This window comes from Cenococcum geophilum (assembly GCF_001692895.1).
Source record: "Cenococcum geophilum 1.58 unplaced genomic scaffold K441scaffold_70, whole genome shotgun sequence".
NCBI classification, from domain to species: Eukaryota; Fungi; Ascomycota; class Dothideomycetes; order Gloniales; family Gloniaceae; genus Cenococcum; species Cenococcum geophilum.
In genome coordinates this window covers 754,114-826,202 of record NW_027137628.1, presented here as the reverse complement: position 1 = coordinate 826,202, position 72,089 = coordinate 754,114, and the positions used below count along the sequence as shown (strand labels likewise).

The 72,089-nt window shown below is 34.0% G+C and overlaps 4 protein-coding genes across 4 annotated transcripts; 2 read left to right on the top strand and 2 right to left on the bottom strand.

Moving 5' to 3' along the window:
* Positions 1-34,004: 34,004 nt before the first annotated feature.
* On the bottom strand, positions 34,005-34,163 carry K441DRAFT_589410 (uncharacterized protein; the record flags this gene model as incomplete). The annotated part of the gene is made up of 1 exon (XM_067644767.1): positions 34,005-34,163. A coding segment is annotated over one exon (159 nt), but the record flags the coding sequence as incomplete, so codon positions are not given.
* Positions 34,164-46,484: 12,321 nt separating this feature from the next.
* Positions 46,485-46,912, top strand: K441DRAFT_589500 (uncharacterized protein; the record flags this gene model as incomplete). Its single annotated transcript, XM_067644772.1, has 3 exons — positions 46,485-46,546; positions 46,606-46,724; positions 46,806-46,912. Coding segments are annotated over 3 exons (288 nt in total), but the record flags the coding sequence as incomplete, so codon positions are not given.
* A 48-nt stretch (positions 46,913-46,960) lies between these two features.
* On the top strand, positions 46,961-47,174 carry K441DRAFT_589433 (uncharacterized protein; the record flags this gene model as incomplete). Its single annotated transcript, XM_067644769.1, has 2 exons — positions 46,961-47,041; positions 47,088-47,174. Coding segments are annotated over 2 exons (168 nt in total), but the record flags the coding sequence as incomplete, so codon positions are not given.
* A 21,415-nt stretch (positions 47,175-68,589) lies between these two features.
* K441DRAFT_589506 (uncharacterized protein) lies at positions 68,590-68,739 on the bottom strand (the record flags this gene model as incomplete). Its single annotated transcript, XM_067644773.1, has 1 exon — positions 68,590-68,739. A coding segment is annotated over one exon (150 nt), but the record flags the coding sequence as incomplete, so codon positions are not given.
* Between the last annotated feature and the right edge of the window lie 3,350 nt (positions 68,740-72,089).

The following is a 72,089-nucleotide window of genomic DNA, read 5'->3' as shown; positions in this document are numbered from 1 at the left end:
TATTTACTAGAAGGGTATTAAAAGGTAAAGTATAAAGACACCTTGCTTATTAAGCTGCTCCTTTTCTTAAACACCTTACTTCTCGCCATCAACCGTCGTCCAATTTTGGACGTATCTTTAATATATTATTAAGATTTTCTTCTTTTCCATTATTAATTTAATATGCCTCTTTATTCTCCTGCTAACTGCTCTTTTAAGCAGATTCTATAGCGTATCCTAGCCCTACCTTTATATATAGAACCCCAACCTCCGCTAACTCGCAACTAGTGCTAGTCCTACCTAAATAATTTTGCCTATATATCTTTAAAAGACNAGAAATCTAATAATAGGATTCTAGAGGCTTGTAATAAGACGCACTACGTTAGATCTAATACCTTTAGTCCTTATAATTAATGCATGCGTACTAAGAGCGGCAGTTACATTAAGGTAAGTTTTTCTATCCTTAATAGATTTCTATTGCTAACTTTAAGCTTTAATAGCCTGGGCCTAAGTGGCGACGTTCCTTTAATATCCTTAACTACTACATCGCCCGGGCTCTCTTATTTTAGCGTAAATATTAAACAACTTAGCCGAATTTAAGACTATACTACGGCCATCTATACTACCCATAATTCCTAGTAAGCTAGCTAGCAACGCCTAATATAAGAGTAAAGTTGGTATACTGAGGATAGGGTGCGTAATGGGGGTGATAAGAAGAAGGTCGCTATCTACTATAGGAAGAAGTTCGCGCATACGCGTTAAGTTTTAAAAGAGCATAATATAATACGGTATTAGGTAGGTTACCCTTCGGGTACCTAGCGGATAGGTAACTAACAGTTGCCGTAGCAAGGTCTCGGTGGTTCTGGACTATACTAGCTAGCCAACATCTCTGTTTATTCTAGGCTTAAGCGTATCTTTATTAACTATAAGCTTACGCTATAAGAGCTTTGTTAGTATTAGTTTAGACCTAATATTAGTGTTAAGCGTTTAAGAGTCTCTGCTCTAGCTACACCTCATTGTCCTACCCCTGTTTTTATGCCTACTTATACGCCTACCAAGGCATTTAGATCCCATTCTCGTCAGCCATCACTTAGTAGCCCAATGGACACTAATCCTACTCCTAATAATAATGAGGCGTAGTAGCTTTTCAGATTAGGCATTTGTGGTTTAGACTTTTAGGATTCGTTCTTATATATAGTAGCAATTAAGGACCTTAATTAGGTGCTTAGAAAGGCCTTAAAAGGCTTTTAGGAAGGGCCTAAAAGCCCTAAAAATAATGTTCCTAATATAAATAAATAAATAGGAATGCAATTCTAGCAAAATGCCCTATTAACTCTATGCTATATACGTAAAAAGGCTAAGGACCTATCCTGCCTTAAGCTATAGCCCTATCCCTATAGTTTCCGGAGCCTATCCGTTCTATATCCGATTTAACCTATTTACTCTTTTCGCGAGCTTTCTTCCTAGGTCGCGATAACATTGTAGTATTAGAGCGCTTTCTATAACTTGCAGATTATAGACCTTGGTCCCAATATTCTTTTAGAATATCTTTATAATAATTAAGATAATCCTCTGGTTCCTATATAGAGTCCTTAGCGGGCTAGCCTAGCTATTTAACTTCAAATTAAAGCTTATTCTTAACAGACTTATAGCGTAGTATAGCTTTAACCTCATACCGCTCGCCCACCACCTTAGGGTGTTTAATTAGGCCTAGACAGAAGTTCTTTTCTAGCGGTAGTCTATACTATAGCTCTAGTAGGTTTATATAAAACACTAAATATATATAGGCTATAGATGGGGGTAGTTAGAGACAATAGGCTAGCTTGCTAATTTATTCCTTAACTTAAAAGGGACCTAGGTATCTTATATTAAGCTTCTTTAATAGTTAACAGGTCTTAATATTCGTTAAATATAATAGAACCTTATCGCCTACTCCGAAATACTTATTCTAGTGCTTATAGTTATACTAAAGTCTCTACTACTCTTAGGCATCTTATAGGCTCTGCTTCGCATACTTCTATTACTCCTCTTATTCCTAGAGGTATTCTTATACTCTCTAGTAGATATCCTTAGACTTCCCAGTAGGATCCCATAACTAATTATATGGCCTTAGCTAGTAATTATTAGGTATACTATTAAACCTAAATAGTTAAACGCTATAGGCAATCTGGATTGGTGCATACTTATATAATGCATATTACTTTAAATTATAAGCATACTCCGCATACGGAAGTAGCTCGCACTAGTTATCTTACTAGTAGTTTAAATATATCCGTAGGTAAGACTCTAGTTCCTAATTCTGGCGTTCCATTTACCCATCCGTCTACGGGTAGAAAGCCGTACTATACCAGTAGTCTATCTTTAAATGGAAGCATAGGTCCGACTAGTATTAGCTTATAAAGACGCTACCCCTATTAATAATAATAGAGTATAGCTAATCTACTTTAAGAAAGCATTTCTCCTTAATTAGGTTGGCAAGCTCTTATATATTAATTGTTTTATTAACGGGAAGGTATTAAATATACTTTAAAAACCTATTAATAAGTATAAGAACCGAATTATATATTCGTCCTTAGCTATCTTTAGATAGCGGGAGATCCGTAATAAAGTCTATAGCGTAATATTACTATAGCTTACTAGCGGGGGGAACTAATTTAAGTAGACCCTATAGCTTATACCTGCGGATCTTATATACTTAACACTTCTCATAATAGCTAATATACTCCTTTGCTTCCTAATTAAGCCTTAGCTAATAGTATTTACGCTAAAGTAATTCCACTGTCTTTACTTAACCATAGTGGCCGCCTAGAGGATTATTGTAATTCTTTATAAGAATCTTCTATCGTAGATTTGCTTCTTATGGCACCTAAACCTTACTACCTCTATATAGTAGGCCTATCGGGTCTAGTTCCCAATAGTAACGCCTAGCAGCTTCCTTTCCGTTACATTTCCGGTCTACTTCCGTATTAAGAATAGCATAAAAAGCGTCCCTCTGTTACACCTTACGGATAAGATCCGTTAACCCTTTAGATGGTTCCTAGGTGAAAGCTATTTTGTCCTATACTACTCTAAGTATAAGACTAGATGGTACCATAGATCTTGCAACTCTTTAATACGCGTATATTAGGAAGGCCGCTATAAGGTTAAAGTCCTTTAGTTATTATAGGGCTCTAAGTTCCGATTGCTCTATAGCTTCGCTATTTATTTAAGGGGATAGCTTAGTAATTAGAGATAGTGTATCACTAGGTTCCGAGAATATATTAGGGACGTCCTATCTAGGTATATTCGGACCCTTATTAGTAACGGACTGGGTACCAGCCGGAACGTCAGTAGAAACCAATAGGGCTTATACTGCCTAAGACTTAGTATATAGAGCTATAAATGCTTAAGCATCCTATACCTAGAGCTTATTCTATAATATAAGGAGTAAGATATCTATTATCTATTTTCCTTCTCCCGTTTTAAAGCCTTTGGTATAGTCTGGCCGTCGTAACAGTTCATCGGCAGGGTTATTTTCCCCTAGCTTATATTTAATCTCGAAATTAAATTACGCGAGCTTCTCTACCTATCTGGCTTATCAAGGTATAAGCTCTTTTATAGTTATAAAGTAGCGTAAATTATAGTAATCTGAGAGTATATAAGTGGTATAGCTCGCGTGCTTAAGGTAGTATCGCCACTGTTTAAAGCAGTCGACTATAGCCAGCAGTTCCTTATCGTGGGTATAATACCTAACTTTAGGTCCCTAGAATTTTCTGCTATAAAATACTACTAGTCTCTAATAGAGCTGGGTAGCATCTAGATACCTATTAGGTTGCAGTAGGATACTAGTAAGGGCAAAATTCAATATATTAGTAATTATTATTAATAGCTAATCTAGGTTGAAATACCGCAGTAATAGAGCTTCTGTAAACTTTACGCGAAGTTCCTAAAAGGCCTTTTAAACCTTTCCGGGCTATAACTATAGCTTATACCATTTAGTTAGTCCCTTTTTAGTTTTCTTCCTTNCCNCCTTTAAGCTTTTTNCTNCTTAGGTTAGGTCTTANNAANCTTCNNNAATATAGTTAGATAGGTATTAGGCGACGTCTAAGTAGTTATAGATAAAGCGCCTATAGAAATTGGCAAAGCCTAGAAACACTTAAACATCCCGGTAGCTCTCTAGCTCCGGCCACTCCTAGATTATTTGCACCCTTACTAGGTCCATAACTATACCTATAGGCGTTATAATATACCCCAGGAACTTAACCTGCTTAGTGTTAAAGATATACTTTAACGCCTTAGCGTAGAGGCCCTAATCATTAAAACGTTCCAGCACTTCGCGGACGTATTACTTGTGTTAATCCTTATCTTCTAAGTAGATCAAGATATTATCTAAATAGATAATATATATGCGGTTAACTAGTCCCCCTAAGGCTCTATAAATATATAATTAGAATATCGTAGGCGTATTAGCTAGTCTAAAAGGCATTACCAGATACTTAAAGTGGCCGTATTGGGTCTTAAAAGCGGTCTTTTACTTATCCCCTTCTTTAATACGGAGCCTATAATAGGCGTCTTATAAATCTAACTTCGTAAAGATCTTCGCCCTAAATAGTTGATCCAGTATTTTACTAACTAGTAGTAATAGGTAACGGTTCTTAATCGTAATCTTATTAAGACCGTAATAGTCTATATATAACCTTATAGTTCTATCTAGTTTTAGGATAAAGAGAATTAGCGCGCCTAACGGCAACTTACTAGGCTAGATCTATCCCTTTTCTAGTAAGCCATTAAGGTACTCCCGTAGGATTTCAAGCTCTTTACGCGAGAGGTTATAGATAAGAAGGTTTAGTGGTTACTTGCCTTCTTCTAGATTAATTATATAATTGTACTCCAAGTTCTACGGTAGGACTTTAGCTCTCCTACCCAAAAATACCCTTAGTAAGTCCCTTAGGCCTACTAGAATATTTAACAAATTAGGGTCGTGTTTATCTTCTATATTATCGTCAAGTAGGTCCCGGAGCTCCCTTAGGATGCTTATAGGCAGCGTTATACGCTATAGTAGTTGCTTATATATAATTGCCACCGTATATTAAACTATTTTATATAGTAGCTAGTAGAGGGTAGGGAACTCCTTAATATAGCGTTTAAGGTGCTATAGTATATTCTTCGTATATTGCTTAAGCCAGAGTAACCTATAGCGGTTAAAGTATCTTATAAGATCCTTAAGATCGCCGCCTCCCTACAATATCTCCGCAACCTATTCAGCAGTTCCCTATAAGGTTTCTATTATAAAGGGGTTATTACCTATACTAGGCTTTATACCTATCTTGCTATTAAATAGGGGTTAGATTTAATACTCCTTTGGGTATAGAGCGTATACTATTTTACCTAGGGCTATATTCTCTAGGATGTCCTTTAGGCTTATTAGTAATATGCGCCCTTCTAAATCTTCATTATTTTACTATTTAAAGGCTCTAGTCTTAAAGCGTATCTTAAAATCTACTTCCGCAAGCTAAGGGTATCTAAGGATAAGGTTATAACCTACGAAGTTAACCACCTAGAAGGGTTGCGGGCTAACCACCTTAGTATAGTTATGTATATTGGCCACTAACACTATAAGCTTATAGGCACTATATAGCTTAATCCGATACTTATTTAGGAAGCCTATAATAGGTTTCCGCCACCTTTATAATAGGATAAGTTTATACTCTTTTACCAAATCATATTATATAAGATTAATTTTAGCGCCACTATTATATAGTGCTTAGAACTGTTATACCTTACCTATAGAAAGTGTTATTTCTAGCTTAACAGTAATACGGAGAGTCTCTCCTTTTATATCTTGCCCTAATTATAACCGGAAGAGGTCCACGACTAGGGCTTTTCTTTTTTTAGATTATTAGTATGGTTGTTACCCTACTTATTTTTCCAATAGAATCTACCTCTAGAGTTTTCTCTTAACTTCTTGGAGTATTTCTGTAAAGGTACTAAACGGGTGTCGGGTTAACCCTAAGAGTCTTTCCCATTATTTAAGGTTCCTAACTTTAACCCTTCTAAAGTTCTCTTTAAGAACGGCTTCTTTAAAGGTTAAATCTGCTCTACGTTACTACTAGAGTGCCTACGCTTTTAGTAAACCCCTAGCTTTCTACTGGAAGAGGTCTAGTTCCTTACCATATCCTTAGCATTTAGAACCGCTCGTTTAAAATCCGTATATGCGGTAATCTATAGTAGGGCTCCTACGCGCTTTATTTCGTCACGAATTGCTAGCTTAATTCTAGCCTAGATAAATCCGATCTTCTCCTTCTTATAGACGCTACCGTTCTTATTTTTAAAGAGCTCTAGATCTATCTATTAAGTATAAGTTTCTATAAAGTTTATAAACTGGCGGAAGTCTTAATAGTCTAGCTGCATACTATTCTAGAATTGTTCTATATTATTATATTATATAATATATAGATCTTGGGTCTAACCCTTTAAGAAGGTCTATAGCTATGGCCATATTATAATTTACTCTTTATTAAGTTAATTAAGCGCGATCTAGTTTAGCGATTGGTCTTTAATCTTGCTAATAATCCAGCATATACGCTCTTTGGTATTATCTCATATTATTAGCATCTTAAAGAAGTTATCTACCTCGCGAACCTAATCGTCTAGCTATTAGGCGTTAGGTCTATAACGAAGTTCTAAACTACTAGAGGCCTTAGCCAGTTAGTCTATATCCTTTTTCCGTTTATTATATAGGTGCCTCTCTAAGTCTTCCATACCTCCTTAGGTAGGTACTAAGTAGCCCCTAAGAAGCCCTTAGCCTTAACTAGGTTATAAAAGAATTTACCTAGCTTAAATTAAACCCTACCAGATCTAGATTTGCCCTTAAAGGGTTCTAATATATTTATTAGTGGCTTTCTCCCGCATAGCTTCTAAGAGCCTTACAACAGCTTCCCAATATCCGTCTTAAAGGAGATTAGTATAGGGCTCTTAACCTTCCGAACTTAGGCCTAGGGAGGCTCCTACTATAAAGGTAGTATTGGTACTAGTAGCTAGTATAGGCTTCCCAACGGGGCTCGGGTCTTAAGTTAATGATTTACTTAGATTACCTAAAGGGGTAGGCCTACTTAGCTCGTAAGCAGTTTATACACCGCTACTATGCTAATTATAGGCTGGTGGTCTTCCGAGAGGGTTCCGGTTGGTTCCCTAGTCGAATATATTAGTATATTCCTCTAGCATTTTTAGCTTAGGGGAAGATCTTAGAGTTACCTCTAGCGCTTAATCTTCTAATTAGCCTAGGTAGGGCTAGAGGGGTTCTAGCTGCTTTCTAGCAGTGTTGTAACCGTTATAGAGGGTATCTATATTTTCCTTAGCGTTGCCAGTAACTGTAGGTATACGAGAGTCTTCGAGCTCCTAGAGCATCTAGGTATTAGGGCTTATTCGGCCATCTTGCCTAAAGGGTTATATTATCACAATCTCTCGCTATTAGAGGGACCTTCCTGCCTTTACGCGACGGCTTTCTATAAGGTATCCGTGGAGTTTCTATTTAGGTTATCGCGAGATTTTTAAGGAGGATAGTGGTTATAAATAAAAGATATAAACAAACAATCTGGTCCTTAAAGCCGACTACCCTTCTAAAAAAGAGTAGGAAGGATTTAAATATAAGGGGATCTTGTAGACAGGGGGCTATAAGGACACGATTAAAATAGGATAGATTAGTAAGAGAGACGAATCCTTAAGGAGGTAAGGCCTCTGGGATCGTGGAGACTATATACTACGGGCACGTGCCTCCGGCACGTGACCGGCGACTATCCAAGGGGCGTCCGGGGGTTGTCCTAAGGGCAACCCGAGGTGTCCGCAATAATATCCCTTACATTGGGTTAATAGCTACTAGGTAATTATAATTAAGATCCTTTACTTCTAGGCCCCATCTAATTAGTATACGCGTTAATATAGCTTTAAAAGGACACTCTGTTATACGGGAGCTAGTAAGGCGTTCTCTAGAGGTATTAGTATAGGCACGGCCTTTAGCATATTAAAGCCATATCTTGCGCATAGTGGGTGGCGTTTGCTTATTAGTTTTAGTTCAAAAAGTTACTACTATATAGCCTTGCCCTTTTATAAACTTATTAATATTATTAATTGCAACCTCTAGGAAGTTATATACCTTCTAGGGGGGTGGGTTAAGGGCCATGGATAGGTGGGCCGAATGTAAGGTAATGTTTTGGGTATAGGCGCGTGACGCAATGTAGATATAAACAAGTTAAACGCATGTAATATTCTAACTTAATTAGGAAGGAGCTAAACCAATTAAGGAGGGGGTGTCCGTATATTAGTTAGGGGGTATCTATATATCAATTAGGGGGTGTCAATTTACCGCTAGCCAAAGTTAATTCTATAGTATTGACTGCCCGGCTAATTATCGGTTAGCCGAAAAATCACGTGTTTAGCTAGCCACCTAGGTTAGATTTAAGGATCTCTATAGCGCCACTAGCGCCAAGCTAAGGAGATTCGCGTATCTAGGGCCACCCGCTAATTAAGCCGCTAATTAACCCCAACCGTAGGGTAATTAGGGGCATTAGGGCCCTAAGTGTATATAAAAAAGTCCTCCCTGCCTAATCCTTAATCGCGGTAGCATATCTACTATTATACCTACTATATAAAATAGCGCTAACTAACCGCGTAGAGATTAATATTGCTAATAATACCAAATTACGCGCTAACGCGTAGCATATCCTTGCCCTTACACGTGCTATAAGGCCTAAGAATATATCTTTAACGTATAATCTAAAGTAGAAGGAGTTTAAGGTAATATCCCCCCTCTTCTAAAAGTATCGCGGCCTACAGCTAACGCGTTATCTGGCTTTAGGCCTTCTATAAATAAAAGTAGTACTATAATAGCGATACTGTTACGGAGGATAAGCTACTTCTTTTTTTTATTAAGGAGGTTGTAAGCCATCCCTTAAAAGGGAAGAGCCGTAAAGCTAATATTAATATACCCTAAGAGGAGACGCGGCTCTTATAGCGGTTAGTTTACGGCTATATTACTACTCTAATGGACCTCTATTAGATATAGAAAGCTATAGGAATAAATAGCTACCTATTTCCGCGGGAGGATAGCGTTAGGGAGTACCTAAAGACGCTATAGCGGAGGGACGCGCAGCGCGAGAAAGAGCAGTTCGCCGATAAGGGTAGAGATACCCTCTTTAACGGCTATACTAAAGACGAGTTTTAAAGCGTTTACCGTAAGCTTTAAACTAGGGGCGCCGCCTTATCCCTAGAGTGCTACTTTTATACACTTATTAATATCCTACTAGGCTACTATATACTTACCTACGGCGGTAATAAATACTCCGCCAAGATCTTAGATCTATTTACCTTTAAGTTTAAGGGTAAAGGCCCTACGCGCTATATGCCCTTAATATTTACTATATATATAGGCAAGTAGAACTAGTATAGCCGCTTTAAGACTATTAGGGCCCTATAAAACAGGAAGCCACTTATTTATATACTTAGCGGGCTAGCTTTCTATCTCCTATACTGCTAGGATCTTAGTATAGAGCTATTTCCAGACTTTAGTAGGCGCTTAGTATAGTATAATATACGCCTAATTAAGAGCGGTAAAGACTATAAGGCGGCCCTCTTATATAACTTATAGTAAAATTAGGTTATAAAGGCCTTCTAATATATTAGCGTCTTTTTAAAAAAGAAGATATATATTAGGTAGAGCGCTAGCGCTAAGATAGCGAAGCTAAAGGGGGTTAATAAGGACTAAATTTGGCGCGCTAGGAGGTAAAACTAAGAGTAAATAGTAGGCTGTTATTTAAACTCTCTCCTATAAAAGTTTATAAGGTTAATAGTAGGGCACCCCTTATAGATAGGCTGCTTTAAAATCCGCTATATGGGTATTACGCCGCCTAATATACTGCTATTAATAATATAGCCTAAACTAGATAAATAGAAGGGCCGTTTTAGCCTATAGCTATACTAGATTAATAACCTTGCCGCTATAGGGGTTATAAACCTTTTCTTTTACCTTTATAAGGTTATTTTATAGAACTTAGTAGCCCTTTATAAGATATTCCTAAGCTATCTAATATAAAGCTACCCTGTTTTTTAGTATAAGGCGTATAAGGCCTTTGCGTAGGATTTAGAGCCCTACCTATAGGAAAAGGGGAGCCTAAATCAGCTGTTAATTCTCTATTAGGCTATACTACTCCTTACTAACTAACTAAAGGCTTTATATGCTAAATATAAGTAGATAGCTAGTAAGGTTAAGGGCTTATTAAACTATTTAAATAAGTCCTAGTAGGCCTAGTCTTTATAGCTTTAATTGCTAATATCTAAAGGCCTTATATTTTAACTAGAAGCCCCTTTAGCTATAGCTATAGCTATAGCTACGGCATAGCCTTAGGGCTAGTCTACTAACCCCCTATATCCGCCTATAAAAGCGGCCCTTTTAGCTTTATCTATTACAGAATTTAGTAGATATACGTCCGCCTAGGTAAGCGCTATAGGCTCTCCTTCCCGTATAGCTTTACTACCGCTACCGCTACTTTAGCCGCTACTATAGCTATAGCTAGAGCCGTAGTCCTAGCTAGAGCCTAGGTTTAGGTCTCTACCTATATACTATATAAGCCGCGTAGTAAACTCTATGTAGGCCCTTTAGTATAAGTAAACTAAAGGGCTAGGAGGTAATCCTTCTATAGTAGCGCTAGATTCTAAATAGGGTAGTAAATAGCAGGTCGGCTAGTAAAAGGAGGATTAATAGTACTCCCTATAGCTTAAGGTTATTAAGGAAATTAAGTGGGTTATATAGGTCTAGAAGGTTAGTGAGGAAGTAGCTATATAGTAGGTTAATCTACGGTAGGAGTAGATGTAGTACTTACTAAATTAGCTTTATAAACGGCTTTAAGCGGAGAAAAAAGCTTTAAAATAGTTATATATATTATCTATATCTAACTTTTAATAAGATACTAAGAGGTTGTTACGGGACACCCCTATAACACCTTGCACACGTCTACCTATTTTCACCGACTTAGTAATTAGAGACTAACCGCGAAATAGCAATCTAACGGCAATCTAATGGCAATTTAACGGTAATCTACGGCATTCTGCTATATTCTGCTAAGTTCCACCAAATTTTACTAAGTTTTGCTAGGACTACGACCTAAACCCTATTTCGCCTATATATATATAGACTAAGTAACTAAGTTAACAATATATGCCCCTTCTTCCTATTTCCTACCTTCTTTCCTTACGCAACGTCTTAACCTTATCACATAGTTTATATACATAGCTTAATAATATCTACTTCGTTATATATTATTACCACTTATACTTACTCCGTAACACTACGTTGCGTTAACCACTTATACTACTACCCGAAATGGAAAACGCACCTAAAGCCCCCGTGACGGCCGCTGATATTATATCCATCCTCTAAAAATAAATAGTAAGTATATAGAAGTCCTTTATAAAGGCCCTTAAATAATAATAAGTTACCCTAATTTAATAATAAGCTAAATAAGAAGCACAGTATTAGAAAATAATAGAAGCCCTCTAAGAAGAAGTCCGTACCCTTAAGATGCTTATACTAGAACCCTAAGACTAAACACCATCTTTAGAGATAAATACGCAAAACGCGAGTCCTAAACCTATAGCAGCTATTCACCCCAAACTAACTACCGCACTATAATAATCCGAGCGGTTACCTAACCCCCTAGTATTTACTAGTAAATAATAAGAGCTTTAATTATTCTTAAGCTAGCTAAAAAATAAGCTAACTAGTAACGCTAACCGTTATCTAACTAAAGCTAACTAATTCTGTTACGCCCTAAGTTAACTAGGAGGAGAGGTAGCTAACCTTATTAAACCTCTTTAGCCAACCTTAGTATAAAGCCTAGTTATACTTCTTAAAGCCTTATATAGTAACCCAAACCGCTAAGCTACTACCTAGAGAAAGATAAACCACATAGCTTAAGGAACGAAAAGTTTCCTAATATACTTCTCCGAATTTAACCATTACGTAAAGGAAATAGGCTGGAATAACTCCGCACTAATTAATAGCCTTATTAAATCTCTAAGCCCTAAACTAAAAACCTCCCTAATAGGCGTAGACCTACTGGGAGCCCTTAGTGCCTACATAAACGTTATTAATAAACGGTATAATAATATACTACGCCTAACACCGAGATACGCTCCCTAATATAATATAATAGTGTGGTGGGGTAAAATGGGCCACTGCTTAGTGCCTTGGCATTTTCCTGTATATATTGAGCCTTCGGCTTCTCTTCTTCTCTCCATTACGACCGACCAGGAATATATTCTTTCCTTTCTTCTTACTAACTGCTTTCCTATTAATTGATTACGACTGACTGACCGACCGACCGACCAACCAATTGACCGACCGACCGACCGACAGACAGATAGCACTGTGACTTTCCTATCTGAGAGTGGTCGTACCCTCCCATATATTTTATGGCATTCCACGTGGGGACGACGGCAAGCTCTTTGGATTAGAAGTCTGGCATTTTATACACAACTATATACACAGGAGGTACGTAGGAATATACTACAGCTATAGAAGAACAGCCAGCTGCAGAAGAACCGCCAGCTAGATAGATAAGATAGCAGAAGCAGAGAATTACAGTATCGGATAATAAGGGGAACCAGGCAGTCCCGGAAAAGACAGGACAGGATAGCCAGACTCAACGCATAGGCTAAAGAAAGGTAAAAAGGGGTGGCAAAGGTCTCGGAAAGTTACGTAAAGGACGTTAAGCGAACCAGCGAGCCAATCAGACGACGTCAACCAGCAGTCGGAGTTACCCAATATCTCACCACCCGCGCACGCACGAGCATAGCCAGAGCTTTATTAAAGATGTAGAGATGATAGGTAGCTAAGGGCTAACGAGATCTAAGGTATCTAGCGGCGAAGGAAGTTAGCGCTGCCCTTTAGAAACAGAAGAGAGAATACTAAGCAAGGTCGCAAGTATACGAGATCAGATCTGCCCTTAAAAGCTTCCTATTCTGGCTTAGCTTTATCTTCTTTTGAATCATCCGGATTGTGTCTGTGGTAGCTCTAGAGGCGTTCCATAAAGAAGCAGATATAGGCGGAAGCGTAAGACTTAGTAGCACCCTACCGCGCGGAATAATAGTAGGCTAAAATAGACGGACGTATCGAGACCTAGTAGCTGTAGATAATAAAGACTCTATGCTTTCTTAGGGGGACCCCCCCTTAGGCGTTAAGAAGCAGGTGCCTTCCGTTAGGGACGTAGATATATAAGTGGACCAGCCGCAGCATGTACGTACCAAAGTACTACCAGGATAGCTATCTGGGATACCCTTACCTTAAACAGCTATGTAAGCAGACTAACCGTAGCAGTTACCCGTTTAGGCAGTAAGGGAAGTACACTACGTGTTCGTTCCAACGGTAGCAATGCTAGATTCTTTTAGGCAGGGAGTTCTATGGTTTAACGGAAAGAACATCTTTAGGTTTATTAAGGACTACAAGGGCATATATTAAAGGTACTACATAGGCGAAGATCGCAGGCTTGCGTGTCTCCCTAACTATTGTAAAGGCTTATACGCGGAAGCCATTTAGATAATGCCGGAATTTGAATAGGACGACTGGAGCTAACTAGTAACTAAACTCTAAGCCGAATATCGAGCCGAGGACTACTACCGACGCATAGAGATAAGAGACTTTGTGGAAGTATTTGTTAGAAAGTTAGCGGAGCAGCTAGGCGAATTACGTCACTACGTATAGGACTTCACTATCTTTTTAGCTAAAGCGGTAGCCGTAGGAAACCTTACTAAGTAAGAGAAGGGGCGGTGGTTTATGCAAGGTCTCCCTATTAAATTCCGTAGGTACATAATAAAAAAGATAGGGGCCGCAGCAGATGAGCCTAGAACCCTTATATTTAAAAGACTAAAGGAGGCCGTAGAGTTAAGAATAGTGGCTGTAGAGGGCGCTAAGCGAATAGATGTCCTTCTGGAAGAAGATATCCTAAATGTCTAGCTTATATAAGAGCTACGGCGGCAAAGACCAGGTGCACACGGAGGAGCCCTAATACAGCAGCAGTTACCCCCTACCGTAGACCAGAAAATGGACGAAATGGTGAGCCAGCTAAGGGGTTTAAAACCAACCAAGACGGAGCTTGCGGCAGCTGCACAATCAATGCCGTTTCTTAATTAAATACGGATGGACCTAAAGGAGCTTACGACGCTATCGAATTAGGCTATAGCTTAAGGCCTAGCTTAAGGCCCAGCTTAAGGCCCAGTTTAAGGCCCAGTATAAGGATATGGCCTAGCACTAGGATACGAAGACTGGCGGAACAGTATTTAATATCTGTAAGACTCTTGACCTCTATAAGGTTCTCGATATCCGTAAAGCTCTTAATATCCGCAAGATTCTACTGCCTTTGGACGGCCACAGTAGGACGTATGGGGTTAGCAAGGCCCGCGAGGACAAGGCCCGCAGACCTGTTTTGGATGCGGAGGAAGACACTGTTTTACTAAATACGAATGCCAAGGGCTTAAGGATCTTATCTAGCAAGGACTTGTACATCTGTCTGATTAAGGAAGGCTAGTAGCAGAGACGCGCGATTAACCTAGACCAGTACTTCCGTGGCTCGGCAATAAAGCACAGCTAGAGGGTATTAAGGAATGGCTTTATACGTACTAAGGAACTAACCTAGATAGACTAAGGAAAGAATAAACGCAGCAACCAGCTTTCTATAACGGAGTAGTACTATAAAATAGTAACGAAATATGGATAAACTAGGAGGACTGCTATTAAGTATGGCCCACGGACTTAGTAACGCCTAGCCAGCAACGTCCGCAGACTTGCTTAACCCTTAGAGACAGCTGTACAACCAGGACAACCGTTAAGCAGCAGCAGGCATAGCCGTAGGAGAGGAATGTACGACCGGGAGATTACATCTAGATTAGGTTATAGCCTATGGATAAGACAGCTAAAGCTAGGAAGAAGAATAAATTGTCTAATCCTTAAAGATGGTTTTAGAGACGGACGCTTAAGCAATAGGCTCTGTAGTAGGCTCCGCAGTAGGCTCCGCCGCAGGTATAGGATGTTTAACTAGGGGACAGTCAAGTTCTAAGGTAGGGGAGGGGACGCAGGTGACGGCCGTATAGAAGATTTCTATTTATCTACTTATCTATTATTCACACGCTTGCGGAGAAGAGGATTAATTAATCTAATTGGTGGGTACGGGCTCAAAGGCATCAATTGAGAATGGGTATATTCGCAAGGCCATTTACAGGGGATTGCCCTGCCTTAACTAAACGTGATGCCCATAGACCCGTGCGCAAGCATATCGCTGCAGTATCTATTTATAAAGCCCAAAATATATAACTAAAGAAAAAGGTGTAGGTGGGAGGGAAAGCAAGCAAGCAAGGCTCAATTTTGTAAATGTTGATGATGTTAGTATTACTAAGATGCAGGGGTGCTACTGTAGTACTCGCTTAGCCATATAGACATGTCTATCTATTATTTACACGCTTGCGGAGAAAAGGATTAATTAATCTAATTAGTAGGTACGGGCTTAAAGGCATTAATTAAGAATGGGTATATTCGCAAGGCTATTTATAGGGGATTGCCCTGCCTTAACTAAACGTAATGCCCATAGACCTAGAAGCGCAGCGCCCGTACCACACAAGATAGAGTAGGGGGAAGAAAAAATAAAAAAAAATAAAAATAAAAAAGGGGGGGAAAGGAGAGATTTAAGTTAATATATTAGAGTGCTAAAATAGGCACTCCTATACGCCGTTGTGCCTAAATACCTTCGCCCATTGTATCTAGGGCGAGTAATAATAAGAACGGTATTAGCGTTCCATATTAGAAGTTTACACTTAGCCAGAATAGGTCTTTTAGGGATAATAAATAGTAAAGCTAGAATGCTTATAAGGACCACCGGCCTAGTTACTATATTTAGCCGTCCGTAAAACCATTATCTTAAGCATATTAAGTAGCACCTTTTTAAAACAAGTATCCGTTATAGAGCTTAGAGTAGAGGCCAAGAGTGGTAACTCTATACTTTAGCTTATTTTTAACCGCGTAGCTTATAAAGGCCGATCTCTTAAAGTAAAAAAAAGGGGCGTTTCTAGGTTAGGGGTTATTTTTAAACAGGTGTTTTATAGCTTAAACTACGCATTTAGGTTACCCTAAAGCGGCAATCGTAATTAAAACTCCTTAGTAATTAATGTCTGTTTTACTACGCTTTAGATATAATGTTATATAGTCCTCTACTAGCGTTATATTATTTCTGGTATATTTTATAGTAGAAAAGGCGTAGCTATCTTTCTAAGCCTTAGTGTAGGTAATCTCGCCTAAATAAAGGAATCCCGCAAAGGCTGTAGTAACGGCAGCGTTAAAGTTAAGATCCTTAACGGATTAGGCATTTAGGGTAACTAATTAGGCGAGAATATCTTTAGTAATTAGCAATCTTTTAGCCGTAGTAGAGGGATTTATAGATATTGCACCGTCTAGAATCCTCTTAATAATAGGATTATTAAAGACGGAGGTGTTATAATTAGCGTTAATATAGTAGAATTAAATTACGGAGATATAGGCTCTAACTATAGTAGGCTTAATACGGCTTATTCCTAGACTAGCATTACTAAAGATCCGTTAGGTAATCTATTCTCCTAGGTAGTAAAGGGGCGCTAGGTACTTTACCGCTTTATAAAGGTCATAGTAGCCCTCCTAACTCTTAATTACGGGACAGTATAAATCTCTTATTCTATTAGAGAGGCTATGCTATAATAGTTAGCCGAAGCATTCTAAGGGGGCTTTTACCTTAATCCAGAAATTAGGTAAGGGGTCTTTAAGAGGGACTAGGTCTCCTATTTCGGCGTTAAATTAAATATAATAAAGAAGCATATAGTAACGGTAAATCAGAAGTATCCTAATGCGGGCATAGTAATAACACCCTATCGCGATTAAAACGAGATAGAGTATTAGCTAGCCCGTTTTCTATAGAGGAAACCTACTCTGTATAGAGCGTAATATTATAGGCTGCGGCTAGTTAGAGGATCTTACGGAGCGGGTAATTACCCAGAAATACCCTATAAAGATATACTAGATAATAGATAAGCAATAGTATAGGAATGCTAAATATATATATAGATAGCATCTAGCAGAAGTCTAAAAGGAAGGAAGTTTAGTACTTTAACCAGGAAGATTCCTTATAGAAGAATACTTAGACGGATAATAGTAGTAGAAATGCCTAGAGAATACGTGTTTATAGTATATTAAAGATAAAAAGCAAACTAGGCATTAGCTAAAAAGTAAGCTAAGTATAATAGGATTAAGCAGCTAATAGTTAGAAAAAGTAGAGGCCTACGGGACCAGAGGGAGCTAGTAGTAGAGCCTTAGACCCTTAAAGGAATTTAAGGATAACACCTAAATTTATAAGTTAATTAGCAAAATTAGTAGTTTAAAGCGCTAATAGATAGTAGAGTAATAAGAAACTATATCTTACTAATAGTAGTTAAGAGAATGGGACTACCTTATAGACAGAAGGAGCAATTTTACTATTAGTTATAATTTTAGGAGATCTAATAGCCTACGGAGGAGGGATTATTAATCTTAAAATAGGATCTATTTAGATAACTATTAAAGGGAGACAAATTAAGATGTCTTTTAATATCCTACTATTGGGACGGGACGAGGTAGTATTAAAAATACCTTAGTTATAGGAATATAATCTAAGAATCGATTAGATTATAGGTTAGGTTAATATTAGGGATACTTAATGCTATAAGATATAATAATAAGCTAAGTTAGTATAGTACTAAGTTAGAGCGATATATAAGGAGACTAAGCGAGGCTTAAGTTATATACTAAAGAGATACTATAAGTACGGCAAGAAACTATAGTTACTAAAAAGTAAAAAGCTATTAGAGTATGCAGCATAGGACTATAAGATAGAATTAAAACTAGAAATAAGTCTAAGGTTTTTTCCAATCTATAAGCTTACTAAAGAAGAAGGTAGAGCACTAAAAGAGTTTATTCAGGAAAACCTATAAAAGGGATATATTAGACTATCGCAGTTATTAGCGGGATATCCAGTACTATTTGTACTAAAGAAGAATAGTAAACTAAGGCTATATATTAACTATAAATAGTTAAATAGCATTACTAAAAAGGATAGGTATCTTTTACCCTTAATTAGCGAAATCTAAGATAAAATAGGCAATGCGCAAATCTTTATAAAGATAGATCTAAAATAGGCGTACTATTAAATTAAGATTAAGGAAGGCGACAAATAGAAGGCAGCCTTTAGGTTAAAGAAAGGACTATATAAACTATTAGTTATATAATTTGGGCTTATAAACGTACTAGTAACGTTCTAAAAGCGTATTAACAATATATTAGGGGAATACTTAGATAAGTTTATTATAGTATACCTTAACGATATTATTATCTACTTAATAACTAAGGGAGAATATAAGGAATATATTAAATAGGTTTTAAAGAGACTATAAGAAGAACAAATGCTAGTAGCAATTAAGAAATATGAGTTCTTTATAAGGACGACTAATTTTATTAGATTTATTATTAAACTAGGCTAACTTAGTATAAATCTAAAGAAGATTGAGGCTATAGTAAATTAGTAAGAACTAGAAAATGTTACGCAGTTAAGATTATTTTTAGGGTTTTGTAATTACTATAGAAGGTTTATAGCGCAGTGGTTAAAGGATATTAAGCTATTTACGTAATTAATAAAGAAAGAAGAACTATAGGCATAGGAAGAGGAATAAAGGGAACTCTTTAAAAAAGTTAAGGAGTTGTTTACCTAGGAGCTAGTTTTTAAGATCTATTAACTAGGATTAAAAACGGTTATAGAAATAAATATATTAGACTACGTACTAGGGGCATACTTTATATAAAGGCATTAAGATAGATGGCACCTAGTAGCATACTATAGTTAGAAGATAATACTATTAAAGTTAAACTATAACATTTATAATAAGGAGTTATTAGGTATAGTTATAGCATTAAGGGAATAAAGAGCATTCTTATAAGGTATGGAGAAACTATTTATAGTTAAGACGGATTATAAGAACCTAATAAGATTTCTAATAACAAAGGAACTTAACTAAAGATAGGTTAGATAGGCAGAGATGCTTATAGAATACTATTTTAAGATTTAGTATACTAAAGGCACAGATAATACGCGAGCAGATACTCTAAGTTAAAAAGCTAAACTATAAAGTAATAAGAAGCCATTAGGGGCTTTACTATAAAAAGATATAGACGGATTAATTAGGTATAATTATCTAAAAATTATAGCAACTTAAGAAGAACTAGATAAGGTCTATAAAACACTAAAAAGCTTTTAGGTATAGAGAATTCTAGAAGTATAACTAGAAGATCTATAGACGGATATATATAAGAACTAAGAAGTAAAGTATATCCTAAGAAGTATAGCAGAGTAGTTTATAGAAGACTTCTATAAGGGATTAACTTAGGGATATAATAAAGCTACGGGCTTAGTATTAAGACTCTAAGAAGAGTATATTATTGATAGAATCTAAAGGATAGCTAAAAGGGTTACTAGAGAGTGTCTAAATTGCTAAAGAAATAAACTAATAAGGTATAAGCTATATAGAGGGCTACAACCTATTAAAACACTAAAGAGACTATAGGAGGTTATATTATAGAACTTTATTATTAAGTTACTAAAATTAAAAGATCCTATTACCGGACAAAATTATAACGTAATCTTAGTAATAGTGGACAAGCTTATAAAATAGGGATAGTTTATAGCATATATAAAAGAAATTTTAGCAAAAGATGTTACTAGAATCTATATTAAGAAAGTGTTTATAAGATATAGAGCACTAAGTAAGATTATATCGGATAGAGATCTAAGATTTATAGCAGTATTTTAGGAGGTATTCTTAGCGGAATAAGGAGTTAGAGTAGTAACTTCTACTGTATATTATCCGCAGACAGACGGTTAAACGGAAAGATTAAATTAAATACTAGAGTAGTATTTAAGATATTATATTAATTACGTATAGAACAATTAGGTATTGCTATTACTAGTTATATAGTTTATATATAATGTAATACCTTAAGAAGGAATAGGTATATTACTATTTAAGGCAAATTATAGATATAAGCTAAGAATATCGTTATTACTACGGTAAGCAAAGAAAATAAGTAGCACAGCTAAAGAAAGAATAAAGATGTTAATAAATCTTTATATAGACCTTATAGAATTAGTAAAGAAAGTATAAAAAAGAATAAAAAGGTATTATAATGCTAAGAGATCTAAGGGACTAGATCTTAAGGAGGGAGATAAAGTATAGCTACTATATAATAATTTTAAGAGTTAACGACTAAGTAAGAAGTTAGACTATATCAGACTAGGACCTTTCGAAATTATATAGAGAATTTCACTAGTTACGTTTAAATTAGACCTACTAGCCAAAATAAAGATCTACCCTATATAGCATATTGTAATGCTAGAGCTAGTATACGGGAATATTAAGCCACTAGTCTATAAGGCAGACACGTATAGAGGGCAGGAAGAAGATAAATAGTAAGTTTTAAAGATTGTTAGTTATAAAGACATTAACAATAAAATATAGTATAAGGTTAAGTAAATAGGCTACACTAAGACTACCTAGGAGCTATTAGAGAATTTAAAGAACGTTATAGAAAAGGTATAGGAGTATCGGAAGAGATTAGGTTAGGTAGTATTAAAAAAGAAGAATTACTAAAGAATAAGTTACCTAAGGGGGACTTAAGAAGAGTAGTTGCCGAACTACTCGGATCTATTTCCTTTGCTATTAGAGAAGAATCCGTTTTTTTATCGCTAAGTTTCTATAAACCCTATTCTATAAGTTTCTACTCCTTAAAATAAACCTTTTTACGGACCTTTTTAAGACGGATTAACCAAACGGACGCCGCGAGACGAGATTTAAGAGCCCGTTATTGAGCATCGGCAGCTTCTCGTTTAGCATTATAAGAATAGCGCAGTTCCGCTAGAGTAACAGATAGTTTATTATCTAGCTGTGTAGCAGTAGATTAAACGTAAAACCCTAAGACAAATTAATTAGGGAACTAGACGACTATTAAGAATAATAGGTTATATATATTTAGCATTAGAGATGGAGCGAACGTTATAGGACGAATAAATATTCGCTTTAGTGTACTTTAAATAAGAGGACGGTTATTATAAAGATAGGTTCGCCAATATAACATAAACTAACCCCTCTTTTAAGTAACGAGAATATAGAGACAGTATAATTTCACTAAGAGATAATATCGCAGCAATAGTGCGAATATGACGAGCGGTTAAGGAAAAAGAAATTACTTTAGGTATAATAAGCAATAATATTAAGTAAATTAATTAGACGGATATTATACCTCTAGTAAATAACTTAGAGATATTTTAAATCTTTAAGGATAAAGATAAAGAGGAGGGAGATAGTGTTACGGACGCTTTAAGTATAATGTTATAACTACTTAGGGAAGAGTTAGAAGAAGCTAGTTAGTTAATTTAGGCATAGTCTAGGATAGAGCCGGTAGAGCTATATAACAAGGAATAGTAACCGAGGTTACGTGGGGTGATTTATATAATCTATACGATCTATAAGATCTGTAATAGAGTAGATAAAGCGCACGTATATTACGTATAAGAAGGATTTTATAGGAGTATAGTTGTGTATTTAAGGACCCTTAGTCCCTACCTAGATAGTTCCTTCCTTATAGTGATTCTTAGAATATAATTAGAGTTAATCTGTTAAGCAACCACTCTACTAGTTATTATTACGTTGTTAACTTTTGTACTTACATTTCCTATACACCTAGCCTAATAATAAGCCCACCGTAGTTCTTGCTATAAGGTTCCGTTACAACGTATAAAATATAGGGTGGATTTTAACCATATTAGGGAGCTTTAACTAGTAGGCGTAAGAGGAAACAACCTTCTTAACCTTATAAGGGCCAGCGTTCTTCTAATTAAGCTTTTTAGTAGGGCGTTTTATATTTAGATTTCTTATATTTAGTCAGATAAAGTTACTAATTTAGTAGGCTAGTACTAAAGTTCGTTTCTTATTTACTACGGATTTATAGATAGATTAGGCCTATATTATTTCATTAGTAAGGAACTATTATAGTTCCTCTATCTTTTCTATAAATCAATTTACTTTTATAATTTATAAGGCGTAATAAGCAGGACGAGGAATATTACTAAAGGGTTTAAAACCTATTTATAGATGCTAGCTATAGTTGGCTAGGAATAGGGAGACCTTTATAGTTTCCAAGATAGAATTATTTATAGTAAACTTGGTAAATATAAGCTAGTTAATCTAGTTATTTTATAAGTATAATATATATATCTAAATATACTATTCTATTATAGCATTTACACATTTTATTTAACTATCTATTTTTAGGTAGTACGCTATAGATAATAGTGCTTTAATATAGAGTTAGGTAGTTAGTTATTTCTAGAATATAAAGGAAAACTAGCTACCTTTATTAGAGATAATCGTTTTAGGGAGTTTATAGAGTTTCTATATATAATCTAGAAACAGTTAAATAATAGTAGGTATTAATATATTAGGGCAGGTAATTAAGTATCTTATCTTAGATAGTTAGTCTATAACTACTATAATATTTATACAGCCCTTACTTATAGGGTGTCACGGATTCCGGCCTAGCGGCCCTTAGCGAGCCTTGGCACCCCACAGTATATAAAGTGCTAGTCCCTTCGCACCTCTTTACACCTTTATGCAATATCCTATTATATATTATAGTTAATACTACGACGTTTATAGAGCCTCTTAACCTCGTTCCATAATATTATATTATACCCCAACGGCTTATATAGGCCTGCCTACCGCCATAGAGCCAGCACGACGACTTTAACCCATGCTAACCGTTAGACGACAATTCGATCCCTTAATCTACCTCTTAATTGCTACCATATTAACGTCCCTATCTATTACTGCCTCTATAATTCTACTGCCTACGTATATAACTACGACAACGCCTATCTAAGACTAGCACTACCTACGTTCTTGCTATAAGCAAGACTAGTACCTCCCGCTATAAGCAAGACTAGTACCTCGCTATCTCGTTATAAGGATACTACTTTAACCTAAAACTGCAAACAGTTATCTATAACTTAACGAGCTTGGAAGAATAGTTATAAGATACCTTAGATATTAAGCTATTAATTTACTTACCGAATCGTCATTACCAAGTTAACCGTTTAAGCTATATTCTGCTAGCGAACACCTTTAATAAGCTCTACTAGTTACTAGCGAGCACTATAGTACCGTACGGAGGGAGGATCTGCCTTAAGGGACTTTAGCTTTGTATTAGGGGGGGGGGTAGTATTACGGATTCCGGCCTGGCGGCCCTTAGCGAGCCTTGGCACCCCATAGTATATAAAGTACTAGTCCCTTCGCACCTCTTTACACCTTCGTGCAATATCCTATTATATACTATAGTTAATACTATAACATTTATAGAGCCTCCTAACCTCGTTCTATAATACGGGGAGGTTAATAATAAAGTTAATTAAGATATTTTTCTATCTTCGGTTTAGAACAGGTAGTAGCTTTAAAAGGCCGTTATATATCTCGTGCGAAGCTTTAGCTTATTAGTAGATATAGCAGCTAGAGACGTACCTTTGTGTTATATTATATATATTTAGCTAATAGTATTCTTATTAAAGTAGTTTTAGGGTTTTTCCTAGGCCTAGGTAGCTGGCTACTAGTAGATTATATATATATTTAAGGAGCTTAAGCTTAAATCGTTATAATTAAGTATAACTAGACGGTTCTAGTAATATAAGCGGTTTCTATAAGCTTTATATTTACTTAGAGAAATCTTTTTAAAGCGTTTAATGCTATCTTGTATTAGCTTAAGCGTCTTTTAAATAAACTCGTTATTTAGGTATTTATTAATTATAATCTATTTAATTAATTAATTGGTTATTTTAAGGACGTATACTATAAGGTCTTTAGTAAGAGGGTTAAATAGTTTAGGACAAAGTAGGGTCTAGTTTTAGTAAGAGCGCGCTTCTTTTAGTGCTAGCGCGTCTTATAAATGTTAGGTTAGAGTATTAGGCTTCTAATTTTAAACGCCTAAGTGGTATATAATTACGAATTAGAAATAGAATAGATATTCTAACTAGTGGGCCTAATAATGGCTTAGCTATTTTATAGTTGTAAAGTACTATAGATTTTTATAGTCGCTAAGGACCTTAATTAGAAATCCGGCGCCTTTAGTTTAGGTTACTATTATTTAAAACATCTAATAGTAGCTAATAACTCCTTGCCGTAAATCTTATAGTTATATTCGGCTAGGTTTAATTATTTTAAGTAGTATACTATAGGATATAATACTCTATCTTTATTATACTTTAATAAAATACTTTTAGTAATATAGTGTAAGGGCGCGGAGAGACTTCAGGAAGATTCGAAGGAATGATATAAATTCTATCTAAATCTAAGGGTATATAGCTCTCGCTAAGAATAAGACGTTGTGTAAAGAAGAGAAAGGAATAATAAGAGAATTATATCATTAAATAGTTAGGGGCTTAGTGGTTAATGCGTGCGCATATACGCACGCGGTCTTTAACGGACTTTAGTAATTTAATTAATCTAGCAGATTTTGGTTAAAGCGTTAGAATTTATCCATTAAGTGTTTTACTAAGACATTTCTACTATAACTAGGCTAGTTCTATTACAGTACCCCCTTTTTTAGCTAAAGGTCTAAATAATTTAATTTTAGTTAAGACTTATAATTTATCGCATGTTATATTTTTGCGTTAGGTAGCAGTATAGGGTTTTACCAATTCTATTATTAAATGGACGAATTAGGATTTTCTATCCCCAGGATAAAAAATTACTATTAGCTTAGTAAAGGCGGTAAGCAGAACTAATATTCTTATAGTAGGTCTTAGCAAGGCGGATCTAACCAATTAGACAACTTTAACCGGCGGTTAAAGTTCCTTAATATCTTGCGTGTTACGTAATTGTATTATAAATATTATAACGTATTTTAAGTCTTTTTTAATTTTAAGCTTCCTACTATTATATTTTATATATTTATATTAGGTAGCAATTATTTGCTTTTATATTGTATTTATCTAACTAGAGTAGGCCGTAAAGGATAGTTCTTATAGAATTCTTTTACTAAGGAAGGCGTATCGGTTTTAATCTAGTTATAGGTTTCCTAAGTTTATATTTTATATCCTTTCTATTTAATAAGAAGTTTAAATTATTTAGATTATGTTTTCTATTGTATATTATTAATCGAGTTAATAAAGTAAGAACCGTTACCGTTATTAACAATTATAGAAGGTGGTAGTAGTACTTCGCGAGTTATAGGTTTACCCTTTAAGGGTTATAGCAAGTTTACGTAAAACGTTAGATATATTTTTATTTTAGTTGGTAGTTTAAGTTTATAAGCATATAGGCTTAGTCTCTTCTTAACTTAGTATAGGCCCGCAAACTTCTAGTCTAGTTTCTTTAAAGGTTGTTAAGTCTTTAGGTTTTATATATTTAGGTAAACTATATTATCTTCCTTAAAGTCCCACGCGGGAGCTTGTTCTTTGTTTATATACTATTTCTATACCGTTTAAGCGTACGCTAATTTACTTTATAATAGTTCCGTTAACTGCTTTATTTAATTAGTAAAGTTATATACGTTAATTAGTTAAATTCTCTTAATTATAAGTCCTATTATATTAATTCTGGGTTATAGTTTAAATCTAAGTTAAGGGTCTTATCCGTAGGTTGCGTAGAACGGCGTTACGCCTATTAATTTGTTTCTCGTATTATTCGCAGTAAACTTAGCTAACGGTAGCCATTTTTCCTAGTCGTCTTATAGGTAGGAGTAGTATATTTATAGGTATTGTTCTATAATTACGTTCGCAATTTCGGTTTAACTATCTATCTCTAGATAAAATATAATCGAGAGTTATATTTATATGCTTAATTATTTATATAGGGCTTACTAAAAGTCTAAAATAAACTAGCTTCTATAGTTAGATATTATTAAATTAGAAAGTCCGTGTAGCTTAAAAACGTACTTAATAAAATATTTGGCTACTAATATTGTATTAATTAAGTCTATAGGAATTATATATTGCATTTTTATAAGATAGTTAATAACTACTATAACATTTATAAACCTATTACTATTAGGTAGGTTAACTATAAAGTTAATTAAGATATCTCGCCATCTTTGCATTAAAATTGGTAATAGTTAAAGTACTCCTTGCTTCTTTATATAAGAGGTCTTCCTATATACGCACATTCTGTATACTAAAACGTATTTTCATATATAGTCGTATATTATAGGCCAGTAGTATACTTATTAGATAATCTTATAGGTCTTTATATAGCTAGGATGCCCTACTATAGGGAAATCGTATACAAATTTAAGTATCTTAAATTATAAGGGTTCGGAATTTAGAATTACTATCTTTTATTAATAGTATAACTAATTATTACGGATTTCGCATTTAGTAAGTGTAATATCCTTATATTACTATTTCCCTATTTAAATTGATTTTATTATATCTACTATCCAGGGGTTGTTCTTATATTTATGCTCTATTAATTTATTAATTTCTATATCCCACTTATTAATTTCTAATTTATTTCTATTAAGCTCCACATTTAAGAATATAGGGCGTAGTTTCTTAAAGTATTTAGGAGGCAGTAGAATTCGTAATTAATTTATAATCCGTTTATTAGAGGCGTTTATAAGTAAGTCTTATAATTATTATATTAATAAGTTAGGCTTCTAATTAAGTTTGCTAGGTTGGTACGTAATCTTAAAGTTAAATTATAAAAGGTATTCGGCCTAACAAATTTAGCGCTGTATTAATTGCTTTATAGTTATAAAGTACTATAGGTTTTTATAGTCCGTTAATACGCGTATTAGGAATAACAATCTTTTAAGTTCTGGGCGCCATTATTTAAAGCATCTAATAATTATAAGCAGTTCCTTATTATATATCTTATAGTTTAATTTAGTAGGGGTAAGTTTCTAGGAGAAAAAGGCTACTAGGCGCAGCTCGCCATTTTTATTGTACTGCGATAATACTCCTCCTAGTGCATAATTAGATAAGTCTATTTTAATAATATATTTAAGGTCTAGATTAAAGTAGACAAGGATTAAAGTAGTTGTAAAACAATATTTTAGGTTGTTAAAAGCTTATTTACATTTAGTAGTCTATTTAAATCTTATATTCTTTCTTATTAAGTTTACTAATAGCTAAACGATTTTTAAGAAGTGATTAATAAATTAATAGTAGAAATTCGCGAATTCTAGAAATTCTTAGATGTCTTATATACTACTAGGACTTTCCTAGTTTATAATTACAGCGATTTTCTTAGGGTCCATTTTAATTCCGTCGCGGGATATAATTAGGCCTAAGTATATAACTTCGGATATATAGAACTTATATTTCTTAATATCGCATTATAAGCCCGCGTCTTATAGGCGTTTAAGGACCATTTAGACGTGTTTCTAATACTTAAAAAGCAAAAACAAATAGATTAAGATATTATTAATATACGCGGTAATAAATATATTAAGGAATTCGCGAAGTGTATTATTAATGTATTACTAAAACATACCGGGACCGTTCTTTACGCCGAATAGTATTACTAGGTATTTAAAAAGTCCCTATTATATACGGAAAGCTATATACTTCTTATCTCCTTTATAAACACAGATTTAATTAAAGGCAGCGACTACATTAAGCTTTATAAAGTATTATGCTTTTACTAAATAGTTAAGCGTTTCTTAAAGTAGAGGAATTAGATATTGGTTTTAAATCGTAATTGTATTTAGGGCTTAATAATTAACATAGAATCTTAAGCCTCTTTTAGGTTTCTTAATGAATAGTATAAGTAAGGCGAATGGTAATTAACTAGGGCAAATAAATCCTTTCTTTAGGTGTTCTTTAAGGTATTATTACATTATAAGTAGCTCTTTTTGCGACATACCGTATAATGGGCCGAAATTTGGCGTTATACTAGGTTTAAGTTCTATCTTAAAATTATACTCGTCTTAATGCGGGGGTAATTAGTTTATAAATTATTTCTTAAACGTATTAATTAGATCGCGATGTTCTTTAGGTATAAGAGGTTAGGGGTTAATATATTACTTTAGTTCTAACGCCTTCTTAATATCTTCTAGTATTATAGTAAAGATCTTATAGTTTTGTTTTCTTGCTAATAAATAAAAGGGTGCGGCTTATATTATACACATTTTAAGAAGTTTTAATATATTATCTTCGTATTCTTTACCGCAATTAGTAGTTATAACTTTATTATATTAGTTTAAGGTTTATAGTAAGGGCAATTTATATTATATTAAATTTAAATAGTCGTGTATATATTTATAGGGTAAGTAGTGTTTTAAGTAATAACTTTAGCAGTAGGTTATACGGAATTTTAGTATTTCTTTAACCCAGCTAATTAAAGGGTTGTGTTATTTTAGCTATCTGTATCTAAGTATTACCTTATAATACTTTAAGGGCGTTATAAATAGGGAAACGTGTTTAAGGTATTTAGCTATCCGCATCTTTATAAGAGCGTAGTGCGTTAGTTCGCCGTATATTAAAGGCTTACTATTAAAGCCTTATAGGCCTTAGGGCTTATTAAGTTTCTTTAAATTTAAGCATTAAGTTTTTGCGTAGTTTATATTAATAAAGCCTATACTAGTAGCTCCGCTATCTATAAGGATTTATACTTCCTTCTATTTTTTAAGTGTTTAAATTTTGCTAAGTATATTAAGGGAGTTATATCTGTAAGAGTGGAACTACATCAGGAAATAGATGCTTCCTTTACGGGCAACACGCCCTCGCTTATTGGCTCACCGCTTTATCCTAGCCCATGCTTCAACCTCATTACATAAAAGCGTCTACCTCTCGCTGTTTTACTTTCCCTCTTCTATTTTCTCTTCCTCCCTAACGCCGCGCATCCCTCTCATTGGATATCATCGCCTTGGTTAAACCTCCTCGCTCCGCCCCTAAGCCATTTTATTCCCCCATTAGGGTCCGCATATATATAAGCCCTACCACTTCCCTTAATTTCTATATCTTAGACTAATAGTAGTATAGCGCCTCTTATACTTTCTAATAACGACTTCTTCTATACTCTCTTTATAGTAATAGATAAAACGGCTCTTTCTACTCTTATTACTAGAGTAGTAATTACCATTTATCCTTTCCGTAGCCCGACCTTAAGAGACTTATCCCACTTATATATATAGGCATTTACAATATTTAGAGCTTTCCCCTCTCCTATTTAAGTCATTTCTTTACCTCTAAGGAGCTACTACCCACAGCTGCTAATTAACGGGATCTATAGGAATTACCACGCCAGTAATGCTGCCTGCTTTATTTTTCTAGGAGAGTCTCCTTCCCAGAGTAATAGCGCCTAGTCCCTCGCCGCCGTAAGCCCCCTTATATCACTAGATAGGCCTTATATCTTATTATATTTTAGCTAGTAACCCTACTTAATTATACGGACATCCTCTCCCCGAAATTGGCTGTATGCTATTGGCCCTAAGTTACCTTAAGTTATAGAATTTATAACTTAGTCCCTATTAGCACAGCTATAAATAGCTATAGGGGGCTATGTTAGGCATTATTTGAACGGATATTATATAGAGCATCGCCTAGGTAGCTATATATGCCTGCCTAGTAGTATAGTTATATTGCCACGGATATTTCGGAGACGCCGTTTAATCTACTAGTTTAGGGCTAAGGGGCTATTAGCTCTACCTAACTGCTTAACGGCAGAGTAGTAAAGGATTAATAATCTAGGCTCCTAAGCTATAGGGCTATAGTGGGAACTACCTAGATTAAAATTAAAAGGTTGTAGCTTTTAGGCGTATAATGGTTCAGCGGCACAACTATAAAGGAATCTCTAACGCCAGCCAGCTATATTAGGAGGGCGAGCATTAAGTAGCACCTTATATAGTCTTTTACCTAGTATATTTATAGATATATATACGATCACTATACGAGCGGCAGGCGTATCTGTTACTGGGCGGTTAGCATTAAAGAGCCCCGTCTACTACTAGTAAGGGCACTACCTCCTTCCATTATAGAGAGCTTGTAACGCGCACGCATAAATAGGGCTTTACCTACTAATATAAGCGGCGTAGAAGATAAGCTAGGTCGGCATTGTCGGGAAGTAAATAGACATGTCAGCGCTGCCCTTTACTAAGGTATAAGGGTAGAAAATTCGCGCCATTAACCTCCTAATAAGGGGCTAGATGTAATAGCTGTGTTAAAGCTAAATACGCTAGCTCGGACGGGCGGATACGGTTTAACCGCAATTTGCTAAGGGTGTTAATTAGGCGCTAGGATTTAAGCCTTTATAAACCTTACCCTATAAACGGCAATTAACCCCAGTCTATGCCGGAGGCATACGTATTAAATGCTTTAATTTAATAAGAAACCTAGACGAGGGGTAATAGGTAAGGGGCGATAGGCAAGAGCTAGTGGTAAAGGGAGAACTAATGTACACTTAAAAAGACCTTTAATTCCCCCCTAAAGCTTTTAAAAGCTATAAAGTAATAGCAACTCTAATAATAATAATAACGTTAGCACTATCTTAATCTTCATTTTAAATCCCTCCTAAAATTTCGCTTAATAATAATAATTTCTACACTAGTCCCCCTAAAAAATCAACAGCTTTATCTCAGCACTATGCAATTATAGCCCCTAAGAAAAGCGCGAGTAGTAAGCCTAAAAGGAGGAGTAGGGGAGTACCTCTTTTCCCCCTATAAAGTTAAAAAGCATTGCAAGCTTAGGTAATTAACGGCATGTTATTCTACCTAGGATCTTAGTTTAAAGATTCTGTCTAATAAAGCGCCTATAGACCATACATATAATTACGAGAAAGCTTATAATAAGTATTATAAGAATAATAAGGACGATAAGGACGACGAGGAAGATTTCTATAGGGATAGAAATAACAGTTAAGTCGCTAGAGGAAGTAGTTAGTAATTATCCCAACGATTACCCTACTACTCTTCCTTTTTCCCCAGTAGTTCTAAATATGTAGTTTTAATAACTAGTAGTAAATCCAATAGTTATTAAAGACGATATAGCCGATTTAGACTCGGAAGCTAAGGGCGACGAAGCTAGTAACGCTAATAATAAAGCTAATAGAGCTAGCAAAGCCAATAATCAACTAATACCTTATAGATTAGGTATACGCTTCCCCTTTTAATTTATAATGGCCTTATCTAATAATTAGTAGATAATAAGAATAACGGTAGTAATAAGGATAATAAAGATAATAAGGAGCTGCCTTTGTTAAAAGCGCTAGAAGAGGAGGTACGCGTACCTATATACAATTATACTATACCCTTAACGCCAGACGGCAACTAAATAGATAATTCAGTAGAGGGGCGTCGCATTAAAACCGTTCCGCAATTCTAGCAAAAGCTTAGGATATTAGTTGCTACTAGTTAAGGGTCTTTAGAAGCCCAAAAGTTAAAAAAGCGGAGGTTTAATTATATTAAACAACTAGATAATATTAATTATATCTCTAATACTTCTATTAGCGAGAGCGGTAAGAGCCTATGACCTAGGAAGTAATAAAGCTTACTAGCTTCCCGGAAGACCTTACCTTTTAGCCCTCCTACCCTTGGCCTTAATAATGGCGATAAACGTATTAAGGAGCGAGCGGCCTTCGCTACGCGGTCTGCTAGCCCTTCCCTTTAGCAATCTTTGTCTTCTTATAATGTTAGATTAGATATTAGATTACCGCAAGATAAGGTTAATAATAATTGTAATTAAATTCTAGATAATCTTGTTAATGGCCCGGCTAAAGAATGCGATTATAGCGATAACGCTAAGGACGGCGAGGTTGTGGACGAAGGTAATGCTGAGAACTGTAACTACGGAAGCGACGATAGCGGCGATACGGATAATGACGACGCTGGGGACGGCGATAGCAGCGATGGCAACAGCAGTGATAGTAATGAGGGTAATGAGGCCTACGGGTGTGTAGGGCAGCGAGGATCGCTGGTACCTATTAGTGGTGAATTAAAACCAAAGCGTGCTGCGAAGTATTATTTTTAGTGGTCTTACCTTTCTCCTTTAATTCTATTTATGCGCACGTCCGACCAGAGCACTACGCTTAGTAGCGATTATTGTAAGCGGGCTGGATCCCCTATATGTAATCGCCTTTATGCCTAAAAGCCGCTATTAAACTTAGCCCCTAACTTTAACTCTAGTAAAGCAATACTAAGAGCCGTCTTAAATACTAATTTAGAAGAATGGTTAATCTAAGTAGCTCTTAAGTGCTAGGAAAACGGGTTATATATACTAGATATCCTTCCTTAATAATTCCCTTTACCTTTTAACCTAGTTAAATAGCCCTAGAACCTAAAGCCCCAAGAGCCAAAGTCTAAAGTAAAATTCACTAAAAAGGAAGACGCGCTACTTATTAAATTAAAGAAGGAATATAATCTTCTATAGAAATAGATTAAAGACTACTTTTTAAAGAGAACTCTCGGATTACTATAGGTGTATTATTATTCAAAATTAAAGGCCCGGCCTACTATATAGAAGAAAAGGGGCTAGCCTACTAGGTAGAAGAGACGGCAATGATAGTAGGGCCCTATAGCGCATTTTCTGCAACGTCTTATAATTTCCCGTTATTAGCCCATTTTCTTAGCACCACGATTATAAGGCGGTTACAGCTTTAGCATATATTACAAGCCTAGGAGGCGCGAAGGTATAGGCTTAGCGAGTTTCTATATAAGCTTCTAACTATTTACTAGGACTAGGGTCCCATTAATTTAAAGCGTTTAAGGCAGAATAGGAATTTAATATTAGTGTTTTAGGAGGTATAAGTTTAAGATAACGTGCCAGGTCCTAGGCGGGTCTAGTTATACAATAATGTATATTATAGGGTAGGGCTAATATCTAAGTTAACGTAAACTACAGTGTCCCCGCTTTTTAGTGGCTTTATAGTAGCAGGTCCTACAAAGATAGGAAGCCGGGGTTTGTATTTAATGGTCTAATTATTTTAGTGCATTTTCTTAAGGCGGTATTGCTGTATACAGCCGTTTTTATCTAAATTTTGCTGCTAATATATCTGTATTATATATCTCTAATTAAAACGGAGCCTTATAAGCTGTGAGACTTATTATATTACTAGGCATTACAGCACCTATAGCTATTCGTTTATATTACACAAAAGCTAAGATATAAATCCTCTCTTTTACTACTAATATACTTAAAAGAATTCGTCAAGTTATAAACTTCTCTATACTTAAGATATGCCAATTTACTAAGATTATAGTGGAATATAAAGAGTGCTAGAAGAAACCAAGATATTCCTTAAAGATGAATCATATCGTCCCCTATCTTAGCGCCATTACATTAGGCGGGTAAGCGTATCCTAACCCAATACCTATAACATAAAGTACGGCGCAGTTTAGGAGCTCGCTAGTAAGTGAAAAGTGTCCAGCATGTTTAGAATAAAGGATGGTTAGTATATTATACTATATATAAGAATAGTAAGACTAATGGACTTATAAAGTACAAAACTTACCTTTATTAACGCCAATAACACCTAAGAAATAAGTAAAGTATAAATCTGGACAGAGAAGCCTTTAGATTTTTAAGTAAAGGACAAGATATTATAAATATTAAAAGGAAAGCCTTAAGAGTATAGAGGAAATTCCATGGCGCTGCTACTAGAGATAAATTCCGTAAACCTATAAATAAGTTTAAATAGTTTAAAAAAAATCCTAGTTTTATAAACATACCTTACTTATCCATTTCTTTAATAACGCCATCTATGTAGTTATATTTGCCGTTTTAATAGCCTTTAATAATAACTCCAAAGGGCCCTAGGGACTTTAATTCGGGAAATATTCCTTATTTATAACGATCCTTTATATCATTATTGGAAAGTTTATAAAAGGCGATATAATATATTAAAATATAATAATAAGCCAATTTAAAGGCAAAAATTTCATCCTTCTAAGGCGTACTTAGATAGGGAGGTTAGGCTTAAACGGAGTACAAAGCGAGAAGAGGGGACCTATTAATTAATAAACCAGCGAAGTCGATTAGCTTTATATTTAAATGTTTATCTAAGAGAATATTATAGTACGAAATATCACTATATATAACACCTCTGGAGTAAATATATTTAAGAATATCTGCAAGCTATAAAATCCAACGCATTTATAAAGTTCGATTAATATTATTACTTCTGTCCTGAAGAAACCTATAGAGCTAGCTATTTGGAGCGCGTTCTAAACATATCACCATATAGTTATCCTTTTAGAAAAGTTCGCTGCTATAGTATTATAAGAGTCTATTATGTTAACCAAGTCTCTTATAGATCTCCTTTTCGACTTTAATAAAGCATTAAGAATTCGCGTCGTTTAGAGCTTTAATAACCTTATTTTAAAGTTTGTCGCGATACATAGTACCTAAAACTCCCCAGCCGATAAGATTCTCACAGCTACAGCTAGGGGGTGGCACTACGATGAGGTCTATAAGTATTAAAGTAGTAGTTAATATTAAATATATAAAGAGCTTTAAAGGGGCGGCAAAATCCCGGTATCTAGCTAACTAATCTATTATTTACCCTATATTTTAGACGCTATTCCTAAATAAAATTAGTCTTTATAGTAGATATACTAACCCTATACTCTACAATAAGATAAATATAAAGAGGGGTAATAACTTCTAGCGAAAGAGACGGCAATGATTGTGGTATGCCCTTCTTTTTGGCCTAAGGATTTCTTTCTAGCTTTAGGTTCCACTTCTGGCTTATTCTATTATAGCGCATTTCTTATAACTAGAAATTATTGCTAAATAGCTACACACTAGCTAAGGCTATAGTTGTTAAATATGCTAGGCTATACTGCCAACTATATAATTGCTATAGCTAAATATAAAGCTAGGCCTAGTATATAGTAAGAACTCACTAATATAGAAAGGAAGTAGATCTTTAAGAGGTCGAGGTATACAGGAAACAATTACATTAATTAGTGGGAAGAAGAGTTAGCTAATCTATAGAATTTTATATCTACTATATTATTAAGAACTACGGACCTACTAATTAATCTATATACTAGAGTTAGACTGCCTCTAAGTCAATCTTTACTTATCCTTTAATATTAGATTAAAGGACTACTTACACCACTACACTAATCTATAAATTTTAGACTATTACTTTCGCACTCTAGAAGCAGTTGGACTATTATAGCATCCCTACATACTTTAGCTATAGATAACGGCGTTCTGCCTAAGGAGTCCCTTAAGTTAATATTAATACCCCTATGCTTAACTAGAAGTTATACCACTATATTATACTTATAATTAACAGCCTATAATAGTAGTGTCCGACTAAAGCGGTCTCTTATATTAATATAAACATTCTTATATTCTAGAAGCAGTTAAACCATATCTTTATACCCCTTTTCTACGGCTAATAATAGCGGTATCCGGCCGTTTTCTTACTTATAGTTCACATTAACGCTTTCTAAGAGTAGCTACACTACTGCCGTCCGCCTAAACCTTGCGGCGCACAACAGCTTATAGGAAAAGTCCTCTAGGTTAAGACTGCTAAGTCCACTTCTAATTAACAGCCGTACCACTAATTTATATCCGTTCCTTACTGCCTATAATAAATCCATACGCCCATAGTATCGATATTAAGTTACTACTCCAATTTTAACAGCTTTAAGAGATTTTTAAGTAGTTACATCTTGTCCTTGTTTTACAGCCCATATTAGTACCGTGCTATCCTCCCGTTTAACGTTATAGCAATAAAGATAGGGATTTAGAATACTATAGAGGCGGTTATTTATCCGGGCGAAAGCGTTAATATCTCCCTCCACTTATAGGTTCTTAGCTATTAATAATAATATTTCATTCAGCAGATTAAGCAGCAACATTCTTTATAACTATTAATTAGGACCGCAAGTAGTTATACTTAAGCGGCGAGAATACTTACTGCTAAAGTGGAAAATCTAGCTAGGGCAATTATTATAGTTTAATTAAAGGACCCATCCTTAAAACTAAGGGTTGATTTTTCTAGAGAATAAATTCATATTAGCGTAAATCGAAATCGAGATTCCTTAAGCGCTGTGGCTTTAGGTAGCACGTCCTTGGTATATTACTATTAACTACTTATTATTCCCGCCGACGCTATAGTACGCGCCGAGCAGAAATCTGATTTAAGATTTCTGAATCTGTTCTACGCGTATAAGATATAAGTAGCAGTTATTAGTGGTCCTTATATTCTAATTTACAAACTCTTCATTCTAATCTTTACTTTTTCCCCTTATATGTCTTTTATAAGTTTGGAATATACAGTAAGCTCTTATAATTCTTTAGCGACCTACCTAAACTTTATAAAACAGTATATAAGCCTATAAAGGATCCTTAAATGCTGAATCATACCACTTTATAGTCTAAAAGACAAAAGAGAAAGCATGCCATTGATTTAACAAATTCTCCACTTCTTAAAATGTTACCAGAATTGTCACCTATTAGTATATCTCATTCCGTGCCCCTTAAAGGTTCTTTATAGGCGTCGCCTATTAAGTAAATTCCGTCCTTTTTAAAAGGCGAGGTAACTAGAACTTTTGTGCGATAATATAACACCCTAAGGATAACCCTACAGCTAACACTAAAATAGTCAAGCTGTAGCGATATTATATTAGATAAATAGGGCCCTAATAGATCTCTAATGGGCAATGCTTCTAAAGAAGATGGAATGAGACCTAAAACTAAAACAACTCTATTAGATAAGGGTAAAGTCTATACGTAAACTCTAGAAAAACGGCAACAACTTAGGTTTAGTAGACGAAGCAGCACGTTATTTAAAAAAGCTAATAAGCTTAGCGGTCTAACTAAAGCTAAAATATTCATGATAGTGCGTTATAAGGGAAAGCACTTTGTCTATATTTCTAATAAGAGCTTATCCTAGCTGGAAAAGCTTTTACAGGTAAAAGATCTCCTTAGGAATTTCTTAATATACTATTACTAATCTATTATAGGGATCTAAGGTTGTTGTTGTCCCTACTAATATTAAAGCTGTTAAAGCTTAGGAGTGTATGTTTTAAGTTAAGCTTTAATAGGTATTTTCTAGGGGATTTAATAAGGATATTAAGTTACTGCTTTGGACTATCTATATATTTACTATAAATTTAAATTTCAAGTTTTATTTTATATTTAATAGATACAGTTTTTAATTAGCGAAGCGTAACCATACTTTAAATTTGTAAGTTATAATTTAATCTATTAAATTTTTTACTGCATAATTTAGAACCTAATTCGCTATTAAATAATTAATATATCTATATAGGTGGTGTATATTTTAATTTTACCCTTTAGTAATATAGGCGGGCTTATAACTGTTAGCTAATCCTAAACCTAGTATAATGTATAGAGACTTCCTCTAACCAGATCTTTAGGGAGAGTAACTTCTATTCTACACCACAAATCGTTCCCTTCGAAAGACTTGTAATACCGCTATAGCAAAACCCTCCGGCGGTTCGATTCTAGGCTGCTATTAATTTAGTAGCAGGTACTATCATTAAATGATACTTCTTTAAGAAGACGTCCTTTAGTATTACCGCCGTTACTATCTGGCGTCTATATATTATAAATCCCCTTAAGAGTATCTAATAATAAAGACTGATCCGTTCTATAGACGAAGATATTTCTAGAGAAAATTTTACTAGGGGTCTAATTAAGTAGGGTGATATAGCCATTCTCCTAGTATATTAGCAGTAAAGTATTACTGGAATGGGCAGATAATATTGGACTTCCTACTGTCTAATTAGGCTGCGATTGACTATCTTTATATATAAGATTAGTAGACAGAAGAATATTATTATTACGAGTATTAGGAGGAAGAAGATATATTATAGACAGATCTTTAAATTTGGGGGTCCATGGCATTTATAATAAGTTTAGCTAAATATTAGAGTTCTTATAATAAGTATTTCTCACTATATCCTTAAGGAAATCTAGGAAATCCTTTAAGTACTCCACCGGTAGCGAGAACTAGTATTCTCTCCACCTATATATGCGCGGATGCGGATTGTAAAAATTAAATAGCAATGTAAAATATCCAAGCTATATATAATATGGCTGTCAGTATTAATAAGGTAGCGTTATAAGATATTATAGAAAAGACTGCCTTAAATAAGTTTATAGTACTGCTATAAAAGAGCCTAAAGGGAATGCGCAGAATTTATATAGGCAATATTAGACTAAAAACTTAATATAGTTTACTGTTCCGTATTCCTAATAATTTTATTAGCTTTTTTATTTTTAGTCTTTAGGTTATTTAATAGATACAGTAAGTATAAAAAGTACCCTATTTACTCTTAAGGGGCTATATTAATAACTAATATAGGATTAATAGGACATTGTTTAGTATTAGTTACGTAGGGCACTAGATTCTTGACCCTACTTGCCTATAAACAAAATACGCACATACCAGATATCTATCCACTTCCATTAGACTAACCCTCTACGTAAGAATCGTCGGGTATTTACCCTAATTGTTGCTTAGATATGCCTTTACCTTAAGTATAATACGCTTACTAGTATCTCTACGCTTTCCCTACTACATTTCATTTATAATTCCCCTTTTTCTTTTAAGAGACACCACCTCCTCTTTTAGCTTCTGGTTGGCCTTCTCTAGTATCTCAATTTTGATTTCGGTCTGTAGATAGCTTATTTATAGAGCGATAGCGTGACTAAGATTGCTGCTATTAAACGTATTGTTAGTAATATCTAAGACGGTAAGTCCTAACCTAATAGCGATATATTTGTATACTTATAATGACTTCTAGGTTATAACGCCGAGTTAATCTCTCTTATACTTTAATTTAGAGCCTTAGTAGTTCCGGTTTTAGCTTTAGCTTTAGTGCCCTATTAGTAAGGCCTCTTACTACTATAGTATAGAAAGCATTCCTTATCTTTAGAAGCGCCTTTCCCCTAATAGACACGCCCTTTACTCTAGATCTCTCTACATATCTTTCTCCGTCACTTATTATTTCGCTATTACTTATGTCGATTATTCTTTCTATAACCTTTATTATCGATATTTAATTAGCTGACTTTAGGACGGAATATATACTATAGATTGCTTAAGAAGTGTTTTATATAGGTTCCTGGTAAGGGGACGTAAGATCCTTTTATGTCCTCCTTCCTACCTATATATAGGGCTAGACGGATCCTTAAACCCCACTAGCGGCATAATTAATGCCTATTACTATCCTATAGCCTAGACTAACGCAAAATGTATAGGTTATAACGCATAAGCTTACTCCGCCTCTATAGGAGTAAGGCATTATATAGAAGAGGCTGTCGCTACTTTCTTTCTAACACGCTAGACCGTATCCTATATATAGCTGAGCCCGCTTTACTAATATCCCGAAATTTAGTTAGATAGGATCTTAATCTATATGTCTTAAACCGCAGCTTCCTATACTATGGCTAAGACATTTATGGATTTATCTACAACGGTTAAAGGGGCTTAAAGTGTCACTATAAAGCCATTATTAAACGCTATCTTACTTAGCTGCCTCCAAGAGTGACGGAGCGCTAAACCGTAATAGGTGCGAAGAATCCTAGCGCTTTATACTTGGAGCTGCTTCTAGTGACTTTAGTAGTGTATTAAGACTACTTATAATCTAATAAGTAATAGTAGCTAAGCACTGCTTACAAAGCCAGAGACTAGTACGTTAGTTCTTCTACACTAATACAATATATTTCAGTTAGGTATTTATATTTAGTAATAGCTTAGCTAATAATTACCCCTAGCAATACCTCCTTTAATTTAAACAGCTACCGTTAGATTTAGTTAAGCAGCCTATACTTTTAGGCGCAGATAGCACGCTAAGTAAGGAGTAATTATAGCTAATAGATATTACGCGCCAGCTTTAGGGTAAAGGGGCCGCTGATGTACTTTGCCTTATTTAGGCAATATTAGTCTCCCTTTCTAAACTTAACCTTAGCTCTATTAAGTAGTGGAGGAAATATTATAAAGGTGGCATTTATCTTACCTCCAAATGTCCTTAGATTAAGCTACCTTTCCTTTAAATACTAAGCCTCGCTAAAATATAGTTCTTTTCTGTGCTTATTAAATAAGTCCTATTATATATAATACCTTAGATAAACCTAAATTGGATTGCTAATAATTCTTATAGGTCTATAGGAAGAGCTTAGGAGACGATCTGTATATACCCTAGCTTTATATATTTTACACCTTATAATTAAGAATGGGAAGAGGATAGTGATAAAGATAGTGATAAAGAGATAGTGGTTTTAAACTATAGTGATAAGTTATAGAGTTCTGGCTACCCTATTAATAGATTGCGCCGGAGTAACCTAGTAAAAGGGCGAATTAATACTACTAATATTGATAAACTAAGCCGGAGTAATAATGACGGATTATTAAGTGACAATGGAGAACTTAGGATTTAGTATAATTTAGCAGGCAAGACTCTATAAGTGTAATACTATATAGAAGAATAAAGTAGAAATTTAATAAGAAATTATAAGACGCTTATAGAACGCCTAGTAGTCTATCTACGTCCTAAAATCCCTACTTTTGTCTCTTTTAGCTTAACCTCTTCTAAGCTCTATATAATTTACAATAATCTTTTAAGTCTCTTAACACAGGCGGAAGATTTTATTCACCGTATTACTAATAAAGGACAACTAATATATAATAATAACCCTAAACTCTATAAGTTTCTTTCTAAGCTTAAACACTTATATCCTAAGCAAGTACCAGTTATATTTAAGGTTAGTAGGCTTATAGATTTATATATTAAAGAGTTAAAGAATAATGTCTAGTATATACTCTTTAGCGCTTATTCCATCTATTGCAATCTACTAAGTAGGATTGTATACCTCTACTAGTGTAGTAAGAAAGGGTTAGAAGGAAGTATAGTAGGACTTTTACTTATCGCCAAATTCGTAGGGCTTCTTCTGTAGGAATTTCTCTAGTTCTTTAAGATTAAAGTCGTTTTCATTTTTATATATCTACTATTAGTACTTTCTTAGTACCTACTTTGTATCTACACTTGCTAGAATAGTTTTCCAATTACTACCCTTTTCTTTTAAAGAAGCTTCTTAAATTAGGGCTTAAAAATCAGTTTACCCTCTATTAAGGGTTCTAATACTATGCAATTGGTTAGATAAGAAGACTATTAGGAAGTATAACTATCAATAGAAGTACTTTCTCCGTTACCTTTATTTGGTTCTTAGCTAAAATATAGCTGTCTTTTAATCGCATCTAAGCTTTTTGTAACATAATTGTAATGCTATTACTTTATATCACGAAGCTTCTAGATTTCCATACACAAAGAGCATACAACTGCGGTTTATTTAGTAAGCATATTAATCTTACTTTCCTATAGTACACTTTTATTTAATAAAGTTGTATTAAAGCTATAAAAATAATTTACCAATTCCAAAACTAAAGCTTTACTTACTTATCTATTATTTCTAGTAATCTATACCTATTTTGCCAATAACCCCACACTAAACTGTTTTAAAGCCAAGAAATTTAGCAGTATTTTTAGCTCTTATTAGCATTAATACAAAGAAGCTTATATAAACACCGCATATTTTAGCGGCTAGAGAAGAGTTACTCTAAGATTAATATTTCTGCCTAAATCTATATAACGTAGGTAAAAGCAATACCACTTTTTAAGCGCTGTGCTACGGTTTTTAAGGTATATAGTATAAGTAAGAGTTAGGAGATAAAGCCGCGGCGTATTCGGCCGGCTCTGCTATAACTAAGAAGAAGTTTAGGAATATAGTTCCTACTCTATTTAGAACCGGATAAGGGGCTCTATATACTAGTATTTAGGGGTAGCCCTAATAAGTTAATTATTGCTTAAAGCTGATAATCCGACTAAGCTAAGTTTTACGCTCGGAATTAAATAGGGGACTTATTTAATATTATAAGAAGCTTATATATTCTATATAACCTTATCTTTATAACTCTCTTAAATATAGTATATACTTATATTTAGCAAATCGATCTAAAAGGCCTATATAACTCCGCGTAGTCTTAAAAATCTTATTGTTTCCCTTAAAACGGATATAAAAGCTCTTTTATAGATCCGCAAGCATCTTTCCTACGCTAGGAGAAACCCTAGATCTTTACAACAAGCGTATATCTATAACCTCTTCTCGTATATTCTTTTTAAACTCCTTAATTTCTAGGTACTAATATCTCCCGACGATCTCTAATATATTAAACCAATCCGCCTATATCTGCTCCCACTCTAATACAACCTTATTAGCTAGGGCTGTTAAGTTATACTAATTACTGTATTATAGCATCTTATTGTTGTCTAAAGTTATTAGTTGCCTCCTGATTCGAAAAGACCTTCGGTGTTAGGTAGACTGCATTTTATATATATAATAATCTACCTTATTATCGATAATAATTGGATTTACCGTCTGTTAGTTCACTTCTATATCTCCTCTGTTTTTAACTTTATATACTGGCTGAGGATCTTCCTAGGCCCTAATTTTCGTCATTTAATACTTCTTAGGGGCTCTAGGGCTGTTCCTAGGGCTCAACATCTTCTATATAGAAGTGCCAGTCGTCCTCCTCATTCGCCTAACCATTTAGCTCTTCCCTTAGTTGCTCATCCTGGTGCTTGTCTAGCTGCTTGTTTAATTGGCTATCTAGGTATTAGTTTGGCTGCTCCTCTAGCGACTTATCTAGCTGCTTATGTAGGAACTCGTCTAACCGCTTACTTGGTTGCTTATCTAGATGCTTATCTAATTGGCTGTCTAGGTATTAGTCTAGCTGCTTATTTGGCCACTCGTCTAGCTACTCCCTTAGTTACTCATTTCCATGCTGACCTAGCTACTTATTTAGTAGCTTATCGATCTGCTTATTAGCCTGTTCCGCTAGTTGCTTATTTAACGCGAAGTCTCCTAAGGGAGAGAACACTAAGGTTTTATCTAACACATTAACACCATTAGGTGGGTTATCTGAGATGGATTTCTCTAATCTAATATGTTAATCTAGATTTTGTATTATTTCATTAAATAGAGCGAAGGCTAGATTAGGATCGGTCTAGTCACCTTTAAAATCTTTTAGATTTAAGCAGTCTGCGCTAAAAGTAGGCTTATATAGAAAATTCTGGAGCAGGATATTATCTATATCCATATCGTTAATAGAAGCGTCCATATTTTCGGAGACTATATCTATAGTTTTGACTATAGCCACGTCTGAGCCGTAATTGCATCGAAAGTTATCTATATAAGGAGAGAGAATGTTAGCTTCCTGAGATCCGGATATTAGGTTAGGTTTGGTAAGAATAAGATCTTTAGGGTCTACTGTTGAGGAATCCTAAATCTATTCTAGAAAGATATGGTCCGTAAGGGTAAATATATTAAATAAATTGTTTATATTAGAGGTGGAACTCTTTTAACGTAATGGTTAGAAGTTATAGTTAATAGTTATTAGATATAGTTGACACAGAAGAAGGCGAACTTAATAGCTTAAGTAGGGTTTCCTTGTTTTAGTTATAACCTTTACTATACCATATAATATTAGCCTTTACACTAGATATAGAATAATAGAAGCAGTGCCATAGGGGGGACGGTATTAGCTTAGCCGCGTCTATCTCTACGAGCTTCTGAGCCAACTATCTAGGAATATCTCTCCGGATCTTCTCTAGGCCGCTTGCGGGTAGCTTCTTCATATAACCTCCCTATAGGGTTTACCGTGGAACGCCTATTAAACGCATGAAAATCCGTTTAAACTGTAGCTATATTAGAAAGCTTATTCGATTAGATATATAATAAATCTATTACCGCCGTAGAGATATAAGACAACCGGATAAGATCGAAAAATGCTAATAAACTAGCCTAGATATCCTAAAGAAGAAACAATTCGGGTAATGCGCTCTGCTTTAAAATAGTGCCGCCGCAATAATAAGGTATAATTTTATACTCTCCGCTAGCTAAAGCCGTCCGCCTATAATCTCTTGTCGTTATTAGCACTTATATAGGATTTAAGACACTATAAGTGTATAAAGTGCGATATAAAGAGAAACATAAAGTCCGTATAAAGCCTTAAAGGCTTATACTACCTTATGCCTTTATATATAAATTAGGCTCGCGCTATTTATACTTAGGACCCTAGGAGTAACTTCTTTATTACCTAATACTATCGGCATTTCTATCTTTAAAAAAATGGAGGATTTAAAAGATCTATAGTGTAATAGTAATAGCTTACCACCCAGGGAACGTTTAGGGTGCCCTTTTAACTTAAGGGATATGCTATATAAGGGATATTTAGTAATTATTAAACCGTAAGTTCTTATTTAAAACAGCGTTTAAGTTTATAGGCTAACACTATCTCTAGTCTTTTTACAGCATAATAATAGGCCGCAGAATTAAGATACGCCGAAATGTTATAAACCCTTTATTTACGGTAAGCTAATAAAGAGAAACTAAGATGTTTATTATAGCTTTATAAGGATGTTTCCAAGCCCTATAATAGAGAAGTTAGTCTTAAGGGAGAGACAGGTATATAACATAGCTTTAACTTAGGATTATAATTCTGGGTGGGATATAAACCTCAGAATCTTACGGCGCAAGAAATCCTTCGCATTGTCTTTCTAAGCGGTAGTAATACTAAAAATCTTATATCCTTATTATATATACCTAATAGCAGCTTTTACGGGAACGCCGTGGAGAGTGGCTTATATATAGCTTACCACAACTAGCCCTAATAAATAATGGTGGAATAGAACCACGAATGGCTTTATATTAGGGAGATTTGGTATAGATCTTATTCGGCGTTCCTAACATATAAGTGCTTTGCTTATAGTTATAGTTTTCTCTACCGTTAAATGGTTTATGCAGCTGATTATATAACATTTAATATTCGCAGAACTATTCTAACCTTTTTTTTTTCTTCAATTTTCCTGTACGCAATGCTTCAATCTTTTATTTCTTAAACTAAATTAAACTCGTGGCTCTCAGAACCTAGTTATTCCCTTAGGTAGTGTTTAATATCTTAAATTAGAGTATAATTCTGTAGTTGCCCCCCTTTTCTATCACTTAAACAAGGTTTTATACGACGTGCAGTGCGTAACCTTCGCTCTTTCGATCCTATCGCATCCAATCTAGAATCTCTAGCAGAGATTACCTGCTAAATATGTTAACTAGTAATTCCTATATGGTTTATTATATTATATCTATATATTAAGTGCCTTTATCTCTAATTTCAAGCTTTAAATCTCTTTATATAACAGTACCTTTTCCATTCTATACTGATCTAGAGTAGCGTAAGCCTCTTAATATGATGTAGACCATTCTAAAGCTTATTCGGTTTGTTTTCACGCAGCGTTATCTACCTTAATACGGCGCTCGATTTCGGTCCGAAGTTTAGTTCATGTTTAATTATAAGCCCAAATTTCGCCTTATAAGAGCTGCGATAACTAAAAGTATTAATTTGTAGCAAAGATTATCCAAATAGTTATGCTGCTTGCTCTGTCGGGGTTTACTACGTCTTGCAAGATAACATTGCCGGGTAAAGGCTGCGGGTAAGGCTGTAAATAAGGGGCGGGAGTATCCATAGTATACTTGGAAGGTGTTAAAACAGTCGAGCTGTTATTACGTGTTTCCTATTAACGGCTAAATAGTATACTTTAAAGAAATAGGTGTCTAGGCATATAGTTATATTCCATAGTTTGTTAAGAATAATAGATAAAAATTACTTTACAATGCGAATATATAGCGGTTAAATATTCTATATAATTCCTGTAATTTTGAAACTAGTAAAAGCGAATTTTTATTTATAAATATATTTTTGGTATTTGTTATTAGAAGCGCCAAAGCCATATAAATAATTTTAGACTCCTGCGCTTAGTATAAATTTTATTAATATAAATAAAGAAACTGTTTCTAACTACTAGTAGCCACAGATTATATAAGTCTTGCCGCCAGCACTAAAACTCTCCCTATAAACTTCCAGCCCCTAATAATATAGAGAGCAGCTCAATTTTAAAGCGCTTAAAAGTGGCCGAAGTGCCTAAAGAAGAAAGCCCGAAGCGCGTAAAGGTTTTTAAAGAAGCTTTTTAGCGTCACCCTCGGCCGCAAGGTTGTAAAGTCCCTACTAAGGCAGCACTTTTGCAAAATTCTTTAAAGCGTGTCAAGCTTTTACCAACTAGCCAAAATCCCGATCGTAGTGTTTTTAGCTCCCTACTTGTGCCTTCTAGTGCGAATCCGGACTTAAATATACAGCCTTACAATCCTTAGAGAGCTCTAACGCGTCTTAGAGATCTTATATAAGGAAATTAGCCATAGACAATTTATGTTAATAAGGGCATAAACGGAATAATAATGGTAAAGAGGCTAGAAGCGGAGAAAGGCAAGGTAAAACTTATAAAATTTTAACTGCTTTGTTATAGAAACATTTCTTAAATTAGTTAAGTATTCTTAGATGACAATTAGATATACCTCGGCTATAAATATTCTCGTTTTACTCTAGAGGAGATTCTTTATATTTACTTACGTCTCCAGGAACAGTAGATACAAGTTATTGCAATATTAGTAAGTTAAACAACATTATCAGAGCTTATTAAAGCACTAAATTAGTACAGATCTTTAATGCAATTAAGTATATTAGTACGGCAGGGTTACTTTACGGATCCGTTACTCTAAACGCAGTTAGAATTTGCGGCCGTAGTAGGCGTGTCCTTTTGTGTAGCCACCCTAATTAATTTTACCTTTATATTAAAATCTAACGTTTTATAGCTAATTTTAAAAAATATACCTAGTAATTAGCGTCCTTAACGTCAAACTTAGACCTAGAACAACTCGGATATATAGTGCTTAAATATATAAACGGGCGGCCGTGGAAAGACCTTCGTAAAGTTGACTTTATTAGATAATAAAGGGTAAAGAATAGGGTTTTTGGTCTTAAATAGCCGGATAGATAAAGCGGATATAAAGTTTTAAATGACTTTTTGGAGGAGCTTTTTAATACTAAGAAGCCAGTAATTGTAAAGTTAGATAAACCGGTATATTGTACCAGTCTTAATATTTACAAACTGCTTACTATAAAAGCACCTATATATATTACAGTGTAACCTTAACTACTTTTACCTACTGCTATTTATTAAGCTTGTTTCACTAGAGTGTTTTAAGCTTTAGCGCGTATTAGAAGATAGCTTAGCTAAGTAAAAGAGATAATTTAGATATACTTAGTTTATAAAATATAAAACATTATATTTTATAATATTTAAACTTAATAATATTTAAGATTATTTATGTCTAACGGGGTTTTCACTAATACCCTAGTTTTAACTGAGCTAGCGTACCGCCTCTATTTTTATTGTTTAGCTAAAATTAAAGTAACACATATTTAAAAGGCAATGTCGTGCTAAGGCTTACCTAGGCATGATAGATATAACTTAGGTAAAGCTTTAATATTCCTTTTAGTCAAAACCCGTTACCTACGTTATTTTTACTTAGATACTAAAATCTGTTAAAATTATTTTAGTAAACGCTAGAGAAAAAAGAAAACAGAAAACAGCTCTACAGCATCCTATTACCTTTAGTGGTTAGCGCAGCTACGTCTACACGGCCTTTTTATAGGAGAAGTTTTGGTATTTTTACAGTTTAAGGGAAAGTTAATAAAACACACTAACTACCGGACACGCCAGGAGGCCGCAGTATAAATTTATATTTCACGCCTATAACCGCGCGCGTTTATAAATATAAATAATAATTTAGCCTAGGTAAGGGGTAAGTAATTTAATTAATTTTGTAGTAAAGAGTTATATAATATCTTAAAGGAGTCTATAGAGTACTACCTAACAATTAGTCTTAGATCACTTTTAGTCTTTAAATCTTTTAATATCTTCAATCCTTTATTTACTATAAACACTCTTTCTCTACAATAGATTATTTTAATAGCTTTCTTTTAGGAATGGAATCTTAGAATTTTAATAACACAACCATTACTATAACGCTAATGAAACTTAATCCAGAAGCCGAAGACTTCACTCCTTACTCCCCATCTATAAGCGAAATTGAAAGATTTTGTTCCAACATACCTCTAATTAACTGGCTTTAACAAGATACTATAGAACCAAACCTGTTCTAAGGCGACTTAGCTAAATCTAATAACCTTTATAAGCAAGTAAAAGACCTTACTAGGTATAATATTAAAATCTATATCTACTAATCCTAGAACCCTAATATAAAAGCAAATAAGTAAGTAAGACGCAGGCCATAACTAAGTGTTTAAGACGCGACCTCAATACCTTAGAGGATTGGATTCACCAGATAGCAGAGTTTAAAAAGATAATAGCTAAAAGTTTTCGCCAAATTATAGAGTTCGAAAAGACTATAAATAAAAGTCTTAACCACATAGGAGAGGCAGAAAAGACGATGGCTAAAATTGCGAGAGCTTTTGGTAATAAGCACACTAATAAAGACCAATCTGCTTATAGGGCAAGTTAATAGTATAGAGCTATTAGAGGAAGCTTTCTAGTTATTTAATTATATGTTCTATATCTGCTCGCGTATAATATAATAATTAGAATCACTTCTAAGTTTTAATTAGTAGCTATACAATTTTAGCCTACGCGGAAGAAATTCCTATAGTTTTTAATGCGGTAAGGCTATTTTATTTATATAACAAGGCATTTTCTAGTAAATAAAAGTTATATAGGACTCCGTTCCGTATAGGAACTAAAAAAACCAAAATTAAAAGTTTAAGGGTACTTAATCCGTATAGGATTAGCAGACTTACTTAAATAGAATTACTTAGTATTTTCGTCCGTACGGGTATAAAAAAATCTAAATTTAAAAGTTTAAGGGTAGTAAGTCCGTATAGGATTAGTCGGCTTACTTAAAATAAATTATTTAGTATTTTTATCCGCATGGGAATTATAATAAAACGGCGTACGGAAATTATAAATAAAAAGGATTTCTACTAAAAATCCCATATGGGATATTTTCTTTTGCGCTTATGCACCAAAAATAAGATGGAGAAACTGGAATATTATTATTTTTCCGGATATACTATCTATACGGGATGGCGTAGAAAATAAGAAAAGAAAAGCTAGTAAATTTAAATGGTTTTAAATAGGGTTCTGTGCGGGATAGAAAATAATAAAAGTATTATTTTTATAGCCACTTTTCCCGTATAGGAGGATGTTAAAAGAGGTATTTAAAAGCTGAATATAAGAAGAGAATTTTAGTAGAAATCCTGTATAAAATATTATCTTTTATAAATATATTTTTAAAATGGAATATAAATTCTAGTTTTTATAAGATTTTTTATTAAATTATTCCGTATAGGAGAATGTTAAAAGAGGTATTTAAAAGCTGGATATAAAAAGAGAATTTTAGTAGAAATCCNGTATAAAATATTATCTTTTATAAATGTATTTTTAAAATGGAACACAAATTCCAGTTTTTATAAGATTTTTTATTAAATTATTCCGTATGGGATATTATAGAAAATGAGATATAAAATCTAGGTAATTAAGTTTTAATATGGGATTAAAATTTAGTAGATTATTATATTTATTAGCTGTTTATACCGTACGGGATAAAATTAAAAANAGNACTAAAGATNTAGTAGTTAAAGGAATTATATATAAAAGTTCCCTATGGGATAAATAATCTATTAGTTAAAAGGGTTATAAATATACGTCCCGTATAGGCAGTTAAGCTAGTAATATTCCATACTCTACGTATAATGGCAAGAAAACGAGTAAGATTATTAGATTTAGGGGAGACTAGAAATATATATAATTAGTATTACCTCTATTATACTACTTATAGCTAAAGAATATAGTGCTGGCGTTAGAACAATATATAAACGCTTTAGTAGAGTTAGAGATATAACGGCACTTAGACTACCTAGAGCAACTAAAGGAATTGCGGGCCTTTATAAGACGTTCCCAAATCTATACTAAGAGGATAAAAATTAAAGACGATAATTAATACCGTACGCAAGATAACTTATTTTCTAAGTATAAAACTTACGGCTTCTAGCGGGGAAAGATTTAAGAACTCCTTTTAAATCCGTCGCACGTATAATAGCGTTATAAGTTTTTTACTCTCTTATTAAAGAAGCTTATATAAAGAAGAATTATAAGCCGTTCTTTAATAATAAGTTAATAGCGCGTTACTAATAAATGCAGTTTATCTTAGTTAAAGGAGTGTACTTAAAGGTATTAACTTTAAGCGTTTGGCTTAGAATATAACAAGATATAACTAAATTAGGCTATAAATAGCGAAGTTTGTTCCTTGGAAAGAAATAAGATTAAGAACTTATATGGTTTCTTTATAGTATAATAGGGCTTTAGCTTTAGCATTTATTTTAATAGGGTACGGCTTAAAGCTATAGAGGATAATTATATAAAGGTGGCTAGATCTAAATTAATAAGATAATAATTGGAAAGCAATAATAAGCAGAATCAACTCTTAGATAATAAAAGCCCTATATTTAATAACTCTTATTAAATACCCCCTTTAAAACTCACTTCCTGCACTTATAGATATAAGCTTATAAAGCGATACTATATTTAATAACGATCTATTCTAAAACACTGCTTAAGGACCTACAAAGATTATTAGTAAGTTTTCTAAGGTTAACAAAGGTGATATATATGATTTGATATTATTAGAAGACCACACTTCTATATAACCTATAGGCATAGAGCTTTATAGCTATTTCCACTAAGTATTTTAGAGGTATATAATACGTGGCACTTATAATAGAAAGCATGGCTGCCTGCACTAAGGCGTCGTGTACTAAGCGCTAGGCTTAGATTAAGACCGAATAAGCCTATCTACGTATCAGCCACCGTGATCTAGCGTTTAGTGTAAATTAATAGTTTTAATAACTCTATAAGCTTAGAGAGCCCCTAAGGGCTATATAGTTAATCTGCTAAGGGTTAAAGTATTCGCTAAGAAGCTGCAAAACTTAAGTATCTTATTAAGATGTGTTATATCTATATAGAGTGCCACAAACTCTATAAATAGAGCCTAAGTAATTAAATGGTACCCCTTATAGGTTAAATACTACCTTTAGGTAGGCTCTAGAACCTAGACGTATAAACGCCTTAGAGTTAGTAGTATAATTATAGACCAATAGATATCCCGCGTCCTTAATAATAGCATAGTTTCCTATAAATTAGAAGACAAAGACTAGGAGATTCCTAGATAAGCTACTAAGACCTAAGCGAATAAGAAACCTGTTAAGATAAGCCTTATACTTAAGGAAAAACACCTCTAGCGGCAAAAAATTATACCTTAGTAGTCTATATAACGCAACTTTTGGAGGAATATACTTAAAGGTATAGCTAGAGCTCTACGCTATATAAAAGAGGCGTTACCTTACTATTTGTTCCTCCTCTATATCCTTTATCCCTCTTCCGTTCTCTAAACTCTTTTAGCTCTAGTATATATTAATCTTATAACCTTCCTAACGATGTCTTTTATAGTTAAATAATAGCCGTAAACTTCCAATCCCGAATAGAAGCAAATATCCTTTGTGCCTAATTAACTATTTAATATAGTTTCTTTATATAGCAGTGGCAGTAATACTATCGCGGATAAGACTATATATGCCGCCGAGGCATACTATAGTAAGGATAATGCCTAAGTTCTAGTAATTAGTTTATAATATTGTTAATATAATTATAGGGGTAAACTTAAAGAATAAATCTCGTTTTGGGAATGTTAGAGGAATTGCCTATGCTAGGGTTATAAACAAAAGCTTAGAGTTTCTCGTGTTATAGGAGCCCGGGTAGGTGTCCGCAGTAGAGCATTATAAAGGCCTAGAGTACCCAGCATACATTACCATTAATGATAATAATGGCACGGCGTTAGTATATTGGGATCCTACTTAGGAGCTACTTATGAATCTACTATATAATAAGATTCAATTATACTACACTTAGGAACCAACTCAACTTAATTAATATGCTAAAATATATAAAGAGCTTAAATAGATAATAAGAGGTAGAGCAAGGCAAGGATACTAGTTAAAAAAGCAGTCTAAAGAGTTGCTAAAGGAAAGGGGATATAAACGAAAGGCAGATAAGCTGTTAGAGAAAGCTGTATATAAGTAGAAGGTAGATACTAATACCTATAACAAAGGTAAGGAGATAGAGGCTTAATAGTGACGTAATAGGAGATAAAGCTAAATTTAATCCAATTAAACTATTACGGAATATTGCATAAATTGTTAAGACAGGGAAACTATATAATTAAGTTAAGTAGCTTAACAATCCAAAATAATACTAGGCTCTTCTCCCTATCTTTCCAGCAAGTCTTATTAAGATTACCGACCTTTAATATATAATTATTCTAATGCCTAAAAGCTTTTAATTAGCCAAGTAGTAATTCTAAAGGCTTAGTTAGTATAACGGTAGGAAGAATAACTAGTTTCTAAACTATCTTTATATTAATACTCTTATAAACAGGAAGTTTAATGCTTATAAGTTTCGTAGTATAAAATAAGCAATTATTGATCTAAGGTATATAAGGATAAATCTAGCCTATAAAATCCGAGATCTAAGCATTTATCCTCTTTAATAATTCCGTACTAAAATCTGAGATAGCTTAGAGTTTTACTTTAATATCATTATCGTTATAAACTAGATTAAACCCTTCCGCCCCTAAACTTAAGTTCTTAAAGATTAGGTTAAATTCCTAGGGATTCCTAGCACATTCCGCTAAAGTGTTAAGGGTATCCTTTATAAGTAACTCCCCTTTTAAGTATCCGGCTTATTTAATATATACTAGGCAATTTAGAATAGGGTAATTTAAGTAGAAGTAAAGGATAATAGACTTTGCCTATATATAGACTAGCGGAAAAGATTACATTATAATATTGCCGATAAAGGATTTTAATCTAAATAAGTAACAAAATTAAAGTTTATATAGGCAAAATATTCCATTTATAAAGCTTTATTTATATAGCTAGACTAAGAATAATATAGGTTTCTTAAAAAACGCCACTAATAGTTACTCTATAGAAAAGATCACGCGCGCTTTATAACCGCTATATTATTTTACAAATAGTTTTTAAGAGAGAAACTTAAAACTTCTATAATCCGCCTAAAAGCGGAGTTACAGCCATCCTCACCATAAAGATATATAGGAGAAGTATCTATAATGCGGTATTGGTAGTAAATTTAAACTATATTCCTAGCTATAATAACAAAACAGGAATATCTAACATAAGACGTTAACTAGGAAATTTATAAAGTATAAATTCGGATATAGGATCTTGAAATCTATTAGCTTAGCCAAAACTAAATAGCTTATTACACTACCTAATTCTACTTTTACAACTAGAGATATTTCTCCTACTCTATTGCTTTTATCTTCGCACTATTATAAATTCTAAAGGCCAAGAGCGTACTCTAATTCATTAATTCTTTCCTATTTATAGTAGTTCTCCTATTTAAGATCTTAAAGGTAAAGTTTAAGCTTAGCCTTATTATTAAAGATCCGCTCCTTTACTTACCTAAGCTAATCCTTAAACTGCTTTAACTTCTTAAACTTTATCTATCTTACGTTTTTAAACTCTTTATGGCACTTAAGCAGTACGGCTTTTACCTCTAAATATTAATCTTAAAGTATACTAATTATTACTCTTACTTTATCTAGTTTGGTTTTAAGTTTTTAAATTTAAAGTATAGAGTTCTGCTCGCGAAGAAAGAATTCCTTAAGAAACCCCCAATCGGTATAGCTGTTAGACTTTTAGCAGAGAGAGTAATAGCTTACGCTCTTTTCCTTATTAGTAAAACTATTAGTAAAAGAAGAATTTAGACCTACTAGAGTGCTTAAATCAGTACTAGAAGAGTCCATTTTAGGCATTAAGCTATTATTTCTTAAGATAAAGTAAAATTCTAAGATTAGTATATAACCTCTTACATTATAAGATAAAGGAAAGAGCGCACCCTAAAAGACCCTAAAAATCTAATATATTCTGAAATCTGAAATCTATTTCTAAGGACCGCTATAGAAGATATTAGCTAAAGATAGGGCTTGTATATATAGGTGCTAGGACTTAGTATTGCTAAGAAATCGCTTATATATATTTTAGTTAGACCTTAAGAAAACTAAATAACTAGCTAAAGGTTATATAAGGCTTATAAATAATCTGCTATTAAAGGCCAATTAGGGGCTTTTATAATAGCCATGCCCTACACCTACTAAATATTAATCGATTATAAATCTTGGCGATCGCGTAAATCCAAAGCTTGCGCAAGCCGCCCTTAGTAATTCTAGTTCTAGACCTTAGCTTAACGTAGGATAACTGCCCGCAGCTCCATCATTATATAATTTAGTCAGAATTCACCTAAGCTTATCGTAGTTTATAAGAATAATTTTGTAATAAAAATGGCTTATTATCTAAGAGGTGTACCTAATTGTCGAAACCTAACTCGCCTGTGTCTTATTGGGCTAAAAGTCTATACTAAGGAGCGTAATATTATATATGTTTAAGCAAAGGGCTTTTCTTATATAGGTCTTAAACTTAGGCGTCCTACAAACTGTCGGCCGTTGAATTAAAAAGTATTATCACCTTTTAAAGGAAACTTACCCGATATTATTATATTTCCCGCCTTAGCAAACCATTCTTAGTTAATAATCTATACTATATCTAGTGGATATAAAAGCTTATAAAGCCTCTTTTTAAGAATCTTATCTCCTTTACTTAGTTCTTCTATAGACCTAGCGACTTCGCATAGGAAAAAAATAAAAATAGTAAAAATCTGGCGGTGGTCCATATTATATAGAGCTAGGATAAACTCTTTTGCCTATTTATATTGGTCTTTATAGTTAGCAATACCCTTATTTTTCTAGTATACTATAGATTCTTACCTTTCGTTTCTAAGAACTATACTAATAATAGCCTTTGTATACGGGCAGTCCGATCATTATATACTATTAGGAGATATTAAATTGACAATAAATGGCTTATAATTCCAATACTATTTGCTATAAACAGCACCTTATTATATTGGCTTAGGCGGTAGTACTAAGCACCTCTATACGGTCCATCTAATATAACTAGAGTTGCTTTACTATATAGCCTTAATCTACTACTAAACCCTTACTTAGTTCGAACAAGGAGTACTATAGTTTGCTTAAGGTTAGTCTCATTATTTAAGACCCATGCTATTATATAAGGATGTGCTTAAATAAGGCCGAAACCATACGGAATAATAATATAGACGAATTGCCCTGGCAGTACTTTCCAGGGGCGTTTTACCGTAACTCTAAGTTAAACGGCGTTTTCTAAATCCTTGCCTCCTTAGGGATAGTGAACTATAAATACTTAACAAGAAGGGCCTGATCCTAGATTTCAATATAATATAAATCCAGCCTAAAGTACTTTCTAAAGAACCTAAAGCAATAATGCGACTAAGAGACAAGCTATAGGATAGCTCCGCTTTAGTCTAATATATAACCATAATATTCCCATTAAAGTTAATATAAGAAGAAGGTAAGTATGGAGGAAAATTTCGTAAGCGTAACAACGAATAATAAAAAAAGAGAGAAGGCCAATAGCGGAAATAAATGTGATAAGCTATTTATAATTAAGCTTAGTAGAAATAAGGGAGTTTTAGACAAACTATAATTTCGACGTTTGCCATACGCGAATGCTTTAAAGATACTATTAGAAGTGTATAAAGCACTCCTTCTAGGATATATACTTAACCAATCTAGCGGTAAATTAAGCTATAATTACATGTCGGCAGGCGTAGGACTTTATCGCTAACTAAATTAGTTCTGCCCCTAAGGAATAGCGGAACTGCGTTAATAGCGAACAAATATCCTAAACGCTGCGTAAATTGGATGCCTGTAGACAAGCCTAAAACGGAGCCAATAACATTTACAACTGTGTAAAGAAAAATACAAAATATAGCTAAAAGACTAATATTTAAGGTACTTTTTTACCTAGGAATAATTAAAGTATACAGAGTTTATTTCCGGATATTTAATAGGAGTTTTTTATAAGCCCAAGAGTTAATAAGTTTAGAAATCCTCTAAATAGAGAAGATGGCAATAACTGCGCCATATAAAACGACGTAAACAGTAGTTATATTTATTTTCTTTCCCTAAGAATTTTATAGGACGGTTAAGCATTATAAAGACATGCTTGGTTCTTTATTAAAAAAAACAAGTTTACTATAAAAATAATAATTTTTAATAAATTCTGTATTAAGATATTATTTTGGCGCTTTAACGTAAGAGCGGGTACTAAAAGAAAATTAAGGAAACTGTAATTAGAAACCAAAATCTAAGCAAGAAGCTATTTTAGGCTCCAATTAATACACTATAAAATAGTCGAACTCTAATTAGCAAACTAGCCGCTCGCTAGATACAGAACTAGTAAATTACTTTACCCTACTTATTTTTTAGCTAGGGCATATTTAATAACTATTACTTGGCTAGGTAGGCTCTACTAAGTAGGCGCTCTAAAAAAGCTACCTAGGCCTACCTAGGTCCACTGGTCGCGAACGGGCCACTAATATTGATATCCGCCTTGTGGATATTGTCCGTTTGACACCATAGGTGGATTTAAGTAGATCGGTCGTCTCGGCAGTTAAATAGGAGGTTTTATCTAGCTAGGTAGAGGCGTTCACGCTAACCGTAATTACGCTTATAGCGGCGAGTTTTATTAGCAATTTAAGCCACCTAAGCAGTTTACCTAGGCGAATTCCGCCAGTACCTGCCGTTTTAAGGGGGGTACTGGTGGAATACCGACATGACTAAGTCGATCGATCCTGCCCTCCATGATATTTTTAACCTATTTTTACCATCTTAGGATCCAATTCGACGCCAACTATCTAGTGACGCTTCTTTCTTGCTAAATAAACCCCTTCTACTAGGTGGAAAGCACCCCTGCCTTAGCGTCTAGAAGAGGCGCTTATATCCCGAAGATTGCGCCTAGGTAGAGTTGACCTAGCTAAAAAAGTTATTAAATATGCCCTAAGGCGCATAACTTGCATATAATATGCATACTATGCCGTTTATATTATCTCTAGCAGAATTAAATATAAATATTACTAGGAACACTTTTAATTACTGCAAACCGTTATTTTATTAGTCTTACTTTATTCGGAGACTATTATATATATCTACCTTTAAATCTCATTAAAAGGGTGTTAATGCTATGCCTCGCCCAAGAAAACGACCCCACGCGTCTTTATATGGACCTTTAGAAGCTAGCGACCGAATATTCGCAACCTGACGGGAAGGCATTTTTAAGAAAGCTTCTGTCCTTACTTAACTAGTACCCGGAATAAGAGTTGCTATCTTTATAAAAAGGAACTAGAAAATCTTCACGTTTTAATTTAACAAGAACTTAACTTCTTGGCCTCCCTCTATAGAAGAGATTATAAGCACTATCCTTATTTACCGTCTCTATACGCTTATATAGAGTAGTAAAGGGAAAGCAACCCAATTAATAAATTTCCCTGCTATTATCAAAGTGCCGCTAAAGCACGCTTATAGGGGGATAAAACTCCCCTATCTAGCTAAAGCTTCCTAGAACGTCTTCTATTTCTAAGCAAGGTCTACTATAATCTAAATATTAGGGTTAAGAGCGAGCCTATTTACTCGTCCCCTATTAAAAGCATTGATCAATTGGAATAGTTTTTATCTATTTACTATAATAGGATGGAGTTTATAGACCGCCACAATAAAGCGTTGCCCCTTATTAGTAATTAGGTATTACCTAACCACAACAACATAGGTAACCATAACTCTTCCACCCCTCTAAGTGAGATTTTTTATACACCGTATAAGGATCCCCATTAACGACCTTACTACTATAGTTAAAGCCCAAGCCAGAACTTAACTAACTATATAATTCTTCCTCCTCTTACAGCACCTATATTTGGCGCTTTACCTTTAAAAAGATTATTAGAATGATTTAGGGAATTTAGGTCATATTATATATAATACCTAGTAAATTATATATAAGGATAGGGAGCCTTTATATCATTAGAATCTAATACCCGGCCTTTTAAATATTTTTACTATAGCGTAAGCAATTAAATATTTAATTTAAATATTTAATTCATTATTAGGATTATATAAATAATAAACCTCTTCCCCTAATTAAACCTTAAATGGCGCGTATAGCGCTAGCTAAAGTAATATTTTAGGGAGGCACTCTATTTCCATAGAAGGCACTAGCTAAAGTGACATTTTAGAAAGACGCTCTATTTCTATTAAAATAGTTATAGGTATATGCTAAAGTAAGGGCATCTCCTACTATACAGACCTCCTATTAAAACGGAGTTGCCTCTTTAAGAGTAATACGTCCTTAAATCTATTATATAATCGTTTTCTCCCTAACCTAGACCTCCTAAGAAGCCTAGTGTTGCTATCCACGGTAAATATGCTCCTATATTAGTTTGCAAAAGCATTAATATCTTCTTTAGTGCCTATATAGTAATGCCTATATCTTTTACATACCTCTAAAAGATATTTAGAGTTATAAGACGTTATGACGGTGAGGTTAGGAGCTAGAAACTTTATTATTCTCTAGAATACCTTTTCGTATTATGCTACCTACCTAGTTAGAAAGACTCTAAAGCTTTTAAGCGCCTAAGTTAGCTTAAATAAGAACTCTACTCTTTAAAAGCCACTATTCTTTTCTAATTAAATTATAATAATCCGAAGGTTATTAGATATATCTACTTTAGTAATAAAGCCTAAATCCAGCTCCTTTTTATACTCCTTAAGTTCTTTTAATTTTTAAAAACCTCGGCCGATAAGGTTATCTTTAAGTCGCATATTATATTTAAGGCCCGCAATCTTTATCTTTACCACGGAAAATATATGTTCTACTTGGCCTTAATACACCGCTATACTTTAATTAGCCCAGTTTTATAATTTACGTTGTTAACGTTCGTGCTTAGTCTCTACTATCTATTTTAACTGCTCTTATTAACGCTTATGCTCTTCTTCTGACGATTTAAGGACCTAAAGATGCTTAGATCGGGCTTATATTATCAGCTAATCCACCGCCTCTTAAACTGCTTTTTCCTTTTAAGACTCGGCTAACTCTAATACTTAATATAGTTTTTCCTCTTCTTGCTGTTGGCGTACTTGCTCTAATAACTTAAGAGCTTTTAGATGCTTAAATTAGGCCTATAATTTTAGCTAATCTACTGCCTCTTAAACTGCTTTTTCCTTTTTAGACTTGGCCAACTCTAATGCTTAACGCAGTCTTTTATTCTCTTACTATTAACGCACTTACTCTAATAACTTAAGAGCTTTTAGATGCTTAGATTGGGCCTATAATACCACCTCTTAAACTACTTTTTTCTTCTTAGGCTTAGCTAATTACAGTGCATAATATAAGTTATTATTTTCTTCCATAACTTGTTTTATCTCTATCTATATTACCTCTAAACATTAGGTTAGAGTAGTAGTTTCATTCTTTAAAGCATTAGATGCTTCTATTAACTCTATACTTTTTTCTTTTATTTTAATTCTTACCCTCTCTATATTTTATTAGAGCGCTTCACAATCTCTTTCTTTTATTCGCAACTTGTTCCGTATTTCTTTTTAAATGTCCTTTAATTTTTTTAAGCCGTTTTTTAGCTCTAAGACTATAGCTATCTAGGCCTCCAGATTATATTACAATTGCTTAATTTAGGTATTCTTCCCATTACCTTCTATAGAGTCCTATTAATATTTATTTTCTACTATTACGCTTTAAAGATATTTCTTCTTAGCTACGGCCGTATTAAGTGTTAACTGCTGTTATATAAACTGGGATTCCAGCCTCTTTTTAGAAATCTCGAATGATATACTTTAAGCTGTTATCTCTTCCAGCTTATTACTAACTAGAGAGTACTCTTTCTTAAGATCCCTAATTCGAGATTTTGCCTTCGCCAATTAATTCTCTATTATTGTAGAAGTGGAAGCTATTAACTTCCTAGCGGTTTTTAAATTTGTTTTACTATCTTCTAACTCTTTAATTCGTGAATTTAATTAGTTTATTTTAATTTGCAGTTCTTTAACCGAGTAGTAATAGGTACAGTCGTGCGCATTAGTAGGACTCTACATTAGTGTAGTATTTTGGATTAATAGCGACCAAGTTTCTAAGGTAAAATATACATCCTTTTTTTAATTAGTTAAGTTTATATATAAAAAAGGGGGGTAGGTATACCTCAAATAACTTAAATCCAAAAAAGGTTATAAAGAAGTCACGTTTTATAAAAAAGGGTGTAATGTTAGCACTAGGACGAACTTTACTCCCATAAATATATAGGATAAAAAGGCAATCGTTATCTTTCTTATAATTATTATTAAAGGGCCTTCCACACCTTCTGTTAGTGGGGAGGGGTTTAGAACTAGTAAGGTATAGTAATTAAATGCAGTTATTCTAATCTTCCAATTGCTTAAGAACCGAGGCAATAGCCGTAACTTTTTGCTTATTTGTGGACTTTAATCGAGGATTAGCTTTTTGCAATAGTTAGACAGTAAGTTCTCTTTTAGGATCTTATGACTCAAACGCGAGAGCTATATGAGTCCGAAAGCCTTAAGTAATAGATAAATAGCTAAGGTTTTAATATAGAGCCGGACTTAGCTCCCTAACGGTAGGCTTTTCTTTTCCGATTTCTTTTTGTAGAGCATATTAAGTCATATATAGGAAATCACGAAGACAAAACGCCCATAATAGTATATAGCGAAGCTATCGGTCTTCTATAAATCCACGCTTTAAGCAGCGCCACTAGCTCGTCTCTAAGAACGGTATAATTAAGTTTTTAGGACAATAATAGCAAGCTTTAAGGCTCTGACGAATTATTTATTTCATTTTGTTACCAATTAAATGCTTTAGTATAATATAACAAGGTTCTAGGTATTTAAGGTTCTTAAAAAAGGTTCTCAATAAAGGAATTAAACAATCCACTAAAGAAATGTTCTATAAAATAAGGTCTCTTATTAACTGGTCCAAAATAGCTAGGAAAATCTTCCTAGACTCCATTAGCGCGGTAATCCAATCCATATCAGCTTTTAAGACAGCTAGTATAAGCAGTTCCAGATTCTAAACGGTGTCTGGATTCACTGCTAATAGGGGTAAATCTATATTACCACAGCTGATAATCTTCTTCCAAATTTTAGAGACATAGTTAAGTCCATGAAGTAGTTCCTAGTTTATTTAGCTAGCACTCTCTATAAGCAAGTGGAGAACAATATACCTTATTATATTTAAGCGTTAAGAATCTGTATAGCGCTCCGATCTGAATTGGTTCCTATAGGCCTTGCATTTCTACCAGGGCATTAAATACTGTCGCAAAGTGGGAATTCTTAAGAAGTTGTCTTAGATTATTCGGCTTGGACCTATCTAACAGGGCCCACTATCTATTCTCTGATTTCGTGTTATTCTTGAGATAATAGTATTATATTTTACGAAATACTTCCCCGTCTAACGGTTTCTGTTTATTTAAGTATTCTTTGATTATCCTTATAAGGACTATTTGTGGGAGATCTGCAATAGATTCTTAGCTAAAAAAGCGAAACACTTAAGTAAACGCGCTCACCTTTAGAGAAGAGCCTCACTATCCACTACTGGTCATTATCGTCTAAAAATTCTTTAGCAGCTTTAATACAATATAAGCCTCTAAGGTAGTCCACACTCCTTAGGCTAATAAACGGTATTAAGTCACCCTCCTAAAGTTGACAAAAACGTTGTTTATTAAGACCTAAAAAAACTAGTAATAAGATAAGGGCCGTATTATCTATAATAGCATTAATAAAGTTTTCTTTTTCTAGCCTTTTATAACCTACTCTTTTAAATACATTTCTAAGGCGGCGGACGTTCTTTTTAGATAGTAACTGATGTTTTTTACGCATAAGAGGATGGTCGAAATTAAGTGCCCTGAGTTTTATTTTCGCTATACCTAGGTAGTTCCGCGCCTTGAGTATAGACAGCTTAGAGTTATCTATAGTTATAGAAAGAGCCATTACTTATACTGAGAGCTTAACACTCCTACTAATGTAGGAGACTTAAAGCTCTTTTATAGGAAATATTAGTTAAAACCGAATATTAAAATCAAAAAATTTAATTTAGTATTCTAATTATACCATCTTATAGACTATAAAACTGTATTAGGCGGCATGAAGTAAAATTAAATTTTTAGGAAACTATAAATATTTAAATATATATATATAAGCAAATGTTTAGAGGATTCCCTAAGCTCTACTCCTCCGCCTTATCCGCTTTTATTAATGGCGAAAATTCCTTAAATAACTGTCAATTTTAAAAGCGAAGGTGCTATTACTAAGCACTAACAAGCTTTTAAGTCCTTAATACTAGAAGAAAGCCAGCATTAGAGCCCATTATTTATTACGCTAGTTAATAAAAAAACAAAGTCTGCTGTTCTGTAACACCTACTAGGAGATACTATAAATAGAAATTTTCTAGCCGATGCGTATAATTAAATCTATCTTTAGGAAGACCCTAAAACCTATAAAGATACCTCACTAATCCTTTTTATTGATTGCGAACTTTAAAACTATTCTTTATCACAGTTGCTTCTTTCCTACAGTAGTAGGGAGATGGTAACGAGAAAAATCTCTTAGTAGCAGCCTTTAAAACGTCGCAAAATGCTCGGCTCATTATTATATAATTGAGTACTCTTACCTTTCTCTAACGTAGTTTGCTATTTTGTTATAGATCTAGGCAGACTAAGGGAGGTATCTAAGCTTATGGCTTGGCAAGCTGTTAAATCTCCAAGTTCCGATCTCCCCATGCTCCCCCGTATTCTACTAGTGTTTAACACATCCTTACTAACCTTTAATGAAAATATTGCTAAATTAAAGTCCCTAGCTTTAATAACCAAAATAATGCAGAACTTTAAGTAATATAGTAAAGCTAAAGATATAAATATAGATCTAAAGGCTTATTTTTATAGTATCCGTGTCCTTAGACTAAATTCGTCCATAAGCCTAGCAAAACGTTTATACGCGTTCCGAAAGTGAATTCTTTTTATATTAGAAGAAGCACGCGTCTTACGCCAATCCACTTGAGTTAAATTCCGTTTTAAGCATTTTAAGGCTTTATTAAGCTTGGCTTTAGAGCACTTCTGCTTCACAATTACCGCCCCATTTTTATTCGTCTAAGCAGTATAACCTTATAGCTTCTTAAACAAGGGGTTCTTGGCGTGCCTTAGAGATCTTATTAAGCATATACCGTCTTAGGCATAGCTATAGCACTTTGTCGCCCTATTAGTAGCATTAGCGTTAATCCTGTTAAGCTATCCCCCGGGTTCTTATTATATAACCCCCGCCCTAAATCTAGCTAACTAACTAATGCTAATTATAGACTTTCTTCCTACTTTTATCTTCTTAAAGCATTTCTTAAACGCTTGTATCTCTGTAATATAGGACTATACTATAGATGCAAGTATCTATATGAAATTTTTATTAGCGGTTCTGGATAATTTCTAGTTTATGTTCTAAATACTCTAATTAAACTCTTTATTAACCATATCCTAGATTTACACGCAAAATATCGCAAGACTTCGGCCCTAAGTAGCAAAGTTTAGAAGCTATAAGTTTTACTTCTATTGTCTAATATAAATGCCCAAAAAGGTATTAGACTGCGGTTATGCACTCTATAATATATATATTAAAATATATAAAAGATAATTATCCTTAACAAAATACAGCTATTATCTCTCGTCTTATATTCTCTATACCTCACCTTATAGAGCGTCTAATTTTTAATTTATACCACCCAGTGCTAGTATCTGTATTTTAAGTATAGACGGCGGAGATATAAGGGGAGTTATATCTTTTATCTTTCTAATATATATTAAGCAGGCACTATCTAACTTTAGATATTCACTGTGAGAACATTTTAACCTTATCTGCGGCACTTCTGCGAGTACGTAAAAATAAAATATTATTAATAAGAACTTAAGTTAATCTAGTATTTAGGTGGGATGACCGCTATAGGGATAGGTCTCTTAGGGTGGAGCGCAGCCGAGTTATTATAGAGATTTGAGGATATAGCAAGCAAGACCTTCAAGCGGCGAAAATTTAGATCTACTTTACTTACTAGGTTATAAGAGATAATGCTAAGCTACGCCCAAGATAGCCAGTACAGCCTTACCGCCATTAAATTAGGCTTTAAGGCCGCTTTTGGATCCTATCTGAAGATGTTTAATCCACTGATAAATAATACTAGAGTTGTAGTAACAATGACAACTACTAAGGAGTCATAGCCTTGTTTGTTTTGCAATTATAATAGGGGTAAGCGACCTAAGGAGATTAGTAAGTAAAGTACTTTCCTAATTTAATATAGTAGCGTCCTAATTATATAGGGTACAGTTTAATCCGGGCCAATCATTTATAGCATAATGTATCTATTAGTAAAGCGTACGTTTAGTTTAGGGGATGCTTAGAATTAAGCTAATGTATTTTAGGGTATATTATACTTCTACGGCACCCTAGTTAGCTAATCTGTTATATATCCCATAATTTAATACTAAATTAGAAAGGTTCTTTAAACCTAAAGTAGTAAAAAACCTTAGTACTTTTTAGGATGGGGGCCTTTAAAATAATAATCTAATTGTTATTGCCTAATTGGAAAGTCTATTCCTATAGCCTAAAAAGGGTAAGCCTAACTTTACTCTCTCGTTAGGGACTAATATAACCTCTATACTAATAGCTGCTAGCACTTAATCCCTAATTACAGATCGATTTTACCTAAGACTCTTTAAAAGCTTTATACGGAGTCTAGACAGCAAGGAAGCTTAGAAGAGGTTTATTTATACTATCCCAGTATAGTACCGCAGCAGATATTATTATCTTAATCTTTATCTCTAAGGACCTAAACCTCCACTCAATAACCTATCTATGGTAGGAGAATTAAAAAGCCAAATTACGGAATATATAAAATTAAGTTCTATAATTCCTACTATTATGGACTTAATATACGCTACAATGTTCTACTTTAAGCTTAAATATCTCCTTTAGTATATCAACGGCCGTTACAAGTGCGTTGGTTATATATTTTGCCGACTTAATCTCCCTCCTAATGGGCGTTAATACTTGTACTCTTAGCTTATTGCCACATTATCTTGGTTTCTTATTTATAGTCATCCAATAGCTTATATATTAAAAGTACTAAAGGGTCATCCCCCATTCAAACAACGCGTGTAATTTATGGTTGATACCTTAAGCGAAAGTATTATAATCTCTATTAGAGGGATCACGAGCATGCCTAGGTTAATAAGCGGATTTCCTATATATCTTAAAGATCTGATTAATTCGCAGCAACTTTACGCTCTATTTAGCTGGGCAGATCACTTAATACTTAAAAAGCCTCTTCCTTCTATTCTAGTAAAGCGAAAAATAGATAAACTATAGTAATTTATTTATTCTAGCAAGGCAATTACTAAGTTGCTTGCTGTATAATATTTCGTGCGTGTATTAATAAAGCCTTAGCTACTAGGCGGCCAGAAGCGAAATTATCCTATAAACTATATTAGAGCACAGTAGCAAGTGTTCTGCTTAATTTAGATATCTAGCTTCCTCTAGAGTTAAAGTTTAAGTTATTAGCATTTAAATTACAGGAATTAGTTTCTTAGAATTATCCAAAAGGCGCTAAACTAACTAGGCGCTTAATACCTAGCCAACCATACTTCTAGTCTAAAATGGTATTAAAATAACTCGATTTAAAAACAAGTTTCCTATTTTTGGCCTGTGGCCTACTTTAACAGTTACTTATTAGCTCTTACTCTCATTAGTTACAACTTTAATTTAATCACTAACCCCCACCAGTTGCCTTTTATGCTTATAACATACCTTATAATATATATTTAATAAAAATATACCTCTACTAACTTATATAGTTCTTATATATAACACAATTGCCGTTAAAAATCCTAAGTTAGTATCATTGCTATAAAGTCCTATTTGCAAAGTTAACCCGAGATTAGCCTTTATTAACGACCTAGGTAAAACCTACTAAAATTATTAGGCGCCTAAAATAGCGAAATATATAACAATAAGGCCATAAGATGCTTTAAGTATAATAGGCTATGGCCTATAAAGAGGGTAAAGAATTTCCAACGCAATAGCGGAAAGGAATCCTATCTCATTAAGTGGGAGCCTAGTACAATTAAGTTTCGCTAGCTTGTAGAGAGGTGCTTTAGGAAATCACTTAAAGATATGGCTAAGTTATACAATCCTATAATTCCAAATGACGGACTATACCGCGACCCTTACGATATTATATTTTGGAGAGTAAACTGGTCCAATACCTAGGTTTTAGTTTCTAAGTTAGAAAAAGCAGGCAAATTAATTCACGATTATTGGATGGGAATTGGCGGTATTAGGTGAGTTTTCATACCGATAGTACTTTAATTCTCGGCTTATCTAGTCATAGGTGCCCAGAGACTCGCAGATAATTTAGATAGTGGATTAGGAAATGTAAACAGATAGCGGAGATTATAAAATTCACTAGATAATAATCTATAAGTATTAGGTCTATTCTTTTACCTATCTAATCTATTTAGTAACATATATACCCGAAATCTATAGTATTCTTTAATAATTCGGGTAGAATGTATATATCTATAGAGCGTAATTAAGTTTTAGCTTATATCGCTAGGTACTATAAAGGATAAAGGATAAGGGATAAGGGCCTTAATAGTTTTTAATTATTAGTAGAATTAATTTTAGCGGGCTAATATTGTAATATTTCTAGATTTAAGTATAGATAATGTATACTAAGGTAAAAATAATATAATCTTAAATTCGTTAGATCTCCTAGAATACCCTACTTAATATATTTCCCATTTACGGCTTAGCTAAAATTCAGCAACCTAAATTTATAGATCTTTCCCATTCTCAGCGCCGCATTATATCTCATTAGAGGAAGCGCTTTGTTACGAAACCTATAGGGGTTGTATACTAAGTCAAGATTACTAAAACAGTATTTATTATTTAGAATACTTTCTGTTTTCTTATTTAGATTTCCTACTTTATAAAATTATAATATTAAATCCTAAAACGAATTCCTAAAACGCTAATAATACCCTATATAATAGGCTGCCAGCGCCCACCTAGCTAGTTAAGCTAAACTAGCAATAAGATCTAATCCTACAATGAAGACGTCAATCCTCTCCTTTGTTTGCTTTGCGTTTGCTTCAGCGCAGTTAATCCCCTTTAATCAATCTTTGCCTAGCCTTATAGACCCAATCCTAAAGGCGCAAGCAGGTCAAGAGCTTATGTTTTAGTAAATTATGCCCTTATAAGTCCTATTTTACAACGCTGAATCTCCTTAGGTTGTTAAACTCTCAAAATGCTACATATAAAGCCACGTTAAGTTTTCAGAACTTGACTTTTCTCCCAATTTCGGCCACAGCCCGACTATATAACTGCGCAGGCGATCAGATAGCCCGGCTTAGGATTCCTCTAAGTACGCCAAATAGAACGGCCGCCATTTAATAGTAAAAATCTCTAACTTATTATTTAGAAGCTATAGCTAACCCTTTAAATTAAGGTAATGCGTTAGTGCGGAGGCTATATTATTTACGCTATTAGAGATTTCTAGCGGAGTAGGCGATTATAAGGCCTTTTAAATAGATAGTAAAAGCGCTTAAGTTATGGTAAATTGTAAAGGAAACTTTACTTAGGTAGGAATACCAGTACCACCTATAACTTGCTAGCCTATTAACTCTTCTAAAGAGATTCTAGAGGCGGTATACTTATAGTGTATTAGTAAATTTCCTAAAATTAGTTATAATATAGTTAAATTAGTTTTTAAATTTAATCTTTAAAATAGTTAAAGTAACACTATTCTTTACTCTACTTATAACTAACTTATAGATAGGGGCTAAAATTAATTCTTATTAAACGAACGATTAGGAATAAAAACTCTATTTTATTAAAGAGGGCTCTAGAAGCTCTCTATATATATAAGGTAGGTCTAGGCAACTAAGACAAATATTATAGGCAACTAAGACAAAATAGGCAATAGAAACAGGTGGTGAGATATAGGGTACTAGGCATTAAAGACAGTAGTAAGATAGTAGTAAGGAAATCCAATTCAAGTCAACAATTCCTCTTAAAACGAGTTCTATCTACCCTATATTACATTTACCTAGACTATAAGAAGTCCTAGAAATACCCCCATATATCTACTATAGCTATTTAGGTAAATTCCTATGTTATTCGTAATTAGGGGGAAAATAGTAGACGACGTTGGCGTTAATCGCCAAACTATAGCTCCCGTGTTTATTGGCTGAGTTAATATAATCTAAGTTATTAAGTTCTATTTAATTTAAGGAAGAGGGTATACTATTACAGAGGATAATGGGGCTTAACTTCCTAAAGTAAACCCTAAAGCGTTTTACATAAATTTCTCCTTAGCTCTACTAGCATTTAAGCTAAATACCATACTAGTATAGCAATGAGATTTCTCAACGGTTTAAGCATAGTAGAACCATTACGGGATATATATTTTCACCTTATAATCAACTAGGAATTTCCCGCTTATATTTGCTAGATTAAATTAATTAAAACCTATGCTAAACTGACTATTACTCTAACAAGGGTCTCCAAAACGGCTTTGCGTTAAGGTATAGTTAAGGCTAAGAAAATTAAATCTTAATATTGTTCCAACCGTAGCGTTAAGCGTATTTAGGGAAAAAGATAAATTCCTACGGTCTCTAACAGTTATATAAGCAGTAGGTTTCGTAAATAGTAGAAGTTCGCTAGCTGAGGAATTCTATATACCTGCTACGATTTCTAAAAATCGCCCGCCTATTATACTGCTCGTTTAATAGATTAACAAGTTATAAAATAATGCTGCTTCGGCACCCTTTAGTGAAATGGTATACTAAATTAAAGTAGTAATAACAAGAGTGGAAATAATAAATGGCTGTATAATGCTTTATCTAATAGGTAGACAATAGCTTTAATAGATATTTATATAAGATATTAGAATAAAATCCTTAAATAAGTAATCTAGTAATGTATTTAACAAAGTATAATTTAAAAAACAGAAATATTAAAACAAAAAAAAAAAATTTACTATAAACAGGAACGGTAGTTATAGAGGTTCTATAAAAGATCTTAACTTGCCCTTAGTTATTTAAACCAACCTCCTTTTAACTATATAATTTAAGCTACGCTTAATTATCCACTCTTAATTATTTAACCTAACTTTAATATTACTAATTTAAGCTACGCTTAATTATCCACTCTTAATTATTTAACCTAACTTTAATATTACCAATTAGCACGAAAGAATACTTATAATAGCGGACGTTTAGACTAATAGATTTGCGATTAAGTATTAGGGTTTATTATAGATCGACAATATACTATACCTAAGTCTCCTACCTACTAACTCTAAGTTATTAAGCCTAACGTCTCTAAACCTAGAGCTATTAGGGACGAACTTAAAATCAAAATTAGAGAATACTATTAAGCCGTTTAGAATATATTCGGATTATTAGTAACCTAAAGTTTTAGCGGCGAATAATAACTCTAAGGAGGAAGAGGAGATAGAACAAGTTATCTTGGATAATGAAATAGAGATAAGTCCCTTAGATAATAAAGACGACATCGAAATAAAAAAGATTAGGGTTTAGAAACTAACTAAAAAACACCACTCCCTAGACAAGGATGGGGTAGCACTTTAGCTTAAAGGGGCAGTGCAAATGTTATAAGCTTGAGAAAAAGGACTTAGCGAGGTACCGGAAGAGATAAGAAAAGTATATCGTAAAGCCTTTTCCTTTGTTAGACGGTGGTGGGATGTAGGCATTTTGTCAACCTATAAAAAAGCAATAAACAAACTAGATGCATAAATCGAGAAATTTAACCGCAATTATAATTCTAAGCTAGTTTAGGCCATCTCTCCCGAGTTTAATATAAACTATAAGAAAGCTAAAAAGGCTGCAGTAAAGAATTAAATATTAGATAAAAATAATAAGGATGCGGTGAAGAAGTTTTAATAGAAAGTCTGGGCTAAGTTTATAGAATTAAAAAAGAAATTCAAGCGACTAGACCGCTATTAGTATTTCCCTTAAAAAATAATACTAGACAATATTTAAGCGTTTAAAAACCAGCTTAATAAAATTAATACTCTTAAGGAAGGAATAGTCGTAAGAGAGAAAAATATTAAAAAACTTGCGGAGGGGTTAGTTATATTTATTAAGTTACTAAAGAAAGTAGGCATTAATTATAAGTTAATAACGCCTAGCTATATTAAGATTAAAATTAAGCAGTTAATTAACGAATCGCCAAATGCTACTACTGCCTATTTAGCCTATTTAGAGGCCCTAAGAGGCCTAACACCTAAGCAAATGGCGGTGTGGAACGATGTTGGACCATAAGTATAGGAATTTTTCGACTTAGCCCGCTAAAAGAAGTCTATAGCAAGAGATATGTCTCTAAAGAATGTAATTAAAGCAGCCGAACAGAAAAATATAGAGCTTGTAAGAGTTAATAAAGAGCTCAACCTAGTTTTAACTAATTACGAAATACCAATTCAATCTATAAAAGAAATTCTTAGTATCTTAGAGATATCTAATAAGGACATCCAAGAACAGAAGAGAGACGCATTTACACTTAGGATTAAAGCGATACTATTATTTGGAGGTATTAATGGTGCAAGTACTTAGATTTCTGGAAAGAAGCTAATACTCTCTATAGGCGCCACGGCTTAAGAGAGCTTGAGGCTACTAAACTCTATAGAGGGTGATTTAGCCAAACAATCGAGCAGCGCTAGCGGTGCTGGGCTATCTATAAAGATTGGCTTTGCTACTACTAATGTATTAAGCTCTGCTAAACCCTCTACAGGTATTAACCCTACTTCTAGAGTAAGTAATGCTAAAGTAAGCTCTGCTAAACGACTTACAAAAAGTAGCTCCCCTGCTAAAGCAGCAAGTTCAGCTAAAGTCGGCAGTTCTACTAATAAAAGTGGTGCTAATAAACCACTATTTGTTTCCGAAGAAGAAAGCTTTACCAAATCGCCTATAAAGAGCGGTTCCACTGCTAAGAGGGTAGAGTTTGCTAAACCATCCAGACCTAACGGAAAGAAAGCTAAAAGCGTCCTACCTAGACAGGACGCCCTAGAACCCGCTACAAGGCAAACACTTACAGTTCCTCCCCCTATAAGGCCATCAGCTACAGCCCCTACTGCTTTAAAATATTATACACTAGAGACAATCGAATCCGTAGAGTCTAATATAGACATTGATATAGACCTTAATAATCTAGACTCTTAATTAAACGATGATTGTATTAAGATGCCTTTATACGAGAACGGAAGGACGGAATTTGGCATTCTAGAGGCCACAAGACCTTACGAAAACAAACAGCGAAGTCGCTTCATTGTTAATGCGGGCATAGAAAACCATCCATTTTATTAAGTAATTAGTGGCTACTAACTTGCGCTAGGAGGTACTAATAAGCTCTAGAGCATAGAAGAGAAACACTCTAAGTTTAATAAGAAATGGTGTAAGGTGTATATAAATGACGGGAGTGGTAAAAGAAAACGAATTAACATTATTAAGAAACTTGGCCCATATGTATAGGTCCTATAATCCCGTAATAATAGCAAGCGAAAGCTAGATACCTATATTAGAACTAAGGTCCACAAGGAAAAGACTAAAAACCCTTATACTAACGAAATGCCGCTCGTTAACTGGTTGACTAAATTAGAGATAGTTGAAATAAGTAACAAGCGATAGGGAGAGGCTTAGGTAGAGATTCTAACGCAAGCTTATATAAGGAAGAGGAAGGTATTTAAGAAATTAAGGATGTACCGGCTGCATCCTAATACAGGGAAGCCGCTATTAGAGGAAGACAGAATAAACAAGCTATAGCTATTCCTAGATGCAGAAGGGTCTCTAAGTAGTTTAGACGGCGGCGGACGATAAGCTAGCGAAGAAATTGATATATCCGGTATTGAAATTAATAGCTCCGGCTCTAATTCTAATTCTCTTTATAGTTAAGGCTAGATTAGTGCTTTAGAATATTTAGTTATATCTATAATTAATGTTTAATGTTTAATATTATATAGAGTAAAGGACAAAC